General features: G+C 38.2%; 3 protein-coding genes across 3 annotated transcripts in view; all 3 read right to left on the bottom strand.

The window, feature by feature from the left end:
* Nucleotides 1–3,021: 3,021 nt before the first annotated feature.
* LOC134635486 (carcinoembryonic antigen-related cell adhesion molecule 2-like) lies at nucleotides 3,022–17,513 on the bottom strand. Its single transcript, XM_063484867.1, has 8 exons — nucleotides 17,474–17,513; nucleotides 16,388–16,708; nucleotides 15,227–15,505; nucleotides 14,628–14,894; nucleotides 5,139–5,459; nucleotides 3,919–4,194; nucleotides 3,514–3,780; nucleotides 3,022–3,059 (listed from the first exon to the last, which is right to left on the bottom strand). The coding sequence occupies exons 1-8, from the start codon at nucleotides 17,511–17,513 to the stop codon at nucleotides 3,022–3,024; spliced, it is 1,809 nt and encodes a 602-aa protein (XP_063340937.1).
* Nucleotides 17,514–26,463: 8,950 nt separating this feature from the next.
* On the bottom strand, nucleotides 26,464–51,185 carry LOC134635487 (carcinoembryonic antigen-related cell adhesion molecule 5-like). Its single transcript, XM_063484868.1, has 4 exons — nucleotides 50,849–51,185; nucleotides 27,512–27,790; nucleotides 26,842–27,108; nucleotides 26,464–26,549 (listed from the first exon to the last, which is right to left on the bottom strand). The coding sequence occupies exons 1-4, from the start codon at nucleotides 51,183–51,185 to the stop codon at nucleotides 26,464–26,466; spliced, it is 969 nt and encodes a 322-aa protein (XP_063340938.1).
* Nucleotides 51,186–67,156: 15,971 nt separating this feature from the next.
* The window catches only part of LOC134635488 (carcinoembryonic antigen-related cell adhesion molecule 6-like), a 6,155-nt gene continuing 1,222 nt past the window's right edge, over nucleotides 67,157–72,089 (bottom strand). The window contains exons 3-6 of the mRNA XM_063484869.1: nucleotides 71,322–71,610; nucleotides 70,529–70,807; nucleotides 67,531–67,797; nucleotides 67,157–67,251 (exon numbers count right to left, since the gene is read on the bottom strand). Coding sequence (XP_063340939.1) covers nucleotides 67,157–67,251; nucleotides 67,531–67,797; nucleotides 70,529–70,807; nucleotides 71,322–71,610 — 930 coding nt within the window. The remainder of the gene's footprint in view (nucleotides 67,252–67,530; nucleotides 67,798–70,528; nucleotides 70,808–71,321; nucleotides 71,611–72,089) is intronic.

A 72,089-nucleotide genomic window follows, 5' to 3' on the forward strand; every position in this document is an offset into this window, starting at 1 on the left:
GCCATAGTGACAAAACACCTAAACATTTTGTATGGCAGTACTCACACAATGCCAAAGGGACAATGCATTTTGGGGGCACTGACTATTCAGATTAGCAAGAAATGTAGTTTTGACACATGAGTGAACTGTTTTAGGAGAGATGAGCTTTTGCAGGTGGACCATGTTGTTGTGATCAACCATCCAGGTTTATTTTGACAAAAGCACCAAGAATGATGTGAATGTCCAATCTGTGTCGAGAAATGAGCCAAAGCTATTGAGAAGGATCTTTGCCATTTTGGAGACACTGACTGTCTCCAAAATGAGAAAGGGATTTAGATTGAAGCCTGAGTGAACAGTTTTGGAAGAGATATGAGCTTTTGCAGGTGAGCTATAGTGTTGTGCTAAACTGTAAGAGTGTTTTGCCAAATGATCTTAGAGTTTTGAGAATGTAATTTCTGTTCCAAGAAATGAGCCAAACCAATGGAGAAAAACTGTAAAGTAAGATATGGCGCCCTCTGCTGGGGAAATAGTGCTGCTGCCAAATATACCACAGGAGTTCACCTGATACAGGTGTTACTGACTTGAAAGCAAAGCGTATTGGTCTTATTTTACTTTTTTTCATAAAAGTAAATACAAATAAAAGAAAACAGCACCTTTAAAAAAAATCCTGAATATGGGATAAATAACATTTCTTATTTTATGTTACTAAATCAAACAGCAACTACTTGACTTTTTTTTTTTTTAGATAATTAAAGAGGTCAGTGTATGGGGGAAAAAAAGTTATTCGATTAAATATTAAAGATGTTTTTAGACTAGATATATAACACTTATAATTTCTCCAACAGCTGCTGTTTTCTTATTGTGCCATAGTCAAGTGTAAAAATCTTTCAAAAGTGGAGACAAGCACCAAATTTTATGACTTACAACTTCTGAACACATTTCTGAGGTTTAAAGTGCTCCTTTGACTAATTTAGAACAAGAAACAGCATGAAACACTTGATAATATCCTTGAAACATTTATTATGTCAGTGGAAGGATTCTGTAGTTATTTCCATATTTTGCAGGCACACAGTTAATAAGTCCGACCCTTTTTCTGGATTCATTTAATCACATGCTGAAATAGAAAATTGGGCCAATCTAATTATATACTTTGAGTTTAAATTACAGTCCCCATCTGAGTTTACAGGTAAATGCAGCTTGATAGAATAACTTCTACCTTATAAATTCTTTATTAGATAGATGTACCTATCTATTTTTTTTATTTTTTTTAGCCACTTATCCATATCTGGGTAATGGGAACCATATTTCCACTTGTTCAGAATATGTCGTATGCTCTGTGTGTGTAACCATTTTAAATCACACACCCACAGCAAATCTGGAATCACCAGTTAAGATAACTCACATGCTTTTGTTAGCAGACTTATTTAACTGTACATGACAATAGGTGGAACGAGTATATCTTGGCTATGGCTATTTGAAATCCAATCTGTTCTTTCTAAAATTAAGACTCCAGGTTCAAACAGTTTGGTTGTTGTGTAAAATAAATATAAGACTTGCATGTATAATAAATAAAAATAGAATCAAATTATTCCAAATCTCATAAAGCCATATTTTATTTACAACAGCATATAGAAAACATTAAATGTTTAAACTAAGACATTTTACATTTTTTGATGGCAGCAGTGCATGGAAAAAGATGGAACAAGGCCACGTTGAGCTTTGAGTAGCATCTTCTTTTAAATGCAACCTGTAAACATCTGACAACTGAAGAGACGAGGGTTATATAAAAGCAGTACTCATAAAACAGTCTATGTTCTACACAGCTTTTGTCTTCAGTCATAATCTTGCCTGCATAACAACAGATACATCACATGAAGGCAGCATGTTTAATGTCAAGCTTTCTATAACATTTAGATTCAGATTCATTTGCACACTCACTTAATTACATTTATAGGTGATACACTGATGCAAGATCCAGAGGCACAGCTGTGTCTGGTTGCACTGAATGCTTTTTAAATCACAATTAAAGTAAACAATAAAAGGCTAAAGTACATACTAAACAGAGCTTTAAAAATACAGCAGCTACAAAATCCAAAACACATGACAGAGAAATATATTCTTACTGATATAATACTAATAATTTCGAGGACATCTTGATATGTCTCCATTATCTAACCAGTAAAAATGATCACTCTTCTATTCTTGCAGCAGATAAAGAGTTCAGAAATGTTTTGTGGAAAAAATAAACAGTAGGGTGATGACTGAAGAAAACGGTGGCTGAATTTATTATTGGTATGTTATAAGTGGTCAGTCGTTGATGAATGAAAACAGGAATAACTATTTAAATGGGGAAAAAAGATATTCTTTTAAAATTTGTAAATTATTCATTTTCACTTATGAATGATAATTATAAAACACTTACCTAAAAAAAATGTGATGACAGAGTTCCTATTTTCTTGTCTCTGACATGTTCTCATACACATTTTCTTCAATTTCTAGAAAAAAAGATTAGGCACAATGATTTTCCATCGTCTTCTTTTTCATTTCACTATTAAAATGTATTTATATTACAGTACAGACTGTCTTTAATTCAAAATATCACATACCTGTATTTTTTGTCTCACTGGGTTTTGGGTTTCTAAACATTAGAAATGAGACATTGTGAAAATGTGGCCACACTTATTGATGAAACACAAAACTGTACCATGAACTATGTGCTATATTTCAGTTTCATGAATAAAAAACAACAACAAAATAATGTTTATAATAACATTCTCTTTTTATTACTGATAAAAACAAAGTTTTTATTCAATTTCTTAATATCTGACATTTTTTTTAAATTATGCTTAGCCAAACTGTAACTCAAAGAAAAATAAAACCAGTAGTAAAATTACAATAATTTTGTATGTTCAAAATCTTTTTCTGACTCTAAGTATGATCAAAGAATTGCCATTTTTAGTTTCAATAAGTAGTTTCAACAGTTACTGAACTCTCCTTATAAATCTTTGCCATGTTAACAACTATTAATCATCAAATTTGCTCTTACTTTTTCTTATAAATGTAATATCCTCCACCAGCAGCTGCAGCAACGATGACAAAACATGCAATTACAATTCCAGTGATGCAACCAGCAGTACATCCAGATGATGGGTCTGAGGGGGCTTAAATAAAAATAATAATTAAAAAATTTTTTTTTTCAACAGAAATCTGTAATGGCACATTTCACAATGGTTTTAGATATTTCGTCTGTTTGCCAATACAACAAAGTCAATGCAGAACATGTGGCTTGATGAGCTGTATATTAAATAAAATGAAATGAGCTTGAGAAAGATGTATTTGCAGTGATGTAGACACATAATCACTGTTTATGCTGGAGAACTTCTTAAAATAGTTGTAGTTTAGTCAATGAATGAAAAGTTTTCAGTCACTTGATAAAACACTAGCCTTTAAAAATTATTATAGGTACAGGTAATAAATTTATACACTTTTTGACAAACTGCACTGTTATATGAAGAAAACCTAATCCCAACTCACCGATTACAGAGATGCCTGAGTGTTGAGATTTTTGAGATATCAGAGTTATGCTGTTGAAAGTCTCACAGCTGTAGTTTCCACTCTGACTCATCTGAATGTTCATCAGTCTGAGCTCTGATCCAGTATCAGGCAGCTGATCTCCATTCAGAAACCACTTAAACTGGGCAGGAGGTCTGGATTCAACTGAGCAGGTGAGGCTGATGTCTGAGCCTGTTGTATAGTATTGTTGTGATGGTGATGCAACCACATTTGTATTTTCTGGGCCATCTAAATATAGAGGGAACAGAGAAAATGTTTACTGTGCGAAAAATTAATGCGCCTGAGCAGGGATAATAATTTAAACTCTCTATATCTGCATATATACATTTTAAGATAAGTCGCTGAGAATTTGGGTGAATAACTCACAACTGATGGTCAGATTTACTGGCTCACTGGCGCCATTACTGACAGGATTGGCCACGCGACACCTGAATGATCCCTGATCAAAACGGGTCGCGTTTATAACCACATTGGAGCCTCCATCAGTGAGATGAACTCTGTCACTTTCTGTAACCACAGAACTGCCGTTCAGCCAGAGGAAAGAGAGGGCGGATCCAGAGGCAGAGCAGGACATGCTGACAGAGCTATTAAACTCAGTCAAGTCTGTGCTGGTGGACGTTACACTTATATTAGAGACTCGCTCTGTGGAAGAAAAAAAATGTTTTTATAGTGAGCATCATTTAACAGAGGGTCAGAAAATAACAATGCATTTCACAATGAGCTGTCATGGCTCATGTTAATCATTTTATTTGGCCAAATTATTATTAGTATTATTATTAACTCATTTATTCAAACAGCTAGTTTCCTAGAGATCTGCTTCTCATTTAAAAGAGACACATGTACACCAAAAAACATATACAACAATATAGACAGACAGAAAGTCATTACACTTACAATCATTATACTATTTGTTTTGATTTATTTTTAAAAATACAAAATATAATTCATGTTCATAAATTAAGAAGAGTATGTGCAAGAGTGAATACTGAATGATTTCAGTTGTTCCAGTGAAATAGGAGAATGTAATTTCACTGATACATCATTTCATTGCCATCATATAAAAAAATTACATTCAGATTCAGATTATTAAAGTAATTTAATTCAGAAATTAAAGTTTGAAAATAATATTGTGTAATCACATTACTTCACTACACTCTTAAATATTGCTTGTGTGTAAAATACATATAAAAATGACATATATTTGTTGTTCCCATAGTATAAAACAACTGAAATATATATCTTTATTTTAGCTCAAAACTACCATAAAAAGTTAAATCAAAATGTTTCAAGTCCATTTCTGATAAATTGATGATTTAGAACAATCAGCAAACTATAATAAACCTGGTTTTATTCTGAAACTTAGTCTAAATCTGTTACCTTTTGTTTTCAAGTAGCTAATAAAATGATGAATCTATAAAAGGCGTTTATTATCTCAGACATGCCCACATAGAGAAATGAACTCAAAATCACAGATAAACTTCTTTAAAATATTTGTTAGAGAATACATTATATAATAAAACAGCCCTTTAACTTTTTCAAAAATGGATGTTTGAAAAATTTGTTGTTGGATTTCAGCACCTGCTTACCATATATCTCCACTCTGGTGCTTCCTCTCTTTGGTGGTTCACCAGCTGGTGAAATGTGAACTGTGTATTCTCCAATGTCATTCACAGTCAGACTCCTGAGCTCCAAAGATCCAGTAGATGGGAAGAAGGTGATCCTGCCTCCATACCCGGGTCCAGTTACGTTTGCAGTACTTGAGGTTATTATATTCTTAGAACCAAAATTCCAGACCACAGACAGAAATGGTGTTTCTGTTGGGGTTAGTGTTGTAGTGAACATCACAGTTTCTCCTATAGCTGCATTCAGAGGACCATTTGGTAACACACCAACTCCTTCACTCAAACCTGGAGGAGACATTTTTTTTGTGAAGGAATTTAATGAGCACATAGCAGCTTTGGAAACTGGCATGACTTTGATGATAAGTGAAAGTAGTTGTTTGAAGATTTTCTATAATTGTTGCAAAAAAGAAATTTGTTTTTTCTTTTGAAATCAAATTTAGCGCTTTTCCTTTTACTTATTTTTTTTTTCGAAAAAGCAGACTGATTAATGCTGAGGCAAACAAAAACACACTTCAATTCCCTACAAAACTAAGATCCTTTAACCTTCAAAAAATTAAAAACGTGGAGCAAAAAGGCGAAACTGAAAATTCTGAACAACAGAGTTAAAACATGACAAAAAAACCTTTCTCTCTATACTGTGCTTCTTCGTAGCCTCGATCTGAAATCCATCTTTGTACAACATGTCTCAGATTCTTAAAAGTAAAATGGAGGTAAGAGAAGGTTTGCCAGAGCAACTACACATTTTTACCCTTTAACTACATATTTACCTTCAACCTATGAAAGAGGTGTGCCAGCTGGGATATGAAAACCATGGTGTGAGGAGTATTTAAATCCAGAAATTATTTTAGTCCTTTAATATGATTATGCACATGTCTAAATTTTTGCCTTCACTGTTTCTGTGTGTGGGATAAAAAAATAAAGTACTGTATATTTTGTCACATTGTACCATGTAAATTTAATAAAACGTGTCCCTTAATATTAAAAATGTAATTTACATTGTTATAGCTGAGAACATAAATTACAACTGTAGTTGGGGCATAACATTTCATATTTAATTCACACAGCTTAAAAGTGATACCTGTTGCTTTAACTCCTCACTACTGTGGGCAGTAAATAGGACAACGCAGAGTAAAACACTAAAAGTCACGTAAGGAACTAAGTTAAAGAAAATAGAAAGTAAACTGAAAGAGGGACAAACAACCAACATAAAAAACAGAGAAAACAAAGATGAAAAATTATGGATTATTACAGAAACTATAATTACAATAATTGCAAAGACCATGACACATCTTCTATTTGCTCCTGTCTTATATATCGTCGCTGTATAATCTTGCTTCTTATAACTGTCAAGCCATTTACAATTACATTACAATACAATACATATTATCAAAGTAGAATATTCATTTTGTGCTTGATTAAATAATATCCAGAAGTATTTGGCAAATATCTCACAATCTCTGCAGAATAAATCTTAGTCAAACAAATTAGTTCCAGTTTACATCAATAGGAAAATGAGGAAGTAAAACATTAGCTTTCTGGGTGTAACACTGTGCTTGAACTGCTTTTGTTAACTTATCATATTTGCTTAATAGGTATGTCAGCATAATATATACTATACATTAACTAATTATGCTAAATAACTTGAAAACAACAACAGGAAAAACAGGAAAAAGGTGTGTTAAGCTGTGATAGCTTACCTGAGATGACCCCAAAAATGATGAGGTGTATCAGAGCTGTTTCCATTTCTAAAGTGGTCTCTTTCACTCTGAGTCTTTTCCTTTGCTGATTCCAGTACATCAACAAGTGGATATTATGAAGGTAGCTTAAGGAAGCAAATTTGTTTATACCTGAAAGATTTATCGTAAGTACCTGTATTTGTTAAACATTAACAAATCATTATGTTATACTGTCATTTCCCCATTTCATTCTGACTTTTTTTTTTTTTTTACAGTTCACAGAATTTCATTGAGCTGCAGAACATAAATCAAACAAACAAAAGAAAACATGCAACTTAAAAAAATTAAATTAATGTAAATTTCATGCTTTTATTCCATATTAAACACATTACAGCAGACACAAATGAGAACAGCACCAGCAACCACTGCTACTGCATCTCAGGGGAAACCGAAGGTTGTGAAGTGCAGCCGCTTAGTCAATAACCTGAACTTCAGTGACTGGTTAGACTGGAAGTTAAAAGATACACGTCTATTGCCAAAGAAAATTCAAACTGGCCCTCTAATGCACAAATATTTTACAAAATACTACAGCACACAATGACAATATTATAGGAAGCTATTGTGGCGACCCACTGAAGGGCTCCACTCACACCCAAGCTTGGAGGAGGGGTTCTGTTGTGTTTGTTTGTGTTTGCCACCATCCTACTCTGACAAAACGTCCTACCCCTACTATAATTTGACAGTGACTTGCGACTAAACCTAACCCTACCCCTATCCATAACCCTAACCATAACCACAACCTTAAGAAGTATTCCGGATGGGTGACAGAAAAAGAAGTTAATTCGGCGTTGGTTTCGTGCGCATGCCCCGCGTCTGCGCAGAAACATTGGGTAGGATGTTTTTTCAGGTAGGATGGATTCCCAGAACACTGGACTAGGGCTGGGTATCGTCACTGATTTCTAGAATCGATTCGTTTCCGATTCACAAGGTCCCGAATCGATTCGATCCAGGATTCGATTCAATTCGATTCGATTCAATTAAATTCGATTTGAATCTGGGAAATTTTGACAGTTAGAAATATTATAATTCAGATAAGTACATTTATCTGAATTTTTGTATCTATAAAAAGGAAGCTGACACACGCAAGACTTTATCAAAGGTGTACGCCTCACAGCAGACGCCTTTGTGTCAAAGTAGCTGAAGATAAAACACAGAAAAACATGAAGGTGGTTTTCCTGGCCTGGGATTTTATCAAAATATTCTGCAGTACATCAAAAACGAAAGAAAACCATTAATCAACATTTGAACGTACCTCTGACGTTACAGCGGTTTTATTAGAGACACGGCTAAGCGTTTTGCATTTTGCACAATTTTAAAAAGTTTAAATTTGTTCAGTATTGAACGGCAGATAGGTTTGATAGGTTGATTTGATAGGTTTTCTTTTCGGAAGTATGTAAAACGAAAAAAAAAAAAACAGCGGCCGACAGCGCTGTAAACAACGGTAGACTTGTGCGTAACAAGCAAGCGAATAATGCAGAAAACAGATTTTTAGACGGGAAACTGTTCTTGAAGTATACAGAGAGAGAGCGAGAGAGAGAGAGAGAGAGAGACAGCTGTGCATGTGTGATTTTATCGTGGGTGAAGCAAAACAGTAAAAGTCAGAGTGATTTCATGACGATGTTTACGTGAAGCGTAGTTTGGATCTTCTTTTGTTGCTGGTTCGGTCAATATTGTTTGGAGAGAGATCAAACTAACAGCTTTAGAATCAGCGCAAAAAGGGCGTGAACACAAAGCGTGGACCCGCCGAAACATCAGAATCAGCGAGCTGTCGGCTTTCAGCCCCGACCGTGTCCGTGCTGCTGTTGTGCCAGAAAGTGATTGCCGTCCGCGGGAGCGCGCGCAGCCGCTTAAAGCTGCAGCGCCCGTCGGGTGAGAAAGGCGACATCTCACTGATTCTGATCCGCGGGTCCGCGCTGTGTGTTTACGTCCTTGTGCAGAATCCGTGTACCTGCTCTCATTTACTGTCTTAGCTGTTTGGTGGTTGTTGAAATTTTGTGAGGTTTCACCTGAGATTCTGGCGTTTCGGGCAAAATAAATTTATATTAAAAAAATCGATTCAGGATTTTAATGAATCGATTTCACGTTATCCAAGCCAGAATCGATTTTAATCGATGAATCGATTATTAAAACCCACCCCTACACTGGACTTCTGGCTCCACGACCCCTCGTCATGGTTCGTCCACGTGGAGGCTCAGCTTGCTCTTCACAGCATCTCGGCTGACGACATGAAATTTCATCATGTGGTATACCTGTCAGCTTTAAATAAAAAAAAAAAAAAAAAAAAAAAATAGATGTTTATTTTCTGGACTGTAGTCACTGTATTTCAATTAAATGTTACTCTCCTGTGTATTATGTAAAAATAAAGTAATAAATAAAGGATTTATAGATTTATTTATTTAGCATGACTATGATTGGCAGGAAAAAAATCATTGGCACACACTAAAACTGGGAATACTTTGGAGGGCCGCACCAATAAACTGAATCAGATTTTTTCTAAACAACTGTGAACAAAATGTGCATTTTCATGACATCACAACTCTTGTCCACAGCCAAGGAAAAAAGTGAAAATTGTCTGCAAGGAAAAGCTCCAAATTATCCTTGAACTGTCTTTTTATGGTTCACCTGTAGGGGGAACACTCTGAAAATCCTTCTTTTTTCTCAGGGCGAATTTAAAAAAAAGGCAGAGACCACCAAAAACTGTTTGATAAATCCTCCATCATAGAATGGCGTACTGTTTTATGTGATTTTGTGTAAAATCACAAAGCTGGTCTTGGCTGCTCTATCCTGTGATGTTTAAAGGTTGATTAAAGTAAAGGTTCAGACATCCTTTTCCTCCTTTGCACAAATCAAGTTCTTGTATTTTTCTGTGTGGTTTGTCTCATAATTGTGATTCAAGTAGCAATCTGCTCTCCACAAACCAAACACACTACCTCTGACTTCAAAGTAATACTTAGAAGAACATGTCTGTTAAAACTCTACATTTTGGATCTTTCTTTTTTTGTGTTTGTGTTTTGTGGTTAACAAACTCGCATCTCTCATAAACATTTGTTCCACTGCATTTATGGTGAAGCTGCATTTGCTTGCACTCATGTACATACACAAATGTAAAATAATAATAATGAAAGTAGCAAAGCTGTATTGTGATTTCCCCACAAAAATTGGTGTCTAGTGATCCCAATGTGAGGTTGTCAATGAAAACAGCATGGTTCTGAAGTAGTGCTTTTAATATTGACTAATTAACCATAAAAACTTTTCTCCAGCTAATGCACCGGTCTAGTGAGGGGACGTTGGTGAGGACAGGCAAAGATAAGGTTGTTTTGCACCCAGGTAAAATCACCACAGTGAGATGTTGTGCACACACACAGAATGAAAAAGACACTGTAACATTGTCTTGCCCCAGACAGAATACTGACCTACCTGATGGGCTACACATTTAAAAACACTTTTCACTTTTAAAAGGGTAACTCTGCAACCATCCCTGTCTCTGTAATCAAGACCACGGGACACTGTATCACACTAGGCCCACTCGTCCTGGCAGCCCTGGTTATCAGAGTCAAACTAAACTGAATACTCAACAGACTTAAATTAAATGTGTCTTCCTTTGTAATGCTCATTTATACCTTATGTGTTTTTTGTAAAGAGAAACGCAAAGATTTTTGGTGTACTGTTATGTTTGTTGAGTGTTAGAACTGTAATGGAGAAAATGACCCAGCCAAGTGTTTGGGCTCAGGGGTGTGGAGTGTGTATATGGTTAGGTAAAAAATGTTTGATAACATTAGGAGAACCTAAATGTGTGTAATGTGTACGTGTATATGGTATATAAGGCCTATAAGTTAATAAGTGAGTGTTAATGAGTAATTTATAAAAAAAACACAAGTATCTCCCTCAAAATGTCTTAGAAAAAAAAATAACAAAAAACCATCAACAACACAGGCTGTTGGCTATGAATTGTTAATTCTACACAATCATTTGTCAATCAAGTGTTAAGGCCACTGTGAGCAGTAAATCTAGTTTAGAATAATGAATAATATCACAAACTGACCACCTCCTAGTGCCAGTTTTAATTAACCTGTATATAAATAAATATATTAATATAAATATCTACTTGTGAGTAATTTCATACAGAATTTTTGTTATTACTGCAGCTCACAATTTGGGAATCACTGCTCTAAGGACTGCACAGCTTCTGCCACAAGGTGGCATGCAAATGGTCAATGATCAGTTAATGAGTAAGGATGTATCAGTTGCCAGTGTTTTTCCAGTAATAAATGAGTCCTGAGATAGACTTTGGGTTTGATGGTTGGACTCTAATCTTTTGCACACTTCAAAGTTTTATCAGTGGCTATAAAACCATTAGCCTATTTTATACCATTACATGTTTACAGGTAAGAATCTACTGATCACCTTATTTTAGAAATTGAAGGAGTTCAGTGAAAACTACTGCCACAATTCTGTTAAAAAAAAGCCAATTAAGGCTATGCTTCTGTTTTTAAAAAAGAGAAACAAGTAAACAGAAGCACTAATACAACATCCAGCTCACAACTTTTTTGTGACGACACCTTCACTGAGTTTACTGCAGAAAACAGGAACACAAACATCAGCTACCAGGTTTACCAGCTGATGGAGACAGTTATGAAAACAATGAGCTGGATAAATATGACTGTGTCCACAACTGTTTGAATGTTCATTTAAAAAAGAGGAAACAACAAGGTTACATTATTAAATGTATTTAAATATGAAATTTAAACAAATATTGACTACGTATATCTTTATTTGTCCTAATATGAATACTTTAAGGACTACAGTCGTATGTGGGTATTTGTGTTGTATTTGACTTTTTGTGCTACTGTGAATTAACCAATAAACATAACACGGTCACACAAGTATGATTTAGACCTTTGCTATACAAAAAGAGCAAAAAATGTACATATGTCAGTTTTGGTACTTGTATCCAATTTTGACCAATTTTTACTGTAGAAACCTCAGTTAAATATCCATGAGAATATTAAGCTCAGTGAAACACAGCCGCATCACTTTTCCTCAGTCTTTAGTCACCACCATGCACCATGTTGCAGCTTATGACATGGAAATATCAGTTTCAAAAGTTTTATTTCATCATTGAAACCTTTTTATAAGATGTAGTAGGTAAATGAGAAGTTGATGGGAAAACTCCAAATATACAACTAGAGGCTACATGTATGGACCTTTATATAGAGCAATAAAAATTAAAAACTTATGACAGAGAAAATATTCATTTTTATTTGTGCTAAATTTATAAGACAAAACATTTTCTTAAATCTTATCAGGAATTTATGATATCAAACCAACAAAAATGATAACTGTCCTCCTTCTGCAGCAGGTGAAGACTTCATAAATGTGTCGTCTGCAGGACATCTGATTCAAGTAAACATTAGATAAAAAGAAATCTTGGTGTTTGTAAAGTCTTTACTTCTTAATAAACATTGCTAATACATTTAAACTAACCTTAAAAATGAAATCTGATCACTGGGTTTATATGTTATATTTTCTTGTATAGAAATGGAAACGTCCCCATACGTACTTTCAACTTGATAGTTGAAACTATGATGTGTTACAGTGCACATAATTATTCATAAATGCAACAAGTTTGATTCTCTAATTTCTTTATTTTGCTAAAAAAAAAAAAAAGATATGCAGAGTGACTTTAAGGTTATAAAAGATACATACCTGTATTTTGTTTCAGATGATTTTTGTGAAGTCTAAACAGCAGAGAAGACGCATTATTATATTGTGGTCATGCACTTAGATGCAACACAAAACAGTAATACCAAACGTGTGTTATATTTGAGTTCAACAAAAAAATCCCAATGCTTATTATAAAAAAGTTTATTTTGTATTGCTGACATAAAGAAGCAGTGAAATGAAACTCAAGTTTGGAGAAATGGTGGATGCACTATGTGGGAACTGAGATGTTGCAAACATTTAGTGGGTAGTTAGATATTAAGTGTTAGGTATTAGAAGCAACTGTTGTGTTATTATGTTTAGTTAAAGCTACTGAGTGTTAAACTATCATTAGTATCATGTATACACAACATAAAATCCAAGAGTATCAGCACAAGCAGGTACCTGTTACAGTCAGTCCATGCACCACTGATGATGATGTTCTCTCAGTTATATTATTCCATGCTTGACAGGTGTAGTGGCCACTGTCAGAAAATTCAACCTCTTCTTTAACATACTCAGCTGAATTGGTGAGTATCTCTGTCCCATTAAGGAACCAGCTGAATCTGGCAGACGGTGTGGATTCAGCAGAGCAGGTCAGTTTCAAGGTGCCTTTGATATTTATCGCATTTGGACCTTTGATTTGAACATTTTCTGGTCCATCTGAAAAACCGGCAAAAACAATAAATGTGTTCATTACTTTTGAAATAAAATTCTGCAATTCATGGCTATATATTATATCAATAGTGTCATTCAAAATTCATGATATTTGATATTTTCTCTGTTTGCCAAAAATAAATGTTTAAGAAAGAAGAAAAATTTAGATTTGATCAAAAGTAATTGCATAACACAAGCAAAAATTATACACTGAGATCAGAGATGGTGAAATGAAAGAGTCCAGCTGTAAAACGCAGGACTTAAGGAAACTGTAGAGACATGGGGAAAAATTGATTAATGAGCAACAATAAAATCAAGTCATATGTTCAACTATTAGTGCACAAAATATAAATGACTTTTTATAGAACATTTTCACATAACTTCACCTTTAAAGACAAGATATGTACACCGCTGTTAAAAATGTCTGGTATCTTAGAATAAGCTATTTAACAGCTATTTTTAGGCTTTGCTAATGGTTTTTTTAATCTTCGTCTTAATGATGTATGAATTTGCCAGCAGATGACTAATGACAGGCGGACAAGGATAAAGAGAGACAACTTTTTAATTACAGCTTTTAAAAAAAGGTTTCAAAGAATCAGGAAAGTACCTTTTAACCACATCTGTAGACACTCAGGTATACATATGCAGCTTACCATTCTCTTAACTCTTATCTGTTCTAGTTTTCTTGTTGGACTACCTTTTGAGTTTTTATTTCATTTTTCTTTTGTTATCCACAGGTTACGCACCTGTATATGCTCTATTGAGCAGCAATTTAAAAACTGACCATTTGTTTTGCTCCTCTTTGATTAATAAGGGACATTTGGCTCTTCAGCTTCTAAATGATCTACTTTATTAGAACCTAAGCTTCCCACCAACATGATTCTAAACAGGAAGTGCACTGTTTGTTTAAGATGAAAACAATCTCACTTAATGAAAACCGGCCTGCTATAGCCAGTTTTTATGCAATGAGTGGTAGTAAACCAAAAGTTCCAGCTTTGAGGTGTAAGACCTAAATGATGATCTGAATGACAGCAAAAAGCAACAAAAAGCATCACTGAGTTGAAGGCAACTGAAATTAGTGGTAATTCTCTGTTGAATATATGAAAACATTCATTAAGATAACCTTTTGTAATCTCAAAAGTTCTTGCATGATCAACCAATCTAATGTTAAATGAAATTTATAGCTGTGCTTTAATTAACCTCATCTTCTGATGGCAGTTTCAATGAAACAAAGATTTTACAATAGAAAGTAGAAATTACTGTAGATACAGGTAGACTGTGATATCTATTTGACAAACATCAATACTGTATTTAGGAAAACTCTTAATCCTATCTTACCCAGTACTAATACATAACTTACCCAGTACAGTGATGGCTGAAGGCTGAGATATTTGAGATCTCAGAGTTTTGCTGTTAAAGGCCTGACAGCTGTAGAGTCCACTCTGACTCATCTGAACATTCATCAGTCTGAGCTCTGATCCAGTATCAGGCAGCTGATCTCCATTCAGAAACCACTTAAACTGGGCAGGAGGTCTGGATCCAACTGAGCAGGTGAGGCTGATGTCTGACCCTACAGCAAAATATTCTTGTGATGGAGATAATATCAAATTGATATTTTCTGGACCATCTAAAGGTAAAGGTAAAAGAAAAAAGTGTCACAGTATGAAAAGTAAAGGTATATTTAGCATTTTATCTCCCACTTTGTGAATTTGTGAAGCTCAGTTCAACTTCAGCACCTGCTTTTCCCCCACCATTAAATAAATCTCTATCCAGTGTAATTCAACAGAATAACACACTGTGTGATGCAAACCGTCATAGTTTTACAATGGAGTTAATTAGACTGAATAATATGTTTATCAAGTTTTATCCTTCTTACTAAACTGAAGCAATAATCTAAACTTTCTCTGATGTTTGTATGCAAATATTTTCACTCTAATGAGTTTATAAGTAGTAACTCACAGCTGATGGAGAGGTTTACTGGATCACTGGTACCAGTACTGACAGGACTGGACACACTACACCTGAATGGTCCCTGGTCAGAGCGGGTCACAGTGATTATAGTCAGACTGGAGCCTCCATCAGTGAGCTGAACTCTGTCACTTGCTGTAACCTCAGAGCTGCCGTTCAACCAGAGGAAAGAGAGAGAGGATCCAGAGGCAGAGCAGGACAGAGAGACAGAACCACTGAACTCAACCAAGTCTGTGCTGCTGGAAGTTACCAACACATTGGAGACTTTCTCTGTGAAAGAAAAACAACAAACAATGTCATCTAACAGTGGGCCAAACAATAAACAAAACAATAAGTAAAAATGAGAATATTTAAACCACGTCATGTTTAGTAGCACTGATTAGTATTATATGATATACTGAGCTATGTTAGTGTCTAACTCAATATTTAAATTGACGCAATTCAATTTGATCAAATCTAATAATAAATGTTTAGTCAAACAGCTTTTTAAAACCTTCTTGTTCTTAACAATCCCCTTAAAGTTGATTCTGTTCATCTGGATGTGTTTTTTTTTTTTTTTTTAGTGGGAGAAATGTGATCATTCATCAACTGTATTTGATCAGTGGTTGTTGATCAGTGGTCACAACAATGTACATGCTATTGATCAAGAACTTCAGCTGTGCCGGTTTCGGTCATTATGCAGATCTCCTGTTTATAAGGTTGTGGAAACCTGCAGTCAGCTAAGACTGAAGAAGTCACTTGGACGAGTCACAAAGTGTTTCTCCCACTGAAAACGTTACGTCCAGATGAACAGAATCAACTTTCTGGGATTTCCTTTCCTGGATGATTGAACATGCATCAAGAAATTCTTAAGAATCAGTAAAACATTGTGAACATGAAAAGTAGAATTCATTGTGATAAATTTTTATGACATTATTAAGTAATAAAAAAAATCTTTCAAGACACGGAAATTTGTCAACACAAGAAGTCAAAAAGCAAAGTGCAAAACAAGCTTTGTTGAATTATATGAAATAACATAAATCATATCATAAAATATACATTTCACAATAATAATATACCCAGTATCGTTTAATTTCATTAAAAATAAAGTATGCTCAAAATTTCTACGTCAAAAACAATTCTTTGCTATGCTGGATTTCAGGACTTCCTCACCGTGTACTGCCAGTGTAGTCCGTCCCATCTTAGCTGCTTCACCAGCCGGTACAATACGAACTAAGTATTCTCCAGCGTCATCCAGAGTCAGACTCCTGAGCTCCAGAGATCCAGTTGATGGGAAGAGGGTGATCCTGCCTTCATATTCGGGTCCAGTTTTGTTTACAGTATGAGAGGTTATTATATCCTTAGCGCCAGAAGTCCAGGCCAGAGTCAGAAAAGGAGTTTCTGTTGGAGTCAGTGTTGTAGTGAACATCACAGTTTCTCCTACAGCTGCATTCAGAGGACCATCAGGCAACACACCAGATCCTTCAGTCAAACCTAGAGATTTATTATGATTATTTGTTTGAGGGAGAATTTAATATGGAAATTGTAATATAAGAAACTGGCTGATTTTTTTCCCCCATAAGAGAAAGCAGGTAGTGAAAAAATGTTCTATAACTCTTCAATATGAAGGACAATAAATCACTGAATGATGCTGAAGTCGTTGTTTTTATTTAAAATCCAAAACCCCCAAACTAAAAACATTGACAAATCTAAGAAAACAGGGAAATGCAGAACACAGGGAGTCAATAAAAGAAACTGAAAACTTGAGAGGAAGGGGTGGTTGACTCAAGAACAACCTGACAAAAGGGTTTTCTTTAATTTATAAAGACTAAATTAATTTGTCTTTAATTTAGTCCCCTGGACTGCGACCCACATTTCAGTGTCAGTACTGAATGCTGAAGGCTGTTTCAATTCTTAACATGCATCCGGAGGACAGAGTAGTGTTACAGAGGAAATACATCTGTAGCTATAATCAAAGATGCACTGGCCTATTTTTTGCAGATGTTGTTTCATTCTTCCTCTATATATTCTGTGTATAAATGAGGTATATGACAGCTGGAAAAGATAAATCATGGTGTGAGGAAGGCTCAGACAAACAATGATCTGAACCCAGAAGTTGTTATAGTTTTGTAAGATTAACAGCTGACTTATTAAACTTTCTACCCATCACTATTTATCTGTGTGCGAATAAATGTGTGAGAAAAATGAAAATGAATGAAAAATAAATTTTATCTGGTGTATGATGAGGTGAGTGCTCACCTGAGAAGATCCCAAGAATGATGAAGTACATTAGAGCCATTTCCATTTCAAAATGTGGTCTTTCCCTCTTTAACTTTTCCCTCTTATGATTTCATGATACACGAATGGCACTGTGTTACAGAATAAGAAGGCAGAACAAGGAAGTAATCCTGTTGTTCACAAAGGTTTATTTATTATTATTAATCATTAACAGATTTATATGGTAAACTTTCATTTCCTCATTCTGTTCTTGCTGTTGACAAATCCCAGGCAATTTGATTAATCATAACATTAAATTTTAAATTCAATTTAAAGTTTAAATTCAATGTTTTATTTAAAGTTCCTGCTTTTAATCCATATAAAATGAATGAATTAAGCTCTATTAAACTGCTAAAACTGGTAGGGACACAAGTGAGATTTAAGACAATGAGTTCCTGAGCACATACATATAAAAGGGACACCAATGAAAACAACATTTGCAAATATTTACTGACAGTTTGCAGGGTAACCAGAACTCTGAGGTGCTGCTGCTTGTTAAATAAATAAACCTACTAACAAGCAAACTCTACATGCATGAATTTGGGTCTGTTAGCTAAATCATGCTAATCTACAGATAGCATTTGTGGCCAGTGTTTGACATGTGGACTGTAAGAGCCAAGCACTGACCTTCATAGACCATTACTCCACATCCTGGGCCACAGCCATCACCCCACCCTTTACACTTCGGTCGAGCAGCTTCTTTCGATAAGCAACGAGTCGTGCCAGGAGTCCCAGGATCTGATAATGTCTGAACTATGTTGCCCACACCAACCTTTTGAGGAATTTCACACTTCAAAAGTTGATTTCTACAACAAGATAAGTATGATTTGACAAAATCCAAACTAGTTGACTGTGTTATGGAAATTTTAACAATAATCTGCAACACACCCAGTGAATGTTTTGAAGTGGTTTAATAAACACGTTGCAATGTGGAGAGAAGCATCCCAGCCAGTACACTAGAATCATCTCTGAATTGTGGCTGCCACCCTTGCACCTTTATACACAGAGACACAAACAAAGAGTGCTCTTGCTATACTAAAGTGATATGATTAAAATATGTGTTTAACACAAGAGAAAAGAAATCTGCCACCACAACTGTTATCATGAAAAAAAAATATTTTCTTGCAAGAGACAGTAGTTGTAAAAATGGATGCCAACTTTTCAAATGACTAATGCATTTGATTAAAAAAAGAGTAATAATAACAGATTATCTGCACCAGTGCTGGTACTTGTGCTGAGATATGAATTCCCTGAGACATTAAGTTATCTTCTCCACAAGCCCAGGGTAAGAGTTTCGGTCACATGTTGGGGTCAAACCCATCCTTGATTTTGTTCAGTCTAGTTTTTGACCAATGGAGACGATGAACCACTTTAAACTGAACCACATGCTTGAGGCAGATAGATGATGAAAAAATCCTATCGATTATCCTATGCGAAGTCTCATCTGCAATCTGTTGGTCCAGATCTCTTCCCCATCGCTCTCTAAATGATTGCAATGTGGGCAGCTTTTGATTACGGCTCATAAACAGCTCATAAACATCACTTATAACCCGCTTAGCGTCCGGTTTAAGATCAAAGACTTAATCCAAAAAAGACGGAGAAGGGCAGAACGGAAAGCAATCAATATTAGAAGCAACAAAATTCCTGAGTTGAAGATACCTAAAAAAATGTGACTGAGGAATCTTGAACTTAGTCACCAATTGTCCAAACGAACAGAAGATATTGTCCGTGAAAAGAGCATTCATCGAAGTTACTCCGAGCTTTGTTCATATGTTAAATGCCTCGTAAGGATGGAGGAAACATACAATGTCTATGCGCTGATGCAATAAGGGAGAGTTCAGCTTGTTTAAAGTGCCTTCTGAGCGGGTACCATAACTTCAGTGAATGAATAACAAGAGGTCTTGTGGTCAAGTTGGAGATAGGTCCTGCCAGGGGTAATCTGACACACAACAAGGACAACAGGGAGCATCGATTCACTGATAACTTTTCCAGTGTTACTCATGAAAATAAATTATCATGATCAGTACAATAATGCCCTTATATTTGATGCCCACTAATACAACAAAAAATCTGCGAATGCTAAGCCTCCTGCACTCCGCGGTCTTTGTCATATACTCTGTTTCAGTGTACCTGGCTTTTTGTTCCCCTTTCTCATTTTTGTGTGATTAAAAAGAAGTACAGTGGTCCCTCGTTTATCGCGGGAGTTACAGTTTAAAAATAACCTGTGATAGGTGAAATTCGTGAAGTAGCCAACTTTATTTTTTTCAATTATTATAGATGTTTTAAGGCTGTAAAAGCCCTCACTACACACTTTATACACTTTTCTCAGACAAGCATGAACATTTTCACACTTTTCTCTCTTGTTTAAAGACTCTCAAAGTTCAAACCTTCATAGAAAAATAAGTCCAGTATTATAGAATGAAACCAAAGGTCAAACCCTGTTTTCAGGTCCAGAACATGGGAAAAGAGCTGCTGCGAGAGAATTCAACATTAATGAATCAATGGTACGAAAGTAGAGGAAGCAAGAAGAATGAGTTGAGTAATGCCCCTTATAATCTGAAAAAATATGGTAACTTCTACCTTCCTTTAGCATGTACAGAAATCCAACTTTTTGTGCGATGTTAGAATCTTCCTCTGCCTTTTGGGTGCTACCGCAGGTGCCTTTGACGGTTCAAAACGTTTCATCGATATTGGTCTGCTTGTTGGGGAGAAAACTTACAAACAGTACAGCACTTCAGAGTCACAATCCTAGCGATTGAAAATTTATTTAAATTTGACAAGCTGAACACAATCTGTACTGGACAGCCAATCAGGGCGCAGAACACAATGCGCTACAGTCAGAGGTTGGAGCACTGTGAAATATTTTTAAAGTGACCTCTCAAAAACCACCAAAAAACATGTAGCCCAACATCACCAGCTAATCTGCTACAGCATTTTATTTAGCTATTTAGCAATTTAACTGTTATATACACTGCACAAGGAAGATTGTGTTAAATCAGCTCTGTATCTTGAGGTTGAGACAAAGAATCCTGTAAACGTGATGCACTGCCTTCTGTTAAGTGAGAAACTCCCAATAACACATCCATAATTCTCCAGTACTGATGAATCACCCTAAAACTCCCAAACATTACATATGCAAAGAACATGTAACCAGAGAGTTGTTGAACACAATGACTCATTTGGCTGACTCTGAGGTATATGGTTGGACTTTCATCCTTTGCACACTATAAGGTCTTATCAGTGGCTATAAAACCTTCATTCCACTTCTTTGTATCACTTCTGTGGCTTTTATAATCCTATCAATTATGTTGTTTTATAGATTTAAGGGTTCAGTAAAATTTGCTGCCAAAGTTTTAAGAACATCCACATTAGGCTAAGCTTCTGTTATTCAAGGAGTTTCATATTGAAAAAAAAAAAGATAAACTGAAACACAACAGAAGCATGATTTACATCACTAATATAAAATTTAGACAGACTGAAAACTGCAACAGTCAATTCTAAACTTTTTTTGTGATGACACTTTCACTAAGCGGTTTACAGTTGCAGAAACTATTGTAGAACCTCAGGGGCAATTAAATATTATGATCAGTAAAATACAGCTTTATCGCTTTCCCCAATGTTTTTAGTCATCATCCTGCCCTCAAAACCACAGAAAATCCACATGTGGGTAGCATGATGCAGCGTATAAAACAAAAGTGTCAGATTCTGGTTTTATTTAATCATTGAGACCTTTTATAACATGTACGTAGAGCCACTCCCAAAGTCAAGAGTACTGTGGCCCACTTAAACCAGAAAATCCTGTGGGGTCCACCCAATGTTAAATCTTTACTCTAATTAAAAGACAAGCGAAAGAGTGATGTATTTAATTGAATGTTTTAATCAAAACACATAAACAATATAGGCTTATGGCTAAAAATTGCTAATGCTAGCGATTCACATGCAAAGCAATTGCGACACAAAGAGGAGTAAATTTAGGTCAGAGTAATGAGTAAAACTAACAAACTCCTGTTATCAGTTTTAATTGAAGCTTTTTATAAATTTCCGCTTTAAATAAATTGAAATAGATATCTAACTGTAAGGACTATAATTTCAAACTGAATTTCTGTTATCACTGCGAACACCTGCAGTCCTGACAAGAGGCCTCAGTCCACACGTTGGACATCACTCTGTATTCAGATTTTAACATTAATGTGCAAATTCATGTAATTACATGTGTTTACATAAAAACAAGAGACACAACTGTGATGTGTTGGTTGTTTTATATATATTTAAAATAAAGTAGCAAATATTAGAAGATTTATTACAGAGAAAGTATTAATATTTAATATTACATGGAGAGTAATAATGTATTAGTTAAAACATCTTAACATATCTTGTTTAACATTATATGATATCAAACCAACAAAAATTATAATGTTAATTATCTGCAGCAGGTGAAGACTTCTAAAAATCTACAAAATGGGAAAATATTCTGGTTAATTACAAAATTTTTTCCTTCTTAATTAACAGTGATAATAAATGTTAAACTTACCTTGAAAAGGGAAGGTCATCACTGGGTTTATATTTTTTATTTTCTTGTAATGGAAATGTTCTCATACATATTTTCTTCTTGTTCTAAGAAAGCAAAGATTTGTAACAGTGCATGTAGGTATCCATTAAAACAATAATTTTGATTCTCTAATTTCTTTATTTTGCTATAATAGATGTGTAAGGTGGCTTTAGAATTAAAAAAGAAAAAACTAACATACCTGTATTTTGTTTCTGAGGATTTTTGGTGAATCTAAATATTTGAAATGAAGCATTATTAAAATGTGGTCATGCAATAAGATCCAACACAAAACTACAACACTAAAGTTATATTTGCATTTAACAAGAAATCCCTGTATTTATTACAATAAGTGTTTATTTTGCACGATTAACATAAACAAGCAGTGAAAAGAATTGATTCTCCTTCGTGATTACTCTGAGACCAGCAGAAGTAGAATGTTAGCAAGTAACTCTGTACAGAATATGAACCATTTGTTGAATTGTACCACTGAATTCTAGACATTTTTCTATGATTACAATATTTTATGTATATTTAACCTCCTAAGACCCGAACTCTTCCACTGCATGCATTTTTAGTTTCTCTTTGATATTTGGTCACATTGGGGCCCGATGAATGTAAAAACAAAGAATTACCAGATTTTTTTTTTTTTTTACCTTATTTTTGTTTTTAAGAAAAGCCACATATGAGCACATTCGTTTAAAATTTTGATAGAACAGTAGCAGTATAATGTCCTCATAAGTGGATATCAGGCTCTTGTAGAGCAAAATTCAGTATTTTGGTCTAAATAATCCAAAATGTGATGTCCACATATGTGGACGCCAGATCCTAGGAGGTTAAAGAAGAGAAATGCTTTCCTGGTGTCATGGCCTGGTTCTAGGGACCCAGGGCTCATGTATTTATGTACTTATATTTATTTTTCCGTATGTAGTCCTTTGGTTTCTCCTTTTTCCTCCGTCCCCCTGCGTGTGTTTATGTTGGTTCACACTCCTGGATTACTGAGGGATTGCGACCCGGAAGTGTTCCTGCACTGGAAGCTGCCACACCTGCCGCTCGTCAGCCATCAACAGCTGCAGCTGATGGCCTCGTTAAGAGCGCCCTATTTAAGAACTCGTTAGTACAACTGTAAACTAATGTGCACGAAAGGCCTCGCTAGTGTTTGATTTCCTTGCTAGCCTATGTGTGTTTGTGTGTTGCCAGGAATCGGGAGTGGAGTGCATTTTCTGACAGGAGTGGAGTCACTGTCTGGGAACGGGAATTTTTGGAGTTGTTGTATTTTCACCTTTTCACAGACATTTGCACTGTGTGGGATTCGGGGAGGAATCGCCACAGGAGCCACAGTGCCTGGGATTTGTATATAATTGTGTTTCTTTGCCCACTGTAAATAACCCTCACTTCTCTTCACCATCAGAGTACCGTATTTTGGGCCCTTCTCACTTCAAGTCCACGGTCTGACACCTGGTGCTATTTCAAATAAATTCTCCACTTACTTTTTCTTATAAATGTAGTACCCTCCACCAACAGCTGCAGCAAAGATGACACAACATGCGATTACTATTCCAGCAATGCAACCAGCAGCACATCCTGATGGTTGATCTAGAAAAGTATAAATAAAGATAACAAATACATTTTGACAGTAAATTGTCTTATTATCTCAAAACTACCCAATAGTGTCTTTCTTTATTTGATTTTTATAATTTTAGAACTATCAGAGGACCTTTGATTGGTGCAATGTTCTTGTTGCATGAAAAGTACTTGTGTGTGTGAAAATGGTGGATCCACCAATTTCTTAACAATTTGCTAACGATTAATGTCTTGCTAAAGGGTACTTCGGCATTAGAAACAACTGCTATATTATCTAAAGATAAACCTCCAAAATTTAGTTAATAGAAACCACAGAAAATTGACCACCTTTAAACTATCAATGGTGCCATCTACGAGTATAAACACATGCACATACCTGTTACAATCAGTCCACGCACCGCTGATGATGATGTTCTCTCAGTTATATTATTCCATGCTTGACAGGTGTAGTTGGCACTGTCAGAAAATTCAACCTCTTCTTTAATGTACTCAGCTGAATTGGTGAGTATTTCTGTCCCATTTAAGAACCAGGTGAATCTGGCAGATGGTGTGGATTCAGCAGAGCAGGTCAATTTTAAGGTGCCTTTGATATTTATCTTATTTGGACCTTTGATTTCAACATTTTCTGGTCCATCTGAAAAACAGGCAAAAATAATAAATGTGTTCATTACTTTTACATTTCTGCATTACTAGACTACATATCATATTAATAGTACCATTCGAAATTTAAAATAATTTTACTATATCAATGAACAAGAAGTGTAGACTGACCAGGATGTTACTTACAATTAACAGTCATAATGTATTTAGCTCCATCACTGCTGACAGGGTTGCTGATTTGACAGAAATATTCTCCATTGTCTTTCCTATTCACAATGTTAAAGGTCAACACTCTGTTATTGTCAGAAAGGGTCATGTTGTCAGTCAGGGTCAGTTCAGAGCCATCCTTCATCCAGTTTCTTGTAAAGACTGAGCCAGAAGCCTCACAGGTTAAACTGACAGAGATTCCCTCAACTGGCAGGTTTGGTGATGGTTTGACAGAAGCAGCTGATATTTTCTCTGTTTGCCCCCAAAAATATTAACAAGGAAAAATTATAGACTGAGAATAAGAACAAAAGTAGGTGATTAACTGAGGGCCAAATTTATACACTGATGACCAGCAGAGATGAGAAGTGACGAAGTACTAATACTTCTTTAATGTACTTAAGTAGAATTTTCAGGTATCTGTACTTGGCTTGAGTATTTTTTTTTCAAACAACTTTTTACTTTTACATTTTTAAAGAAATATATGTACTTTCTACTTATTACATTTTTAAAACAGACTCATTACTTTAGGTTCAGTGGTATCATCTGTACTGTTTATATTCAGGAGTTAAAGAGGGCTGGAAGGAGTGCAGGTGTCTGTAAGTTGTGTTTGCGGTACTTAAGAATCTAGCTAGTGTTACAGAAGAGGAGGAAACATGAAGGCGATGACGTTTTTTTAGGTGTCAGGTAATTTCAAATTTAATGTTTCTATCAGCTCAACAAACATCAGCAAACGCACAAACTGTGTGTGAGAGGAGAGAATATATTTAAATGTAAGGACTGCTCAGTGACACTTGATAAACTGCAAATTTAAAGCTTAAATGTAATGTCATAATTTTAATCACATATTAGTTCTGTACATAATGTGTGTTTTGTGTTTAACTTTGTGTTGTTAAAATGTTGAATGAAAATACTGGGTAGTTTTGTCCAGGATAAAGAGGTTAGTTTGCAGTAATTTGGTGAATTCACAGTAAAGCTCTGTGTCGGACTGATACACAGTGGCTGTGGTCCTCATAGACAGATTTATGTTACATCAAATGTAGCAGAGATGAATTTACATTGAAGATGATGATACTTATATTCATTCACTGAATTCTAACTTTCAAACAAAGAGCAGCAGGTCAGCTGATCACATCATGTACACAAAGAAAACCGACTGAACCTCACATTAGAAATTTGTGTGAGTGGTGATTTTTCCCGCCAATGTTGAGCCACTAAACATATGTTAGGGTTCCCCCACCTGCTGAAGTCCATGATTGATCTCATGAATGACTGTACTAATTTTCCCATTTAAGTGTGGAGGCAAAGTCATCCTCTACAATGTAGGCAACAGAAAGTATTTATTTTTTTTATTACCTTTTACTGGATGTGTCCTCCATAACATGATATTTGTATTCTAATGTACCACTATTATTTTATTAATATATTATTATTTCATTGTACCCACAATTTTGTTGTATATGTACAATGACAATAAAGGCTTTTCTATTTTATTTTATTCTATAAAGCACAAGATCCAGTTACCTTTGTGCAAAAATGGTTAGAATTTTCCTTCAAGGAGCTACTTTTTACTTTCTTGCTCAGAGTACATTTCAGAGCCTATAGCTTTTCTTGTTTACTTGAGTAAAAAAGTTATTTCAGTACTTTGACTTTTACAGGACTTTGATTTTTAATTTTATAAACACAGGTATTTGTACTTCTAATTGAGTAAAGAAAGTCTGTAACTTTGCAAGAAGGAGGTGAGTGCTTTCACATCAAAAAACGTGTCTAATTGCAGGACGCCAAGTTGGGAAATTTATTTTTATTCTACACACTTTTATTTTGTATTAATCACACATTATCATTATAATCCACATAACCAGAGCATTTCTGGAGAAATGAGTCTAGCTCTGTATATATTTGGCACACTGCTAAAACATAGACATATTGTTTCTGTTGACAGAATTGATATCCAAATGTAAGTTATATTAGCCAATACCTAATATTATATTTTAATATTATATATTAAGTATTATATTGTGTTAGATATGTTTGCAGCTTAAACCCTGGCATGGCAAGATGACAGATCATGGGAAGCCCTGTGTCCCACATGGGATGAGGAGGACAAGCAGTAGTAGCGTGAGACTAAACCAAATGATAACTGAAGAGATCAAATTATGTAGGATCTCTGGTTGAAACCATTAAAAAAGGTTCAAATTGCAGATAAACCAAATCACATTTCAGCCACTTTAGCCTGCATGTGATCAAAGGTTTAGTCATATTAGTATAGATCATAGCATGTAATGTAATTATTATCATAATAGGCACGTGTTAAGCAAATAGTAAATATTGCTCTTTTTTTAAAGGTATTTTATGTCTGTGTTTTACAACATTTTATCTACCTGAGATTATTTGATGACTAATAAATTACACTTACCCAGCACAGTGATGGCTGAAGGCTGAGATGTTTGAGATATCAGAGTTTTGCTGTTAAAGGCCTGACAGCTGTAGTTTCCACTCTGACTCATCTGAACATTCATCAGTCTGAGCTCTGATCCAGTATCAGGCAGCTGATCTCCATTCAAAAACCACTTAAACTGGGCAGGAGGTCTGGATCCAACTGAGCAGGTGATGCTGATGTTTGACCCTACAGCAAAGTATCCTTGTGATGGAGATAAGATCAAATTGATATTTTCTGGACCATCTAAATGTAGAGGGAACAGAGAAAAATAATCTCAAATCTAGGTTTCAAGATATAATCTATTCAGTTGATCTTATAGTGGGGTTAATAAATTATTACACACAACTACATTACTCCACAAAAAAAAAGATTCTAGTGTATTTATTAATACAAAACCTTATAGTTGCGTAAATTATGGTCATGTTAAAGAGTAAATAAATTCCATCCATCAACTTTTTTTTAAATCATTTATGCAGTTCAGGGTTGGAGGGGACAGGAGTCTCTAATGTTTTTTTGGGTTTTTTTAAATTTACATTAAATTGAGAATTGTGTTTCAGATATATCTAATATTCTTTCTTAACTCTCTCTGATGTTTGTATCCAGATGTTTTCAGATAAATTATTGAGCATTTACTTTAGTAACTCACAGTTGATGGAGAGGTTTACTGGATCACTGGTACCAGTACTGACAGGGTTGGACACACGACACCTGAATGGTCCCTGGTCAAAGCGGGTCACAGTGATTATAGTCAGACTGGAGCCTCCATCAGTGAGCTGAACTCTGTCACTTGCTGTAACCTCAGAGCTGCCGTTCAACCAGAGGAAAGAGAGAGAGGATCCAGAGGCAGAGCAGGACAGAGAGACAGAATCATTGAACTCAACCAAGTCTGTGCTGCTGGAAGTTACCAACACATTGGAGACTTTCTCTGTGAAAGAAAAGCAAAATAGTTTTATTGTTGGCATCAACTAATCCATGAGGAATCAACGATTTCCATCATACTATATACTCAACATAGAAAGAGAGCATAATAGAACTAGAAAGCGAAAATTTCAGAAGAAATTTTAAGTGTGCCTATGCCGCTGGTAAACAGTGTAGTTTGCCATTCATACAGCTACAGAGAGCAAAACTCAGCAGAGCAGCCATTCTCCACCATGAACTATGGTAAAAACAAACACCGCTCGCACCTCACAGATGACAGCTTACAATTTTGGGTAAAGATGAAGTGACTTTGTACAGCCCCAATTTGCAGACGCTGTGCACATAGTTTCATGAGCAGAAGTCCCATTGTACCACGGCAGACCCGACAATGTTTGCATGAACACGCTTTGAAGCATTACGTTATGGACCACTTTTCACACGTGGTTGGTGTACCCACACAGCCGGCTGTAGCTTTTCAACTCACAGCCTGACACACACCCAAAAAACAGCCGAGAGAGCACAGACTACGCCAGAGAGGCGTGATTGCAGATGCCGCTCAGGTGGGTCCACCTCCCCTGCAGCGGCACTGCAGACCACGCCCCGCCACACACATCAATCACGTAAAATAAATATTTATGCACTTTTGCATTCACTTTTTGTTTTTTGTTATTTTTACACAGTGTTCTGAATGATTAACAATGGTCTACAGCCAATCTTGTGTATTATTATACAAACTTTGGTTGTAAGATGCCCTACCTGGCCCCCTGGCAAAAGCTTTGCTAGATCCGCCCCTGCACAGTTACCAGCTGTCAGCTAAATAAAAAAGGAGCTTGGTGTTTATTTCTCTCAGAAACAGTTCATAACTTCCCTTCAACTCATTCATGTCACCTAAAAAAAAGGTAAACCTGTTTCTCCATCACCAGTTCAGCTCTGATGATTCGGTAAGGTCATCTCCTGGTTTCCACCAAACTACACCTAAACTCGGTTTATATCTGACCCAAATAGAGTGCAGTTCATAACTTCTTACCTGAAATTCAGTTCACCTCACGCTCTGACCGGCAGCCGTCTGCTTCTCCTGCCTTCGGTTTCCCTGATCCACGATCTACCACCGGTTGATCGGCGGTCGCCTCGCCGCCTCGTTCCCTGCATGCTCTGTCTGACACACACCGGTGGATAGCTGCCCTCGGTTGTAGCTCCGCGTCAGCGACCACCAAACAACTCAGTTATTTTTTCCACATCGACCAGCATCTGGACAATCCACCGCCTTTCACTGTTTGTACCGTTACTAAAAAAAACCCCTCATCGGCTCATAAAAACGAAAAATAAGTCCAGCTATGACCCTGAGTCAAAAAGACAGCCAGTTAGCTAGCTAGCTGTCTAGCTCTTTGCAGGCACCGAAACCATCAGAGCTAATATGGGATGTCTTGGTAACACGAGCACATATTTGAAGTTTACATCTGGCCAATCCACCACCTTTCACTGTTTATACCGTTACTAAAATGAATAAATAAATAAATCATTTATAAGTCCAGCTGTGACCACGAGACTTTACGAAGGACCGGGTGTGAAACCAGAGTAAGCCGCTCTCACTGTCATCCAGGCCGGCTGTAGCTTGTTAGCAAAGCCGCGCTAGCCACACTAGCCAGCTAGCCTCAAGCAGAAACGACATCGTCAGAACATTGTCGCTAATATGGGATGTTTTGACAAAATGAGCAGATATTTGAAGTTTACACACCTATATTCTCGCCTGAAAATATCTTAAAAGTTTATTTTGTGACCTAGAAACAGTATTAAGAGGAAAATAAAAACTAAGTGATGGCCGCCATTGTTTGACTCGGCAGAGGCGTGCTATGAATTGTGGGATATTGAGTTTTCCACCAAGCATTACCGTAACTTTTGAATGATTTGCGCAACCTTAAAAATTCCAATGGCTCCTGAAAGCAGCGACGCTGTGCGCACCGTTGATATTGTCATCATTACGGTAATCCAAATAAGGGTAGACAGGCCGTACTACTCCCGGCATACCACTAGAGAGAGCCAACACACCACAAATGAAGTTTGAAATTTGTATCAGTGGGACCAAAAGATGGAGCCAACACACCACAAATGAAGTCTGTTTCTATGGCGCCAAAAGAAGAATCTTTCTAAATTTGCACTAAAATATTAATATTTAAAAAACTATAAAAGTCATAAACACCAAAAGTGTATACCATACTAGTCCAGCTCCAGCCGCACAAAATGATCTAACATATGTAACCCTATTGTCAAAACTGTTTGGCAGAGAAGCGCGGGAAAATTTTCACTAAAATATTAATATTTAAAAAACTATAATAGTCATAAACACCAAAAGTCATAGCACACCATTCCTGATCCAGCCGCACAAAATGAGGTAACATATATGAAGCTTGTCTCAAAACTGCGAGGCGAGATTCGCTGCAAAATTTCAGGCGGAAACTGAAGAATAATAATAACTAGAAAAATTTGCATTTCCTGCGAAAATGCTGTGTGGATGCCTTAACGCTGAAGCTGTCTGCTGAAACTAGCTGAAAAAGATGAAAAGTAGCAAAAGTTGTATGGTGGTGAAAAAAAACATAGCACTGAGCAGGATTCGAACCTGGCCCGCCTGGTCTCAAGGTAGCTATTCATCTCGCTGAGCTAAACTCACTCTCACAAAGAAGAGGTGGAGAGACGGACAATTTTGCTGAAATGAGCAGAAGCTGCTGAGAATTGTGCTGATAAGAGGAGAAAAGGCTGAAAATTTTGCAGAAAAGAAGTGAATTAGCAGAATTTTTGCTGAAAAGAGGTAAAGAAGCAGAACGTTGAGCTGAAAAGAGATGAATCAGCAGAATTTCTGCTCAAAAGAGTTTTTTTCTGAAAACAGCTGAGATTTGTGCTAATAAGAGGTGAAAAGGCTGAAAATTTTGCAGAGGAGGTGAATAGGCAGAATTTAGGCTGAAAAGAGGTGAAAATTCTGAAAATTCTGCTAAAGACTTCAATCAGCAGAATTTCTGCTGAAAAGAGTTCTGCAGAACTCTTTTCAGAATTCTGCTGAAAAGAGGTTTTTGCTGAAAATAGCTGAAAAGCTGGGATTTGTGCTGAAAAGTGGTGAAAAAACTGAAAATTTTGCTCAAAAGGGGTGAAAAAGCTGAAATTGAGTTAAAAAGAGTTAAACAAGTTTAATTGTTAACTGAAAGAAATGTTGCCATAAGCGGGATTTGAACCCAGGCCTCCCAGTCTGAGAACGGCTGCTCATCTCACTGAGCTAAAACACAGCTCAGCCCAGCGAGCAGAAAGAAGTGACCACATTGATAATGTGTTCCATTCATTTCAATGGGCAAAAATATTGCAAAAAATATTCAATATCTCAAAAAGTATAGAAGCTATGAGCACCAAAAGTCATAGCACACATTAGCAGAAAGAGCAGAATTTTTTAAAGTTTGAACTGAGAAAATCGGCTGAAAACTGAGGGAGTAGTTAATCGGCAAAGAACGGAGCAACTAGAGGAATAATAAAGATAAAGAATAAAGAGAAACAGGAAAACAATAGTGTGGATGCCATGAGGCATCCACACAATAATAATAATAATAATAATAATAATAAATCCGACGAATAGTAATATGTGTGCCTCTTGGCATAGGCACACATAACTAGAAAAAATTGCATTTCCTGCGAAAATGCTGTGTGGATGCCTTAACGCTGAAGCTGTCTGCTGAAAAAGCTGAAAAAGCTGAAAAGTTGCATGGTGGTGGAAAAAAAACATTGCCCTGAGCAGGATTTGAACCTGGCCCTCCTAGTGTAAAAGCAGCTACTCATCTCACTGTCCCAAACTCATTCTCTAAAAGAAGAGGTGGAGAGACGGACAATTCTGCTGAAATGAGAAGAAGCTGCTGAGAATTGTGCTGATAAGAGGAGAAAAGGCTGAAAATTTTGCAGAAAAGAGGTGAATCAGCAGAATTTCTGCTGAAAAGAGGTAAAGAAGCAGAAAGTTGCGCTGAAAAGAGATGAATCAGCAGAATTTCTGCTCAAAAGTGTATTTTCTGAAAACAGCTGAGATTTGTGCTGATAAGAGGTGAAAAGGCTGAAAATTTTGCAGAAGAGGTGAATAAGCAGAATTTGGGCTGAAAAGAGGTGCAAATTCTGCTGAAAAGTGTTCAATCAGCAGAATTTCTGCTGAAAAGAGTTGTGCAGAACTCTTTTCAGAATTCTGTTAAAAAAGATGTTTTTGCTGAAAATAGTTGAAAAAGCTGGGATTTGTGCTGAAAAGTGGTGAAAAAAACTGAAAATTTTGCTGAAAAGGGGTGAAAAAGCTGAAATTGAGTTTAAAAAGTTTAACTGTTAACTGAAATTTTTTTTGCCACAAGCGGGATTTGAACCCGGGCCTCCCAGTCTGAGAACGGCTGCTCATCTCACTGAGCTAAAACACAGCATAGCCCGGCGAGCAGAAATGAGTGACCACATTGATAATGTGTTCCATTCATTTCAATGGGCAAAAATATTGCATAAAAAATTCAATATCTCAAAAAGTATAGAAGTTATGAGCACCAAAAGTCATAGCACACATTAGCAGAAAAAGCAGAATTTTTTAAAGTTTGAACGGTGAAAATCGGCTGAAAACTGAGGGAGTAGTTAAACGGCAAAGAACGGAGCAACTAGAAGAATAAAGATAAAGAATAAAGAGAAACAGGAAAACAATAGTGTGGATGCCTTGAGGCATCCACACAATAATAAATCCGACGAATAGTAATATGTGTGCCTCTTGGCATAGGCACACATAATTATCATCAGAAACTGCTGTAAATCAGTCATAACTTTTAATAATTTAATTCTGATAATTGATAATATCTACTCTGTTAAACTGGTTCTAGTCTTAATAGAATTTATAAAATAAACTTCCTTAAAGTTGGGTCCACAGCTTGTTCTTTATGTCAGTCAATCCTATGTTTAGATAAAATGTTCAATTTCTTACAGCCACACAGTGTTTTTAGCAGACTTTGTAAAACCTTTAATATAACAATCTTAATAATAAAACTAGAAAGCGAAAATTTCAGAAGAAATTTTAAGTGTGCCTATGCCGCTGGTAAACAGTGTAGTTTGCCATTCATACAGCTACAGAGAGCAAAACTCAGCAGAGCAGCCATTCTCCACCATGAACTATGGTAAAAACAAACACCGCTCGCACCTCACAGATGACAGCTTACAATTTTGGGTAAAGATGAAGTGACTTTGTACAGCCCCGATTTGCAGACGCTGTGCACATAGTTTCATGAGCAGAAGTCCCATTGTACCACGGCAGACCCGACAATGTTTGCATGAACACGCTTTGAAGCATTACGTTATGGACCACTTTTCACACATGGTTGGTGTACCCACACAGCCGGCTGTAGCTTTTCAACTCACAGCCTGACACACACCCAAAAAACAGCCGAGAGAGCACAGACTACGCCAGAGAGGCGTGATTGCAGATGCCGCTCAGGTGGGTCCACCTCCCCTGCAGCGGCACTGCAGACCACGCCCCGCCACACACATCAATCACGTAAAATAAATATTTATGCACTTTTGCATTCACTTTTTGTTTTTTGTTATTTTTACACAGTGTTCTGAATGATTAACAATGGTCTACAGCCAATCTTGTGTATTATTATACAAACTTTGGTTGTAAGATGCCCTACCTGGCCCCCTGGCAAAAGCTTTGCTAGATCCGCCCCTGCACAGTTACCAGCTGTCAGCTAAATAAAAAAGGAGCTTGGTGTTTATTTCTCTCAGAAACAGTTCATAACTTCCCTTCAACTCATTCATGTCACCTAAAAAAAAGGTAAACCTGTTTCTCCATCACCAGTTCAGCTCTGATGATTCGGTAAGGTCATCTCCTGGTTTCCACCAAACTACACCTAAACTCGGTTTATATCTGACCCAAATAGAGTGCAGTTCATAACTTCTTACCTGAAATTCAGTTCACCTCACGCTCTGACCGGCAGCCGCCTGCTTCTCCTGCCTTCGGTTTCCCTGATCCACGATCTACCACCGGTTGATCGGCGGTCGCCTCGCCGCCTCGTTCCCTGCATGCTCTGTCTGACACACACCGGTGGATAGCTGCCCTCGGTTGTAGCTCCGCGTCAGCGACCACCAAACAACTCAGTTATTTTTTCCACATCGACCAGCATCTGGACAATCCACCGCCTTTCACTGTTTGTACCGTTACTAAAAAAAAACCCTCATCGGCTCATAAAAACGAAAAATAAGTCCAGCTATGACCCTGAGTCAAAAAGACAGCCAGTTAGCTAGCTAGCTGTCTAGCTCTTTGCAGGCACCGAAACCATCAGAGCTAATATGGGATGTCTTGGTAACACGAGCACATATTTGAAGTTTACATCTGGCCAATCCACCACCTTTCACTGTTTATACCGTTACTAAAATGAATAAATAAATAAATCATTTATTTATTTAAAATAAGTCCAGCTGTGACCACGAGACTTTACGAAGGACTGGGTGTGAAACCAGAGTAAGCCGCTCTCACTGTCATCCAGGCCGGCTGTAGCTTGTTAGCAAAGCCGCGCTAGCCACACTAGCCAGCTAGCCTCAAGCAGAAACGACATCGTCAGAACATTGTCGCTAATATGGGATGTTTTGACAAAATGAGCAGATATTTGAAGTTTACACACCTATATTCTCGCCTGAAAATATCTTAAAAGTTTATTTTGTGACCTAGAAACAGTATTAAGAGGAAAATAAAAACTAAGTGATGGCCGCCATTGTTTGACTCGGCAGAGGCGTGCTATGAATTGTGGGATATTGAGTTTTCCACCAAGCATTACCGTAACTATTGAATGATTTGCGCAACCTTAAAAATTCCAATGGCTCCTGAAAGCAGCGACGCTGTGCGCACCGTTGATATTGTCATCATTACGGTAATCCAAATAAGGGTAGACAGGCCGTACTACTCCCGGCATACCACTAGAGAGAGCCAACACACCACAAATGAAGTTTGAAATTTGTATCAGTGGGACCAAAAGATGGAGCCAACACACCACAAATGAAGTCTGTTTCTATGGCGCCAAAAGAAGAATCTTTCTAAATTTGCACTAAAATATTAATATTTAAAAAACTATAAAAGTCATAAATACCAAAAGTGTATACCATACTAGTCCAGCTCCAGCCGCACAAAATGATCTAACATATGTAACCCTATTGTCAAAACTGTTTGGCAGAGAAGCGCGGGAAAATTTTCACTAAAATATTAATATTTAAAAAACTATAATAGTCATAAACACCAAAAGTCATAGCACACCATTCCTGATCCAGCCGCACAAAATGAGGTAACATATATGAAGCTTGTCTCAAAACTGCGAGGCGAGATTCGCTGCAAAATTTCAGGCGGAAACTGAAGAAGAATAATAATAATAACTAGAAAATTTGCATTTCCTGCGAAAATGCTGTGTGGATGCCTTAACGCTGAAGCTGTCTGCTGAAAAGCTGAAAAAGATGAAAAGTTGCAAAAAGTTTATGGTGGTGTGAAAACAAATGCCTCCCTGAGGAGGATTCGAACCTAGCCCTCCTGCGCTCAAGGTAGAGACTCATCTCACTGTGCCAAACTCACTCTCACAAGGAAAGAGATGGAAAGACTGACAATTATGGTGGAATGAGCAGAAGCGGCTGAGAATTGTGCTGATAAGAGGTGAAAAGGCTGAAAATTTTGCAGAAAAGAGGTGAATCAGCAGAATTTCTGCATAAAAGAAGCAAAGAAGCAGAAACTTGCGCTGAAAAGAGATGAATCAGCAGAGTTTCTGCTGAAAAGAGTTTTTTTTTTCTGAAAACAGCCAAAAAAGCTGGAATTTGTGCTGAAAAGGGGTGAAGAAGCTAAAGTATACCAAATCAAAGTATTTGTGCCAAAACATAGTGTTTCTACCATATTGTGGTACTACTACATTACAACATGAATACGGATTAAAGATGAAAGAAACTGGCAACAAATTCCTCCACTACAAACCAGTCTGATACCACTTCTTTGCAGTGTTCACATTTTCACATTTAGTAAGGCACTACCCAAAAGGCGCCACAAGAGGGCACTCCAACACAAGAGATGACCTATGTACACTGATGCACTTAGCCTCCTACTTTGCCATTACGTAATACAGCGGAAATACAGTAGCAGAAATACAATGTTTTTGCAGAAACACTGTAATTTCACTCAAATACTGTGAAATAGCAGTAATACTATGATTTGGCAGAAATACAATGTTTCAGTACAAATACTATGACAAAGCAGAAATACTATGACTTAGAAGTAATACTATAACAAAAGGGATTCCTCAAAATACTATGAAATTGCAGTAATTCTATGATTTGGCAGAAATACTGTACTCCGTACAAATACAATGCTTTGGTAAAAATACTATATTTTGATTTGAACTCTATGATTTGAAAAAGATGAAAGCATTGAAAAAGGTGAAAAGGCTGAAAATTTTGCAGAAAAGAGATGAATCAGCAGAATTTCTGCAGAAAAGAGGCAAAGAAGCAGAACGTTGCGCTGAAAAGAGGTGAATGAGCAGAATTTCTGCTGAAAAGAGGCAAAGAAGCAGAACGTTGCGCTGAAAAGAGGTGAATGAGCAGAATTTCTGCTGAAAAGTGGCAAAGAAGCAGAACGTTGCGCTGAAAAGAGGTGAATGAGCAGAATTTCTGCTGAAAAGAGGCAGAAGGTTCTGTATGTAGAAAAAGAAACACGATGAACCATGTGTGAAATAAATAAAGAAATGAAATGAAAGAACAACCTGATTCTGCTCAAATTCACCAATCAGAGCTACTGCCTCTGTCTGCTTCATTAGGCTGGGTACTTGTATGTATTTCGGTCTATATTAGAAATGCTGCTAAAATGATAAAACTTTGCAGAATTGTAATAAATGATCAATATAAATGACAGGTCTGTGATAGTGTTTAAATTTGTAATGAAAATAAATGTTGAAGCAAGGTGGGATTGAACCCACAACCTTTGAGGTGCAGAGCCGTGTCATTACTGATTGCGCCACCTGGGAAGGGGGCGGGCGGCTGAAAAACATCGACATGACCAGTCAGAAAATAGATCGCGGTGAGCGGCGAAAAGCGCCGTTTTTTGGAGTTACAAAACGTCGTGTAACTCAAAAACTAGGAGGGCTAGCAGCATAATTCTTGTACTGGGTGAATCAGCGGACTTTGGTGTATTTTGACTGTGATTTTCATAGCTCTTTGTACCTCCGTCGCGGAGATATGACGAGAGAAGAAACGGCTTCATTTTCAGAGTGTGAGAACTGAGAGGAGGACAGATTTCCACCCCTCAAACAAACGTAATTTATGGCTCAACGGTAAGATGAATGTAAAAACTGCTTCCACTGTCAGTGTCAGCAGTGTCTGAAGATATATTGGCACAAGCCTCATGTCCTAACTTTGCTTTGTTAATTAGATATGGCGATTTGAAAATGCCTCCTGTTACAGAATTTCAGCTCTGAATTTCAAAACCTCCCTATAGACTTTGAATGGGGAGTAACCTAACCATGTGTCACTTCGAGGTGAATTGCGAAAAAACGGTAAATCTCACAATAAAGACAGTAACATTGTCTGAAAGCCAGCAAAAATACCTACGTTTTGATGTATAATTTGTGGGGGTTGAGTGTAAATTGAGCGAGTAGCAAGAAGTTGTTCAGACATGAAGAGAAAATTCAGAACAGACCAGCACTCACTCTGAGTTAATTGCATAGCAACCATAGCAACGCATGTATTTTCTGAAAAATCACAATTTTGCAACTGAAAACTTAAAGAGGTATAAAATGAAAACGGTAGAAGATCTGAAAAAGCTGAATCACACAGGAATAGCCCAATAATCTGAGAACATTTTAAAGTTTGAATGGAGTTTCTAGGTGAAAGTATGAGGAAGCAGTTAAGTTTCAAAACCAAGCAAGTTTTAGCAGAGTTGTTGAAGTTTTCCATTCATTTCAATGGGACAAATTAAAGGAAAAAAGTGTAATATTTTAAAAAGTATAATAGTAATAAACACCAAAAGTCATAGCCATCATTAGCAGAAAGAGCAGAACAGTTCAGAGTTTGAACTGAGAAAATCGGCTGAAAACTGAGGAAGTAGTTAAGTGCCAAAAAGTGTACGGAAGCAACTAGAGGAATAATAAAGAATAAAGAGAAACAGGAACTCAATGGTGTGGAAGCCCTTTAGGGCATCCACACAATAAAGAATAAAGAGAAACAGGAACTCAATGGTGTGGAAGCCCTTTAGGGCATCCACACAACTAGAAAGCGAAAATTTCAGAAGAAATTTTAAGTGTGCCTATGCCGCTGGTAAACAGTGTAGTTTGCCATTCATACAGCTACAGAGAGCAAAACTCAGCAGAGCAGCCATTCTCCACCATGAACTATGGTAAAAACAAACACCGCTCGCACCTCACAGATGACAGCTTACAATTTTGGGTAAAGATGAAGTGACTTTGTACAGCCCCGATTTGCAGACGCTGTGCACATAGTTTCATGAGCAGAAGTCCCATTGTACCACGGCAGACCCGACAATGTTTGCATGAACACGCTTTGAAGCATTACGTTATGGACCACTTTTCACACATGGTTGGTGTACCCACACAGCCGGCTGTAGCTTTTCAACTCACAGCCTGACACACACCCAAAAAACAGCCGAGAGAGCACAGACTACGCCAGAGAGGCGTGATTGCAGATGCCGCTCAGGTGGGTCCACCTCCCCTGCAGCGGCACTGCAGACCACGCCCCGCCACACACATCAATCACGTAAAATAAATATTTATGCACTTTTGCATTCACTTTTTGTTTTTTGTTATTTTTACACAGTGTTCTGAATGATTAACAATGGTCTACAGCCAATCTTGTGTATTATTATACAAACTTTGGTTGTAAGATGCCCTACCTGGCCCCCTGGCAAAAGCTTTGCTAGATCCGCCCCTGCACAGTTACCAGCTGTCAGCTAAATAAAAAAGGAGCTTGGTGTTTATTTCTCTCAGAAACAGTTCATAACTTCCCTTCAACTCATTCATGTCACCTAAAAAAAAGGTAAACCTGTTTCTCCATCACCAGTTCAGCTCTGATGATTCGGTAAGGTCATCTCCTGGTTTCCACCAAACTACACCTAAACTCGGTTTATATCTGACCCAAATAGAGTGCAGTTCATAACTTCTTACCTGAAATTCAGTTCACCTCACGCTCTGACCGGCAGCCGTCTGCTTCTCCTGCCTTCGGTTTCCCTGATCCACGATCTACCACCGGTTGATCGGCGGTCGCCTCGCCGCCTCGTTCCCTGCATGCTCTGTCTGACACACACCGGTGGATAGCTGCCCTCGGTTGTAGCTCCGCGTCAGCGACCACCAAACAACTCAGTTATTTTTTCCACATCGACCAGCATCTGGACAATCCACCGCCTTTCACTGTTTGTACCGTTACTAAAAAAAAACCCTCATCGGCTCATAAAAACGAAAAATAAGTCCAGCTATGACCCTGAGTCAAAAAGACAGCCAGTTAGCTAGCTAGCTGTCTAGCTCTTTGCAGGCACCGAAACCATCAGAGCTAATATGGGATGTCTTGGTAACACGAGCACATATTTGAAGTTTACATCTGGCCAATCCACCACCTTTCACTGTTTATACCGTTACTAAAATGAATAAATAAATAAATCATTTATTTATTTAAAATAAGTCCAGCTGTGACCACGAGACTTTACGAAGGACCGGGTGTGAAACCAGAGTAAGCCGCTCTCACTGTCATCCAGGCCGGCTGTAGCTTGTTAGCAAAGCCGCGCTAGCCACACTAGCCAGCTAGCCTCAAGCAGAAACGACATCGTCAGAACATTGTCGCTAATATGGGATGTTTTGACAAAATGAGCAGATATTTGAAGTTTACACACCTATATTCTCGCCTGAAAATATCTTAAAAGTTTATTTTGTGACCTAGAAACAGTATTAAGAGGAAAATAAAAACTAAGTGATGGCCGCCATTGTTTGACTCGGCAGAGGCGTGCTATGAATTGTGGGATATTGAGTTTTCCACCAAGCATTACCGTAACTTTTGAATGATTTGCGCAACCTTAAAAATTCCAATGGCTCCTGAAAGCAGCGACGCTGTGCGCACCGTTGATATTGTCATCATTACGGTAATCCAAATAAGGGTAGACAGGCCGTACTACTCCCGGCATACCACTAGAGAGAGCCAACACACCACAAATGAAGTTTGAAATTTGTATCAGTGGGACCAAAAGATGGAGCCAACACACCACAAATGAAGTCTGTTTCTATGGCGCCAAAAGAAGAATCTTTCTAAATTTGCACTAAAATATTAATATTTAAAAAACTATAAAAGTCATAAACACCAAAAGTGTATACCATACTAGTCCAGCTCCAGCCGCACAAAATGATCTAACATATGTAACCCTATTGTCAAAACTGTTTGGCAGAGAAGCGCGGGAAAATTTTCACTAAAATATTAATATTTAAAAAACTATAATAGTCATAAACACCAAAAGTCATAGCACACCATTCCTGATCCAGCCGCACAAAATGAGGTAACATATATGAAGCTTGTCTCAAAACTGCGAGGCGAGATTCGCTGCAAAATTTCAGGCGGAAACTGAAGAATAATAATAATAATAATAATAAATCCGACGAATAGTAATATGTGTGCCTCTTGGCATAGGCACACATAACTAGAAAGCGAAAATTTCAGAAGAAATTTTAAGTGTGCCTATGCCGCTGGTAAACAGTGTAGTTTGCCATTCATACAGCTACAGAGAGCAAAACTCAGCAGAGCAGCCATTCTCCACCATGAACTATGGTAAAAACAAACACCGCTCGCACCTCACAGATGACAGCTTACAATTTTGGGTAAAGATGAAGTGACTTTGTACAGCCCCGATTTGCAGACGCTGTGCACATAGTTTCATGAGCAGAAGTCCCATTGTACCACGGCAGACCCGACAATGTTTGCATGAACACGCTTTGAAGCATTACGTTATGGACCACTTTTCACACATAGTTGGTGTACCCACACAGCCGGCTGTAGCTTTTCAACTCACAGCCTGACACACACCCAAAAAACAGCCGAGAGAGCACAGACTACGCCAGAGAGGCGTGATTGCAGATGCCGCTCAGGTGGGTCCACCTCCCCTGCAGCGGCACTGCAGACCACGCCCCGCCACACACATCAATCACGTAAAATAAATATTTATGCACTTTTGCATTCACTTTTTGTTTTTTGTTATTTTTACACAGTGTTCTGAATGATTAACAATGGTCTACAGACAATCTTGTGTATTATTATACAAACTTTGGTTGTAAGATGCCCTACCTGGCCCCCTGGCAAAAGCTTTGCTAGATCCGCCCCTGCACAGTTACCAGCTGTCAGCTAAATAAAAAAGGAGCTTGGTGTTTATTTCTCTCAGAAACAGTTCATAACTTCCCTTCAACTCATTCATGTCACCTAAAAAAAAGGTAAACCTGTTTCTCCATCACCAGTTCAGCTCTGATGATTCGGTAAGGTCATCTCCTGGTTTCCACCAGCCGCTTCTACAGCTGTGGCTCCAGCAAACATCAGCTGATACTAGAAATTAAAATCAAATGAATTCTAACAACAGCTGATCAAGCTTAAACGTGCTGCTGTTGTTTAGCGCGATAAACAAACAAGAGAGAAAAGCCGATCATTGATCAGTTTCATGACTGAAGTTTGAACAGGCGAGAGAATGACAGGGGAGGCTGTCATAAAGTTCAACATCAGTAACTTAGCGCGCACACAGCTGTATAGAAACTCCGTCGTGCTAGCTAGCACGCAGTACAAGTTATTATAACTGATTGTAAAAAGTCAGCACAACGGAAATAAACTACACCTAAACTCGGTTTATATCTGACCCAAATAGAGTGCAGTTCATAACTTCTTACCTGAAATTCAGTTCACCTCACGCTCTGACCGGCAGCCGCCTGCTTCTCCTGCCTTCGGTTTCCCTGATCCACGATCTACCACCGGTTGATCGGCGGTCGCCTCGCCGCCTCGTTCCCTGCATGCTCTGTCTGACACACACCGGTGGATAGCTGCCCTCGGTTGTAGCTCCGCGTCAGCGACCACCAAACAACTCAGTTATTTTTTCCACATCGACCAGCATCTGGACAATCCACCGCCTTTCACTGTTTGTACCGTTACTAAAAAAAACCCCTCATCGGCTCATAAAAACGAAAAATAAGTCCAGCTATGACCCTGAGTCAAAAAGACAGCCAGTTAGCTAGCTAGCTGTCTAGCTCTTTGCAGGCACCGAAACCATCAGAGCTAATATGGGATGTCTTGGTAACACGAGCACATATTTGAAGTTTACATCTGGCCAATCCACCACCTTTCACTGTTTATACCGTTACTAAAATGAATAAATAAATAAATCATTTATTTATTTAAAATAAGTCCAGCTGTGACCACGAGACTTTACGAAGGACCGGGTGTGAAACCAGAGTAAGCCGCTCTCACTGTCATCCAGGCCGGCTGTAGCTTGTTAGCAAAGCCGCGCTAGCCACACTAGCCAGCTAGCCTCAAGCAGAAACGACATCGTCAGAACATTGTCGCTAATATGGGATGTTTTGACAAAATGAGCAGATATTTGAAGTTTACACACCTATATTCTCGCCTGAAAATATCTTAAAAGTTTATTTTGTGACCTAGAAACAGTATTAAGAGGAAAATAAAAACTAAGTGATGGCCGCCATTGTTTGACTCGGCAGAGGCGTGCTATGTTTGTGGGATATTGAGTTTTCCACCAAGCATTACCGTAACTTTTGAATGATTTGCGCAACCTTAAAAATTCCAATGGCTCCTGAAAGCAGCGACGCTGTGCGCACCGTTGATATTGTCATCATTACGGTAATCCAAATAAGGGTAGACAGGCCGTACTACTCCCGGCATACCACTAGAGAGAGCCAACACACCACAAATGAAGTTTGAAATTTGTATCAGTGGGACCAAAAGATGGAGCCAACACACCACAAATGAAGTCTGTTTCTATGGCGCCAAAAGAAGAATCTTTCTAAATTTGCACTAAAATATTAATATTTAAAAAACTATAAAAGTCATAAACACCAAAAGTGTATACCATACTAGTCCAGCTCCAGCCGCACAAAATGATCTAACATATGTAACCCTATTGTCAAAACTGTTTGGCAGAGAAGCGCGGGAAAATTTTCACTAAAATATTAATATTTAAAAAACTATAATAGTCATAAACACCAAAAGTCATAGCACACCATTCCTGATCCAGCCGCACAAAATGAGGTAACATATATGAAGCTTGTCTCAAAACTGCGAGGCGAGATTCGCTGCAAAATTTCAGGCGGAAACTGAAGAATAATAATAATAATAATAATAATAATAAATCCGACGAATAGTAATATGTGTGCCTCTTGGCATAGGCACACATAATAATAATAACTAGAAAGCGAAAATTTCAGAAGAAATTTTAAGTGTGCCTATGCCGCTGGTAAACAGTGTAGTTTGCCATTCATACAGCTACAGAGAGCAAAACTCAGCAGAGCAGCCATTCTCCACCATGAACTATGGTAAAAACAAACACCGCTCGCACCTCACAGATGACAGCTTACAATTTTGGGTAAAGATGAAGTGACTTTGTACAGCCCCGATTTGCAGACGCTGTGCACATAGTTTCATGAGCAGAAGTCCCATTGTACCACGGCAGACCCGACAATGTTTGCATGAACACGCTTTGAAGCATTACGTTATGGACCACTTTTCACACATGGTTGGTGTACCCACACAGCCGGCTGTAGCTTTTCAACTCACAGCCTGACACACACCCAAAAAACAGCCGAGAGAGCACAGACTACGCCAGAGAGGCGTGATTGCAGATGCCGCTCAGGTGGGTCCACCTCCCCTGCAGCGGCACTGCAGACCACGCCCCGCCACACACATCAATCACGTAAAATAAATATTTATGCACTTTTGCATTCACTTTTTGTTTTTTGTTATTTTTACACAGTGTTCTGAATGATTAACAATGGTCTACAGCCAATCTTGTGTATTATTATACAAACTTTGGTTGTAAGATGCCCTACCTGGCCCCCTGGCAAAAGCTTTGCTAGATCCGCCCCTGCACAGTTACCAGCTGTCAGCTAAATAAAAAAGGAGCTTGGTGTTTATTTCTCTCAGAAACAGTTCATAACTTCCCTTCAACTCATTCATGTCACCTAAAAAAAAAGGTAAACCTGTTTCTCCATCACCAGTTCAGCTCTGATGATTCGGTAAGGTCATCTCCTGGTTTCCACCAAACTACACCTAAACTCGGTTTATATCTGACCCAAATAGAGTGCAGTTCATAACTTCTTACCTGAAATTCAGTTCACCTCACGCTCTGACCGGCAGCCGCCTGCTTCTCCTGCCTTCGGTTTCCCTGATCCACGATCTACCACCGGTTGATCGGCGGTCGCCTCGCCGCCTCGTTCCCTGCATGCTCTGTCTGACACACACCGGTGGATAGCTGCCCTCGGTTGTAGCTCCGCGTCAGCGACCACCAAACAACTCAGTTATTTTTTCCACATCGACCAGCATCTGGACAATCCACCGCCTTTCACTGTTTGTACCGTTACTAAAAAAAAACCCTCATCGGCTCATAAAAACGAAAAATAAGTCCAGCTATGACCCTGAGTCAAAAAGACAGCCAGTTAGCTAGCTAGCTGTCTAGCTCTTTGCAGGCACCGAAACCATCAGAGCTAATATGGGATGTCTTGGTAACACGAGCACATATTTGAAGTTTACATCTGGCCAATCCACCACCTTTCACTGTTTATACCGTTACTAAAATGAATAAATAAATAAATCATTTATTTATTTAAAATAAGTCCAGCTGTGACCACGAGACTTTACGAAGGACCGGGTGTGAAACCAGAGTAAGCCGCTCTCACTGTCATCCAGGCCGGCTGTAGCTTGTTAGCAAAGCCGCGCTAGCCACACTAGCCAGCTAGCCTCAAGCAGAAACGACATCGTCAGAACATTGTCGCTAATATGGGATGTTTTGACAAAACGAGCAGATATTTGAAGTTTACACACCTATATTCTCGCCTGAAAATATCTTAAAAGTTTATTTTGTGACCTAGAAACAGTATTAAGAGGAAAACTAGAAAGCGAAAATTTCAGAAGAAATTTTAAGTGTGCCTATGCCGCTGCTAATCAGCACAGACTACGCCCGAGAGGCGTGATTGCAGGTGCCGCTCAGGTGGGTCCACCTCCACTGCAGCGGCACTGCAGACCACGCCCCGCCACACACATCAAACACGTAAAATAAATATTTATGCACTTTTGCATTCACTTTTTGTTTTTTATTATTTTTTACAGTGTTCTGAATGATTAACAATGGTCTACAGCCAATCTTGTGTATTATTATACAAACTTTGGTTGTAAGATGCAGATAACTATTTAATAAAAAGCTAAATATTTTATATGAGAGTAAGAAAGAAAAGTATATCTTTGTGTCCCCCTTTCCCTGTTAATGCCCTACCTGGCCCCCTGGCAAAAGCTTTGCTAGATCCGCCCCTGCACAGTTACCAGCTGTCAGCTACACAAAAACAGGAGCTTGGTGTTTATTTGTCTCTCAGAAACAGTTCATAACTTCCCTTCAACTAATTCATGTCACCTAAAGGGTAAACCTGCTTCTCCATCACCAGTTCAGCTCACATCAAACACGTAAAATAAATATTTATGCACTTTTGCATTCACTTTTTGTTTTTTGTTATTTTTACACAGTGTTCTGAATGATTAACAATGGTCTACAGCCAATCTTGTGTATTATTATACAAACTTTGGTTGTAAGATGCCCTACCTGGCCCCCTGGCAAAAGCTTTGCTAGATCCGCCCCTGCACAGTTACCAGCTGTCAGCTAAATAAAAAAGGAGCTTGGTGTTTATTTCTCTCAGAAACAGTTCATAACTTCCCTTCAACTCATTCATGTCACCTAAAAAAAAGGTAAACCTGTTTCTCCATCACCAGTTCAGCTCTGATGATTCAGTAAGGTCATCTCCTGGTTTCCACCAGCCGCTTCTACAGCTGTGGCTCCAGCAAACATCAGCTGATACTAGAAATTAAAATCAAATGAATTCTAACAACAGCTGATCAAGCTTAAACGTGCTGCTGTTGTTTAGCGCGATAAACAAACAAGAGAGAAAAGCCGATCATTGATCAGTTGCATGACTGAAGTTTGAACAGGCGAGAGAATGACAGGGGAGGCTGTCATAAAGTTCAACATCAGTAACTTAGCGCGCACACAGCTGTATAGAAACTCCGTCGTGCTAGCTAGCACGCAGTACGAGTTATTATAACTGATTGTAAAAAGTCAGCACAACGAAAATAAACTACACCTAAACTCGGTTTATATCTGACCCAAATAGAGTGCAGTTCATAACTTCTTACCTGAAATTCAGTTCACCTCACGCTCCGACCGGCAGCCGCCTGCTTCTCCTGCCTTCGGTTTCCCTGATCCACGATCTACCACCGGTCGATCGGCGGTCGCCTCGTCTCGTTCCCCGCATGTCTTTGTAACACACACCGGTGGATAGCTGCCCTCGGTTGTAGCTCCGCGTCAGCGACTACCAAACAACTCAGTTATTTTTTCCACATCGACCAGCATCTGGACAATCCACCGCCTTTCACTGTTTGTACCGTTACTAAAATGAATAAATAAATAAGTCATCAGTCCATATAAACGAAAAATAAGTCCAGCTGTGACCACGAGATATTGCGAAGGACCGGGGGTGAAACGATAGTAAGCCGCCCTCACTGTCATCCAGGCCGGCTGTAGCTTGTTAGCAAAGCCGCGCTAGCTAGCTAGCTAGCCAGCTAGCCTCAGGCAGAAACGACATCGTCAGAACACGGTTGCTAATATGGGATGTTTTGACAAAACGAGCAGATATTTGAAGTTTACACACCTATATTCTCGCCTGAAAATATCTTAAAAGTTTATTTTGTGACCTAGAAACAGTATTAAGAGGAAAATAAAAACTAAGTGATGGCCGCCATTGTTTGACTCGGCAGAGGCGTGCTATGAATTGTGGGATATTGAGTTTTCCACCAAGCATTACCGTAACTTTTGAATGATTTGCGCAACCTTAAAAATTCCAATGGCTCCTGAAAGCAGCGACGCTGTGCGCACCGTTGATATTGTCATCATTACGGTAATCCAAATAAGGGTAGACAGGCCGTACTACTCCCGGCAGACCACTAGAGAGAGCCAACACACCACAAATGAAGTTTGAAATTTGTATCAGTGGAACCAAAAGATGGAGCCAACACACCACAAATGAAGTCTGTTTCTATGGCGCCAAAAGAAGAATCTTTCTAAATTTGCACTAAAATATTAATATTTAAAAAACTATAAAAGTCATAAACACCAAAAGTGTATACCATACTAGTCCAGCTCCAGCCGCACAAAATGATCTAACATATGTAACCCTATTGTCAAAACTGTTTGGCAGAGAAGCGCGGGAAAATTTTCACTAAAATATTAATATTTAAAAAACTATAATAGTCATAAACACCAAAAGTCATAGCACACCATTCCTGATCCAGCCGCACAAAATGAGGTAACATATATGAAGCTTGTCTCAAAACTGCGAGGCGAGATTCACTGCAAAATTTCAGGCGGAAACTGAAGAATAATAATAATAATAATAATAAATCCGACGAATAGTAATATGTGTGCCTCTTGCCATAGGCACACATAATAAAAACTAAGTGATGGCCGCCATTGTTTGACTCGGCAGAGGCGTGCTATGAATTGTGGGATATTGAGTTTTCCACCAAGCATTACCGTAACTTTTGAATGATTTGCGCAACCTTAAAAATTCCAATGGCTCCTGAAAGCTGCGACGCTGTGCGCACCGTTGATATTGTCATCATTACGGTAATCCAAATAAGGGTAGACAGGCCGTACTACTCCCGGCATACCACTAGAGAGAGCCAACACACCACAAATGAAGTTTGAAATTTGTATCAGTGGGACCAAAAGATGGAGCCAACACACCACAAATGAAGTCTGTTTCTATGGCGCCAAAAGAAGAATCTTTCTAAATTTGCACTAAAATATTAATATTTAAAAAACTATAAAAGTCATAAACACCAAAAGTGTATACCATACTAGTCCAGCTCCAGCCGCACAATATGATCTAACATATGTAACCCTATTGTCAAAACTGTTTGGCAGAGAAGCGCGGGAAAATTTTCACTAAAATATTAATATTTAAAAAACTATAATAGTCATAAACACCAAAAGTCATAGCACACCATTCCTGATCCAGCCGCACAAAATGAGGTAACATATATGAAGCTTGTCTCAAAACTGCGAGGCGAGATTCGCTGCAAAATTTCAGGCGGAAACTGAAGAATAATAATAATAATAACTAGAAAGCGAAAATTTCAGAAGAAATTTTAAGTGTGCCTATGCCGCTGGTAAACAGTGTAGTTTGCCATTCATACAGCTACAGAGAGCAAAACTCAGCAGAGCAGCCATTCTCCACCATGAACTATGGTAAAAACAAACACCGCTCGCACCTCACAGATGACAGCTTACAATTTTGGGTAAAGATGAAGTGACTTTGTACAGCCCCAATTTGCAGACGCTGTGCACATAGTTTCATGAGCAGAAGTCCCATTGTACCACGGCAGACCCGACAATGTTTGCATGAACACGCTTTGAAGCATTACGTTATGGACCACTTTTCACACATGGTTGGTGTACCCACACAGCCGGCTGTAGCTTTTCAACTCACAGCCTGACACACACCCAAAAAACAGCCGAGAGAGCACAGACTACGCCAGAGAGGCGTGATTGCAGATGCCGCTCAGGTGGGTCCACCTCCCCTGCAGCGGCACTGCAGACCACGCCCCGCCACACACATCAATCACGTAAAATAAATATTTATGCACTTTTGCATTCACTTTTTGTTTTTTGTTATTTTTACACAGTGTTCTGAATGATTAACAATGGTCTACAGCCAATCTTGTGTATTATTATACAAACTTTGGTTGTAAGATGCCCTACCTGGCCCCCTGGCAAAAGCTTTGCTAGATCCGCCCCTGCACAGTTACCAGCTGTCAGCTAAATAAAAAAGGAGCTTGGTGTTTATTTCTCTCAGAAACAGTTCATAACTTCCCTTCAACTCATTCATGTCACCTAAAAAAAAGGTAAACCTGTTTCTCCATCACCAGTTCAGCTCTGATGATTCGGTAAGGTCATCTCCTGGTTTCCACCAAACTACACCTAAACTCGGTTTATATCTGACCCAAATAGAGTGCAGTTCATAACTTCTTACCTGAAATTCAGTTCACCTCACGCTCTGACCGGCAGCCGCGTGCTTCTCCTGCCTTCGGTTTCCCTGATCCACGATCTACCACCGGTTGATCGGCGGTCGCCTCGCCGCCTCGTTCCCTGCATGCTCTGTCTGACACACACCGGTGGATAGCTGCCCTCGGTTGTAGCTCCGCGTCAGCGACCACCAAACAACTCAGTTATTTTTTCCACATCGACCAGCATCTGGACAATCCACCGCCTTTCACTGTTTGTACCGTTACTAAAAAAAAACCCTCATCGGCTCATAAAAACGAAAAATAAGTCCAGCTATGACCCTGAGTCAAAAAGACAGCCAGTTAGCTAGCTAGCTGTCTAGCTCTTTGCAGGCACCGAAACCATCAGAGCTAATATGGGATGTCTTGGTAACACGAGCACATATTTGAAGTTTACATCTGGCCAATCCACCACCTTTCACTGTTTATACCGTTACTAAAATGAATAAATAAATAAATCATTTATTTATTTAAAATAAGTCCAGCTGTGACCACGAGACTTTACGAAGGACCGGGTGTGAAACCAGAGTAAGCCGCTCTCACTGTCATCCAGGCCGGCTGTAGCTTGTTAGCAAAGCCGCGCTAGCCACACTAGCCAGCTAGCCTCAAGCAGAAACGACATCGTCAGAACATTGTCGCTAATATGGGATGTTTTGACAAAATGAGCAGATATTTGAAGTTTACGCACCTATATTCTCGCCTGAAAATATCTTAAAAGTTTATTTTGTGACCTAGAAACAGTATTAAGAGGAAAATAAAAACTAAGTGATGGCCGCCATTGTTTGACTCGGCAGAGGCGTGCTATGAATTGTGGGATATTGAGTTTTCCACCAAGCATTACCGTAACTATTGAATGATTTGCGCAACCTTAAAAATTCCAATGGCTCCTGAAAGCAGCGACGCTGTGCGCACCGTTGATATTGTCATCATTACGGTAATCCAAATAAGGGTAGACAGGCCGTACTACTCCCGGCATACCACTAGAGAGAGCCAACACACCACAAATGAAGTTTGAAATTTGTATCAGTGGGACCAAAAGATGGAGCCAACACACCACAAATGAAGTCTGTTTCTATGGCGCCAAAAGAAGAATCTTTCTAAATTTGCACTAAAATATTAATATTTAAAAAACTATAAAAGTCATAAACACCAAAAGTGTATACCATACTAGTCCAGCTCCAGCCGCACAAAATGATCTAACATATGTAACCCTATTGTCAAAACTGTTTGGCAGAGAAGCGCGGGAAAATTTTCACTAAAATATTAATATTTAAAAAACTATAATAGTCATAAACACCAAAAGTCATAGCACACCATTCCTGATCCAGCCGCACAAAATGAGGTAACATATATGAAGCTTGTCTCAAAACTGCGAGGCGAGATTCGCTGCAAAATTTCAGGCGGAAACTGAAGAATAATAATAATAATAATAATAATAATAATAATAATAAATCCGACGAATAGTAATATGTGTGCCTCTTGGCATAGGCACACATAATAATAAATCCGACGAATAGTAATATGTGTGCCTCTTGGCATAGGCACACATAATAAATTATTGGAAGGCAGAATTTTTGGATTACAGTGAGTACTGGCGTAATAAAAGTGGACTAATAATTACAGATGTGTATACATGATGTTAATATAACGTAAACTTGTATTTCAAAAACAATTATGCTGTCAGATTTCAAAACTTGCTCACCGTATATCGCCAGAGTAGTACGTCCATTCTGCGCAAAAGCACCAGCTGGGAAAATGCTAACTGAGTATGACCCACTGTCATCTGGAGTCAGACTTCTGAGCTCCAAAGATCCAGTAGATGAGAAGAGTGTGATCCTGCCTTCATACTCTGGTCCAGTTATGTTTGCAGTACTTGAGCTTATTATATTCTTAGAGTCATCAAAAGTCCAGACCACAGCCTGAAACGGTGTTTCTGTTGGAGTCAGTGTTGTAGTGAACATCACTGTCTCTCCTACAGCTGCATTCAGAGGACCATCAGGCAACAAACCAGCTCCTTTAATTAAACCTGAAGGAGACATATTTGATTTGAAAAAAAAAAAAAAAGAATTAAAACAGTGCATTTGACAAAAGAAAGTAATCAGGTGTAATTATTTCTGTAAGTGTTTAATCTGAAGTTCACCAGCAAAAAACAAGAATAAACCACTAAAAAACATTGAGGTGACACTGACAGATGAAGGCACACAGAAATCCAGACACAAGGAGCAAAAAGGAGACACAAATGAAACTTAACAATAAGGAAATGACCTGACCAAAGGTTTTTCTTCTTTTTCTAATTTGTGTCTACCTGTCTCCTCTGCCCTCCAAATGAAAAAAGCTTAAAAAAGATGTCAGTCATCCTCAGATGTATTTGGAGAAGAGAGGAGACATGAGGCGACAGGAGGAGATATAATCGGGGATCACTGGAGTATCTGTTGCAAAAATGCTTTTATTGAACCTTCAATGTCTTTAAAATGCATAATACACATCTGAAACATATAAACCATGGTATTAAGAAGACACCAAAAAATGTTTTTGATAATGAGCAGCATTATGAAACTTTCTGCCCTTCATTCTTTGCCTGATTAAAAATTTCTATGATATCTTGTCACCTTGTGCCATGATGTGAATTTAATTAAAGGAAACACAGATGTCTCATTTAAATACTTTTTGTCTTGACTTCCATCTGTCTCCTTACTTATGAAAAATGAAGCAGAGAAGTAAAATCACTTAAAGTGTCATGAGGAACTGTGTATTTAAAATGAGGAAAAGCAGGAAGGTGGAAGAATAAATCAGTTGAGACAACAAAAGAGAGTCTAGACAGAAATACACAAGCAGAGAAGAAACAAAAACAGAAAGGAAAACTAATTCTGACACACTGCTCTGTTTTTCTCATTTAATTTATCATCATTATACAAACACTGATCCATGTCATCTGAGCAGGAAAAGAAAAGGTAAAGTATTCCTGTATATAGTATTTAGGTCTCAAATCATTAAATGAGAACTGAAAGTATTTGTGAGATATCCCCTGAAGACTGTGATATAAATGTTAGTCAAACAACTAGATATTTTAAAAACTTTAAGGTCAACACATTTTCAGAAGTAGATTTTGTATGATCAGACAAACATAGTGTTTTATCTGCTACATCAAGCAGTGAGAGCTCACCTGAGACGGCCCCGAGAATGAGGGAGTATATCACAAATGTTTCCATTTCCAAAGCGGTGTTTTTCTTACACTTTTCCTTTGCTGATATCAGTACATGAATGTTGATTTAAATATATTGTGTCATAAGGAAGTGAAGTTGTTAAGTTTAAATTCCTGAACCTGTTAATCATTAACCCAGTGTTCTACTAAATGCTCATCCCTTCATTCCCTCCTTGCAATGCACACATAACAAGCAATTAAAAAGCAAATAAAAAAGTAAGTAAATATCCTCCTCTCTATTATTAGAAGTATTGGTTTTTCACAGAAATACAGCCTTTTATAGTAGTAGTCAAAATAACAACCCACATCATTGTTGTCTGATTTAGGACTGATAAACTGACAGGGCTGATAAACACACCTCAGCTTAATTTGTTGTATTTTTCAGTTCATGATGTTTTCAGTTGATGATATATGAAGTCATGCTATTATATGGCAGTAGTTACAGTATGTGGTTTAGCATTTTCTTCTTGCAATATGCCCGGCCTTCTCTGAAAAAGATGTCTGGATGGGAACACATGTTGCTCTGAAACTTGTGTACATCTTTTAGCAGTGATTATGGCAGTTTTGTCACTTTGCCTCAATTTATTCTGAATGACCTTTGGCCCACAGAGGAACACAGTGTTCTTGGAGGATGTCCTTAAGCTTAAACCAACATTTGATGATGAAAGAGTCAGTCTTAATTCTTAATTTGTTAAAAACATAGTTCTGAAACTGTTCAGGAATTTGCAAACTGATCAACCTCTGCCCATCTTTGCTTTGGAAAACTTTGCCTTGCTCAGATGGTTCTTTATACTCAGTCATGTTACTGATGTTTCACTAACTTTAGCTTTTTTAAAAATTTCATTGTCCCTGTTGGAAGTTTGAGGTATGTTGCAAATTCCAACTGGAATAATTTATTATTTTTTTAAATGCATATTTTTTTTAATATGGGCTTGAGAAATTTACAAGTAATATATTCTAATTTATTATATTTTTGACAACACACCAACATTTCTGGAACTGAATAATAGCAAAGAGAAGCAGAAGTGACTATAACACTGGTGACTAAATAAGTAATAAAAACATAAAGGAAATTGATTCTCACAGGTATTGTTTCTGTTTTCAAACTTGTTAAATTCCTCACATATTCAAGTTAATACAGTCTGCACATACTGTACTGAACAACAATTTTAAAATTAACCCTTCTTTGGCTCTGTAGCTTCTAAGTGCTTCTCTCTGTCCATCATCTTCACACAAACACCATTTTGTCTGAGGATAGTGTTGGGCTGGTAGAGCAACTGCAGTTTAATATCAAAGGTTCAATGATTTGGCGCATCACAAGTAAGCAGAAATGACTCAGGGTGCAGGTAGAGACTTGTGACAAATGCATGTAAAAAAACTTTGTAATCACAACTGACCCAATACAGAGATTGGTGAAGGCTGAAATGTTTGAAATCTTAGAAATTTGCTGTTAAAGGACTGACAGCTGTAGTTACCATGCTAACTCATCTGAAGTTTTTTCAGTCTGAGTTCTGATCCTTTATCAGAGAACTTAGTACCATTTAGAAATGACTTAAACTGCAGTATAGCAGATGGCTGACCCAGAATCTTCCACATGATGGAGATAAGACCAAACTGTTCCTGGATGAGCACATCTCCGAGGAACTCTCATGGTCGAATAACACCACATCACTGGCCAAGAAGGCCCAATATCTCCTCCACTCTACTCCACTCCACTGTTGAACAGCTCTGTCACACAAAGCTACATTCAAATCTTATAATGCTGCTGAAAATCTTTTTACTGCATCTATCAGCACCACTGTCATACCTGCTGAAAGAGTTGCGTAGATGTGCTGATTTTGCTATAGTACTTGTTAGAGAGGGAAGACTGAGGTGTGATGGAGAGATGAAGAGCTGCAATACTGCTTTCCCCAGTGTCTTTACACACTATAGTGCCTGCAGAACTACAGACACGCCACATGAGGGCAGTATGTTGTAGCTTATAAATTGAACGGGTCACCTTTGAAGTCTTTATGTAAATCCAAACTTTTTATAAGGTGAACAGGCTTCAGCATTAAAACACTGTGTAATTACAGAACCACATTTATAAGTGATTAGCTGATGTGAAAGCCAGGGGTACAACTTCTGTGTATTGGGTGTATTTATTTTACATTTAAAGTAATCATTAAGATGCCAGATGCAGACCTTTTGTGAAAATAGAAGCAACTAAAAAAATTACAAATTTAGAGATAATGTTCCAATTTTTTATTGTTACAGACAAATAATTTATTAAAGATCTCCATAAGATCCCTCTTTAACAACAGTCTGTAAACATCTGGAAAGTGAGCAGACCAGATGTTGGACTTTTTGAAAGGGGAATTTGGTCTCATGTTTTCTGATATAGGATTCTAGCTGTTCAAGAGACCTGGCTCTTCTTTGCTGTATTTTATACTAAACGACACTCAAAATTTTTTCACTTGGTGATATATGAAGCTATGTTATTACACAGTAATATATGCAGTACCAGCAATGTTGGAAATTCAACAACTTGTAAACGTCCCAGGGAGTTTTTGCTTAGACCATTGAACGATGAATTAAATACATGAATAACGATCTCCAGTTCAAATTGTGACACAATCTGACTTAACTTGACAATATTTCTTAAGTGATAAAAATAAGACTGAACCAGATTTTTGAATAAAACATACAAACTGAGAGCAGAGTCGAAAGTTACCCCAGAGACTGAGAGACTATTTAGCAAATGTTGCAATGAGAACCAGAGCTTTCGTTATCTTAGGCATAAATCTGTCAGGGGAACAAACAAGGACTTCAGTTTTTCGTTCATTAAAACTGGAGGAAGTTTTCAGCAATTCAACTTTTAATGGAGTCTAAGTTCCTAAATGACTGTAACTGTTGAATCAGAGGAAAGACTTGGGAGATCCAGAGGAGAGAAGACCGACTTTGTAAAAGAAGAAGTTAAATGGTTCCGATATCAACTAACAACAGGGCTGAAAATAAAAATAAAATTATTGAGGAGTTGAGGCTGATGTCAAAGGTTTGAATTACGGTATATTACATTTAGCTTAAAAACACAAGTAGAAATAAAATGAATCCTTAAAAGTTGTAGTAAAAGACTGCTAAAAATGTTTTAATCATTTCTATGACATTGTGGTTAATATCTACACAGGTAAAATGACTCAATAATGTCAAATAATTAATTTATGATTTAATTTAAGCTGTTGCTTACAGAGTATCCAAACTCTGTGGTGCCGCCAGTCTTTTCTTTATACTGATCATCATTAAGACCTAAATGTATTAAAGTTCATTACATTTATTATAGGTTTGTTTTTTTTTAATTCAGTTTACAAACTCTTTTGTACAAAATTTGTTAAAGATGTACAAAAAAAGAAGAAAACTCTTCTGGCAGTATTTTTTTTAATAGAATTTGAGATAAATTTAATAGATCTGTGTAGGTTCTCAGTCATCCAGGTCATTGTAGTCTAAGGAGTTTAGGAAGTTCTGTGCAGATGTTTCATCTCTTATTTAAGAAAGTGAGTTATAAAAGTAAAAGAGGGGATCCCAGGTATTTAAACTCTAGTGGGGGTTGTTCCCAAAGACAGTTGTTGACCCTCTGTAGAAGATTATTTGTTATATACTAAGATACAGTTTTCTTTGACCCATGCCTGTTATGTTTAACCCTTTGATCCCTGCATGTAGAAAAAGAGCAGGCTTGCAGTATCTTCGTAATTAAGGCAGTGCCTCACTCCTGTCTCTGGACAAGATAATAGTTTTTTAACCTATTTGTTTCATATATCCTTTTGAACTGTGGGTGACCTGTGTGAAGCGACTGATCTACCTGACAAGAGGGTAGTAAAGATGGGTGGAGGACTCTTCTGTAAGTAGGGTCTGTTTCCTTTGTTCAACGAATTCCTCACTAAAACACTGTGAGTGCTGTATAGGAACTTCTTTTATTTATGTATTAATCGCATTATTCTATCGTATAATGCCTTGCTGCCACTGGATTTTAACATGTCTCACACTCATACAGTAAGACAAATGGTGGGGGTCTAGTAGGAAAGTTGGGGGAAGCACACAACTCCACAGGAAGAGTCTTTTGTCTCTTCGAGGACTCTGGGAGGTAGCAAGGGAGTGTGAACCTTAATAATCATGTGGAACTGCACATGATTTGCAGCTAGCAAGTTGTTAATGCTATCCATCAAATCTTAAACCAGTATGTTAATACGTGGAGGTAGTCTGATCAAAAATGATTATCAGATTATCATATATATAATTATATCAAATAATCAAATAGCAAATATAAGTCTGGACTCCGTGTGAACTTGAAGTCCGGACTATAGCGAGAACGCCAGTTTGGAGTTCTGAGAAACGGCCTAACAGTTTGCCGTCTATGAACTGACCTCAGCTAACGCCAGCTAACAATGTTAGCTTGGTGGCAAGTATCCTTCATTAATAGTAATAAAAATCACAAAGCAATAGTACATCAAAGATACTGAAGTTTTGTATTCCTGTCCATGCAACTGCTGGCTCTGGGTCCATTGGGTAACTGACGGTACCAACATTAAGAGGACGCTTACATTAGAGCGTCTTATTACGTGTTTTGTTTGGGTTTCTGGCAATCATAATCCGAGAAACTTTATTAATCCCACATAGAAATTGAGTTTAAAAAAAAAAGGGCCTCAAGTCGTACACAAACCAGGCCCGTCACTCTCAGTTATGTGATATATGATTACATGCTCATCCAGTCCAACTGAAGTAAACCTGTTGTCAAGGGTTGTGTGTGGAGGCGAGGAAGAAAGAACCTAAACGCAGGACTTGCATGTAGGTGAGGACTGCTGATTTATTACAGATGGGATGAACGGAGGAATGAACAGAAGATGAGATGGCTGACTGACGGAATGGCTGACTTAGTATACAGCACACACTGGAACGACAACATCACATCAATGACACGACACCGAACTGACGGAAACTGAGGACTTAAATACACAGACTGATGAGGATGATAATGAGAGACCGGTGAGTACACAGCTGAGCATAATCTGGCTAACGACACAAGAGACGAACTAACACAGGAAAAACAGGAAGTGAGAACAACATTGAAGTGGCATAATAAACTAAACGTGACAAAACTGAAAACACTGGGTCAACGACCGAGGAACCCTGACGCCTGTGCTCGAGTGTGTCAAATCACCAAAATTGGAGAAGGAATAGAGAGGGGATAGCATAACGCATGAAATGGGAAATGTTTCTTTGTATTCTATTTCAACAAAGTAACTGTATTCTAATTACAACCTATTTAAACGGTAACTGCAACAGAATACAGTTACTCATATTTTGTACTAAAAATACGTAACGCCGGTACATGTATTCCATTACAGTGCAATGAGTGAAAAATACATTTTATCTGGTGTATGATGAGGCGAGTGCTCACCTGACAACATCCCAAGAATGATGAAGTACATCAGAGCCATTTCCATTTCAAAATGTGGTGTCTTTCACTCTTTGACTTTTTCTTTTATGATTTCATGATACACGAATGGCAGGATGTTACAGAATATGAAGGTAGCACAAGGAAGTAACCCTGTTGTTCTGGACTAGTAATAATAATAATGGATTGCGTTTATATAGCGCTTTTTGGGGCCCTCAAAGCACTTTACAATTCCACTATTCATTCACTCTCACATTCACACACTGGTGGAGGCAAGCTACAGTTGTAGCCACAGCTGCCCTGGGGCAGACTGACAAGTAAAGTAAAGCGCTATACAAATACAGGCCATTTACCATTTACATTCTGGGTTATGGATGAAATCCAGTTAATACTCCCATAGTAATACAAACTCCAGGCATGTATTTGAGCCCTAACCACAACCTTTTCCCTAACCTTAACCAGCTTTAATGACGTTAGATAGTGTTTTCCAAAGTGATTTAAGTTAAATGAATTTACATGTGTAGATTCATTCCAAACGGATTCCTCAATTTTCCAAAATATATGGATGTGTTGGGTGCCCAGAAGCATAATATATCAATGATTTGTCTCTTAGTATAAAATGTTACGCTTTAGGAGTGAGGACATGTTGTACTTACAGGACAGCAGTATTTCTTGAGTATTTCTTCTTCAGTCACCTTTCTCACTCACTGTGTGTTAATAGACCTCTCTGGATTGAATCATACTTGTTATTAATCTCTGTCTCTCTTCCACAGCATGTCTTTATCCTGTCTTCCTTCTCTCACCCCAACCGGTCACAGCAGATAGTCGCCCCTCCCTGAGCCTGTTTCTGCCAGAGGTTTCTTCCTGTTAAAAAGGAGATTTTCCTTCCCACTTTCACCAAAGTGCCTGCTCACAGGGAGTTATATGATTGTCAAGTTTTTCTTTGTATGTGTAATTGTATGGTTTACCTTATAATATAAAGCGCTTTGAGGCAATTGTTGTTGTGATTTGGCGCTATATAAATAAAATTTAACAGAATTGAACAATGATGTGAGGACTCAGCCAAACAGTTGCCTGAATCTATAAGTTGTATATAAGATTTTGATTAAAGTTTCTACCCTTTCTCATCTTTGTGTGATTTAAAAGAAGTACAACATTTGGTTTTATAGCAATATGTTATGAACAGTTTTATTCCTGCATAATAGAGAGGACAGTCAGAGGTTGGAGCACTGTGAAACACTATTAAAGTGACCACTCAAAAACCACGAAAAAACATGTAGCCCAACATCACCGGCTAATCTGCTATAGCATTTCATTGAACTATTTAGCCATTTAACAATTATATATATTACACAAGGTGGATTGTGTTCAATCAGCTTTGTCTCCTGAGGTTGAGACACTAAAAACGTGACGCACTGCCTTCTGAGAAACTCCCAATAATACCCATTATTCTCCAGTACTGATGAATCTCCTAGGCCCTAAAAGTACTGAATCATACTGAACCCACTGACTCATTAGGCTGACTCTGATTTGTATGTTTGGACTTTCATCCTTTGCACACTGTAAGGTCTTATCAGTGGCTATAAAACCTTCAGCCCACTGTTGTTTTGTTGTTGTTGTTGTTTTTAAATCTGTGGCTTTTATAGATCACTTTGTTTTATACATTTAAGAGGTTCAGTAAAAATTTGCTGCTTTTAAGAATGTCCACATTAGGCTATGCTTCTGTTATTGAAGGAGTTTCATCTTAAAAAAAAAAAAGATAAACTGATGAACAACAGAAGCATGATTTATATCATTAATATAAAATCTAGACAGGCTAAAAACTGCAACAGTCAATTCTGAACTTTTTGTGACCACACTTTTACTGAGCGGTTTACAGTTTGCAGAAACTACTATAGAACCTCAGAGGCATTTAAAAATTATGATCACTAAAATACAGCTTTACCACTTTCCTTAATGTCTTTACTCAACATCCTGCCATCAAAACCACAGAAAACCCACAAGGGTAGCAAAAGTATCAGATTCAGGTTTTATTTCATAATTGAGATCTTTTATAACATGTAGGTACAGCCATTCCCAAATGTTTGCAGCCCACTTAAAAACCAGAAAATCCTGTGGGGTCCATCCAATGTTAAATCTTCACTCTTATTAAAATGCAAGAGAAAGAGTGAAGTATTTCATTGAATTTTTTATTCAATACATGCAAAAAACACAGGCGGTTGGCTAAAAATTGCTAATGCTACCCATTCACATGCAAAGCAACTGAGATACAAAGATGGGTGACTCAATGTCAGAGTAATGTATGAAATACCAAGCTAACAAACTCCTGTTACCAGTTTTACTTGAACCTTTTTCCCCTTTTTAAATAAATTTACATAAATATCTACCTGTAAGTACTATAATTTCAAACTGAATTTCTGTTATCACTGCGGCACACCTGCAGTCCCAACAAGAGGCCACGGTCCACAGTTTGGACATCACTCTGAAGGTAGATTTTAACATTAACGTGCAAAGTCATGTAATTATTATACTACAGTTGGTAACTGATAAGTAATAAGTTTATATAAACATATAGACACAGAGACACAACTGTGATGTGTTGATTGTTTTATATATATTTAAAATAAAGTAGCGACTTCAATATTAGAAGATTTATTACAGAGAAAGTATTAATAATTATTTGAGATGAAGAGTAATAATCTATTAGGTAAAAAAATCTTAACATATCTTGTTTAACTTTATATGATCTCAAGCCAATGAAAATTATAATGTTACTCCTCCTGCAGCAGGTGAAGACTTCTAAAAATGTCTAAATCTAAAAATCTACAGAAATAGAAAAATATTCTTGTTAATTAACAAAATAGTTCCTTCTTAAATAACTTTGTCAAACTTACCTTTAAATGTCAAGGTCATCACTGGGTTTATATTTTTTATTTTCTTGTAATGGAAATGTTCTCATACATATTTTCATCTTGTTCTAAGAAAGCAAAGATTTGTAACAGTGCATGTAGATATCCATTCAGATAATAATTTTGATTCTCTAATTTCTTTATTTTGCTATAGCAGACATGTAAGATGACTTTAGATTTTAAAAAGAAAAAAATAGCATACCTGTGTTTTGCTTCTGAGGATTTTTGTTGAATCTAAATATTTGAAATAAAGCATTATTAAAATGTGGTCATGCAATTAAATGCAACACAAAACGGCAACACTAAGGTTTATTTGAATTTAACAAGGAATCCACAAATTTATTATAAAAAGTTTTTATTCTGCATGATTAACATAAACAAGAACTGAAAAGAATTAATTCTTCTTCATGATTACTCTGAGACCAGCAGAAGATGAACGTTAGCAAGTGACTGTTTGTAGAATATGAACCATTTGTTGAATCGTACCACTGAATTCTAGACATATTTCAAAGATTACAATAATTATGTATATTCAAAAAGGAGAATTTTTTCCTGGTGATTTTTCAAATAAATTCTCCTTACTTTTTCTTATGAATGTAGTACCCTCCACCAACAGCTGCAGCAAAGATGACACAACATGCGATTACAATTCCAGCGATGCAACCAGCAGCACATCCTGATGATTTCTCTGGAAAAATATTGGTAAAGATAATGAATACTTTTTTATACAAAATTGTCTTATCATCCCAAAACCATCCAATAGCTTCTTTCTTTATTTGATTTTTATAATTTTAGAACTATCAGAGGACTTTTGATTGGTGCAATGCTCTTGTTGCATCGAAAGTACTTGCTGACAATTAATTAATGTCTTGCTAAAGGGTAGTTTGGCGTTAAAAACAACTGTTATGTTATCTGAAGATAAACCTCCAAAATTTATTGATAGACACGATGGCCCCTAAAGACAAAGCATGTAAGCGCAAACTCCAAAGCACGTACAAACAGCGAAACACATGCAAACAGCGAAACACAACGGATGTGCTCCAGGATGCTAGGGCGAGTGTTGAGGTCGATTTGCAAAATAAAAAAGTTTGTTGCAAACACATGGAGTTGGATACAACCACACTCATGTATTAAAATAGTTTTTACATTTTAAATTGACCTGTAACTACAACACACCTAATCCGGTCATTGGTACTTCCTGGCTTTTTTAGCCACTAGGTAACAAAAGCTCAACACCGCCCGTAGCGTCCTGGAGCATTTCAGTTGTGTTTGTATGTGCTTTGGAGTTTGTGTGTGCTTTGTCTCTAGGGGCCACCATAGATAGAAAACTAGAGCAAATGTACCACCTGTTAAACTGTCAATAGTACCATCAAAGAGTATGTACACACACAGATACCTGTTACAGTCAGTCCATGCACCACTGATGATGATGTTCTCTCAGTTATATTATTTCATGCTTGACAGGTGTAGTTGCCACTGTCAGAAAGTTTAACCTCTTCTTCAATGTACTCAGCTGAATTGGTGAGTATTTCTGTCCCATTAAAGAACCAGGTGAATCTGGCAGATGGTGTGGATTCAGCAGAGCAGGTCAGTTTTAAGGTGCCTTTGATATTTATCTTATTTGGACCTTTGATTTGAACATTTTCTGGTCCATCTGAAAAACAGGTAAAATAAAATAAAAAATCATTGTGTTCATTACTTTTACATTTCTGCATTACTAGACTACATATCATATTAGTTGTACCATTCAAAGTTTGAAATTATTTTACTGTATGCATGAACAAGAAGTGTAGACTGACCAGGATGTTACTTACAATTAACAGTCATGATGTATTTAGCTCCATCACTGCTGACAGGGTTGCTGATATTACAAAAATATTCTCCTCCATCTTTCCTCTTCACAGTGTCAAAGGTCAACACTCTGTTATTGTCAGAAAGGATCATGTTGTCAGTCAGGGTCAGTTTGGAGGCATCCTTCATCCAGTTTCTTGTAAAGACTGAGCCAAAAGCCTCACAGGCTAAACTGACTGAGGTTCCCTCAACTGGCAGGTTTGTTGATGGTTTGGTCGAAGCACCTGATATTTCCTCTGTTTGTCAAAAAATAATTGATTTAGAAAATAAATAATATCATAATAAAAAAGCAAAAAAATCAGTGATGGTGAAATAAAAGAGAACAACTGGAAAATCTATAAAATGAGATTAAAAACACCAAACAAAACCACAGAGATGAGGAGAACTCTTGAGATATTGTATGGTAATTCTCTGTAGAATAATTTACAGGATAAGAAAGAAAGTGTACTTTATTGATCCCCATGGGGAAATTCCTCTCTGCATTTAACCCATTCACTCAGTGAAGCAGTGGGCAGCCATTGGGCGCCCGGGGAGCAGTGTGCAGGGACGGTACCTTGCTCAGGGGTACCTCAGGGTAGCTGTTCAGGGGAATTGAACCCCTGACCTTCCGATCATGGGGCCACCACTCTACCTACTGAGCTATCCCTGCCCCTTAATAATAATAATAATAATAATAATAATGATAATAATGATAATGATTAACACTAAAAATATTTATAATTGTTTGACATTTTCAAACAACTTCACCTTAAAGGTCAAGACGTATAATATTAAATTTAAATGTGCCGGACACTTTTTAAATTTATCTCCAATACCAATTTACTACTAATTGATATGAATTTGTGGAAACACTGTGCAAGACTCTAGTATCAGGCAGACACTTTTTTTTTTACCCTATTTACATATAACTGATGTTTTGTGAGCAAATGAAGAGGACAATGACAAAGACAGACAACTTTTTATGACTTTTTGTGGTGCCAAGGATGCTACTTCTATAAGGATTATACAGATATGGAATTGGAGGCAGGGGTGGTAAGAATATAACATGATTTTTTTCCAAGATGGCGCCACGGTAGGCAGCCTGTTTCCTCAGCTCCCAGCTCTTTCCTTTTCCTCTCTGTTTTTTCTTGTGCTTTAAGCTTTTTTTACCCGACACTCTTGGTCGTGTTTTATTTGTTGTGCAACGGGACATGGACCCACAAATTTTCGTGAGAGTAGTAGTATGTCTTCTACTCTTTTTGGGACTTTTTACCACCACTTGTGGAGAACCTGTAAGCCAAGCCATTGTTTACAGTAGGGAGCAGCTGCTAGCACTATGCAACAGGAAAGTACTCCTGGAGGAGCGACCAAAGATTCCGAAGGAATTACGACGTCGGAGGAGGGGACACAGGGCTGGAGTGAAGTACCAGGAAAGAAGGAGACGGTACAAACCAAGCATTCCATCCATTCTCATGGGTAATGTAAGATCTTTACCCAACAAGATGGAAGAGCTAATTGCGCTAACCAGACTGCAGTGGGAGTACAAGCAGAGCAGCCTCCTCCTGTTCACTGAGACATGGCTCACGGACCACACACCGGACTCTGTCATAACTCTGGATGGCTTTCAACTGGTTAGAGCGGACCGAAATGCAATGGAGAGTGGTAAGAGGAGAGGTGGGGGACTAGCAATGTATGTCAATGAGAGATGGTGTAACCCGGGGCACATCACTGTGAAGGAACAAAGCTGTACCAAAGACATTAAACTGTTGGCAGTTAGTGTCCAGCCATACCACCTGGCCAGGGAATTTTCACACGTTATTGTGCTGACTGTTTACATCCCACCCTCGGCCAACGTTACAGCAGCCTGTGAGTACATTCACTCCACCGTCTCTCAGCTACAGATGGAACATCCGCAGTCCCTCATTATTATCTCTGGGGACTTCAATCATGCCTCACTATCTGTCACTCTCCCTAACTTCTCCCAGTACGTTGACTGCCATACAAGGGACAGCAAAACCCTGGATCTATTGTTTACCAACACAAAGCAGGCTTACAGTGCATCACCCCTCCCCCCGCTTGGCCACTCAGACCACAACCTGGTCCTTCTCCAGCCCACTTACACTCCTATGGTGAAAAGGAACCCCCCCGTGAAGAAGGTGATAAGGGTGTGGTCTGAGGAATGCACTGAGGCCCTAAGAGACTGTTTTGAATGCACAGACTGGCAGGAACTCTGCAAGCCTCACGGTGAGGGCATCGACGCCCTCACCCACTGCATCACGGACTACATTAATTCCTGTGTTGAGAACACTGTGCCTACCAAGAAGATACAGTGTTCTCAAACAATAAACCGTGGGTCACCCCAGAACTGAAGGCCCTGCTGAACAAGAAGAAGAGTGCTTTCTGGTCGGGAGACAAGGAGGAACTTAAGAAAGTCCAAAAGGATCTTAAATACAAGATCCAAGAAGGCAAGGAGTGCTTCAGGAGGAAGATGGAAAACCAACTCCAACAGAAAAACGTCAGAGAAGTCTGGAGGAACATGAAAAAAATCTCTGGACACTTCCAGGACAATGGAGGAGCCACAGTGTCTGCTGGCCGGGGGTGGGCTAACGACTTGAATCTGTTTTTTAACAGATTTGACAATGGCCCACTTATCACCTCTCCCACCCCCCAGGTTCCATTAACCCCCCTCCAGTTGCCGCCCCCCCCTCCGGGTGCAATGCCATTGTCACCTGAGCTCTCCTCTCACCACAACCCTGCTTCACCCCTATCCACACATCTACCCACAACAAAACCAGCCCCACCCCCCACTCCAGCCCAGCCTCACATCTACTTCACAGCTGATCAGGTGAGAAATCAGCTCAGGAGGACAAAGGCAAGGATGACAGCAGGTCCGGATGGAATCTGCTCCAGACTGCTCAGGGACTGTGCAGACCAGCTCTGCCAGGTGGCCCTGTACATCTTCAACCTGAGCCTGAGCCTGGAGAGGGTTCCTGAACTGTGGAAGACTTCCTGTGTGGTTCCGGTGCCAAAAATCGCACACCCCAGGGAGCCCAACCACTTCAGGCCTGTTGCCTTGACTTCTCATCTGATGAAGACCATGGAAAGGCTCATCCTGCACCACCTTCGGCCACTGGTGGGCTCAGTGATGGACCCCTTGCAGTTCGCCTACCGTTCTGGAATTGGGGTGGATGACGTTGTCATCTACCTGGTACACCGATCCCTCTCTCACCTAGAGCAGGCGGGGAGCACTGTGAGGATCATGTTTTTTGACTTCTCCAGTGCTTTCAATACCATCCAACCTGCACTACTGAGAGGGAAGCTGGAGGGAGCCGGAGTAGGCAAACAGCTGACTGCATGGACCATCGACTACCTTACCAACAGACCACAGTATGTGAGGCTCCATGACTGTGTGTCCGAGGTGGTAATATGCAGCACGGGGGCACCACAGGGGACGGTTCTCTCACCTTTCCTGTTCAGCCTTTACACTTCAGACTTCTGTTATAATTCAGACGATTGCCATATACAGAAGTTCTCAGATGATACAGCCATCATTGGATGCGTATCAGACGGGAATGATCAGGAATACAGGGGGGTCATCAGTGACTTTGTTGGCTGGTGTGAGACCAACGTACTCCAAATCAACGCCGGCAAGACAAAGGAGATGATCATAGACTTCAGGAGGAAGTCACCCCCTACAACACCGGTGAGCATCCAAGGGAAAGACATTGAGATAGTGGACTCTTATAAGTACCTGGGTGTTCACCTCAACAATAAACTGGACTGGACTACAAATACAGACATCCTGTATAAGAAGGGCCAGAGTCGACTCCACCTGCTGAGGAGACTGAGGTCCTTCGGAGTCTGCAGGACTCTGTTAAGGACATTCTATGACACTGTGGTAGCATCTGCCCTTTTCTATGCAGTGGCCTGCTGGGGGAGTGGATGCACGGACAGGGACAGGAGCAGGATTGACAAACTGGTGCGGAGGTCTAGCTCCGTGCTGGGATGTCCCCTGGAGTCTGTGGAGGTGGTTGGCGAGAGGAGGATGTTAGTAAAGCTGACATCCATCATGAACAACCCACATCACCCACTGCATGAGTATGTGAGTGGGCTGAGCAGCTCCTTTAGTCAGAGACTGAAACACCCTCGGTGCAGGAAGGAGCGCTTTCACAGATCATTCATCCCAACAGCAGTTAGACTCTATAACTCCTCAATCACGATGTCATAAGCCACTGGACACTGTGAACATCCACGGTCACCACTTCATGCATAATGGACCTTCCATGTGTATGGACATGTGCAGGTATATATGTATGTATATGTATACATATGTATATTTAGTGTGTACGTGTGTGTGTACATGTCTATAAATAGGAATAGTAGTGGTACAATAGCTATATCAAGCGATATAGTTTATGTCTTCCATATTTCCAACCATATCCATAATCACATACTGTGTGTGCTACCATTGTATATAGTGTATTATCTTACTTTTTTTCATTGATTGTACTTATTTGTATTTTTGTATTTCCTTCTGATATCTGCACCTGAGCTGAGGTGACGCAAAAATTTCCCCGTCGTGGGATCAATAAAGTCTTATCTTATCTTATCTTATCTTATCTTATCTTATCTTATCTTATCTTATCTTATCACAGAAAAGCTCATGTCCTCTAACGTTGACCCGGTAGCTTGAGGGTCCTGCACGGTATCAATGCTGTTTCTAGGTCTACGATTGTCTGGACAGAGAAGATTTTCCTGTTTTTCCTAAAGAGCATTTTGTTGTAAATCCTTGACTCTGACTGATCTTCTTTTTTCTATCAGCCCCATTTGTTTTCTGCGTGAGAAAATATGTCAAAAGCCTGTAGTATATGAGGAAACCATTGCATTTGAAAATTGTTTTTCTGTATTGTTTATCTCCACAAATATTTTTTATATGTGTGAAATCATTATCTGAATATAGCTCTAGTCAAAAATATGTGCATGAATCACACACTTTAACAATAAATCAAACCTACCCAGTACAGTGATGGCTGAAGGCTGAGATTTTTGAGATCTCAGAGTTTTGTTGTTAAAGGCCTGACAGCTGTAGTTTCCACTCTGACTCATGTGAACATTCATCAGTCTGAGCTCTGATCCAGTATCAGGCAGCTGATCTCCATTCAGAAACCACTTAAACTGGGCAGGAGGTCTGGATCCAACCGAGCAGGTGATGCTGATGTCTGACCCTACAGCAAAGTATCCTTGTGATGGAGATAAGATCAAATTGATATTTTCTGGGACATCTAAATGTAGAGGGGACATAGAAAAGTTAATTTTTACTGTATGAAACATTTAAAGGTATACAGCAGGGATTTCAAAGTTATTTTATATTGTGGGCCACATACAGTCTACTTTGCTTTTAGGTAGGTCAAACCAAGTGAAACTCCAATTTTAGCCAGTGTAGAGAAGTTTACTTACACAATTTATCAATGAGCTGTTGTAGTATAACACAGAGAAGAGCTTTTTCAGCAGCATGTCTAAGATTTTTCACATGATAAAGTAATGAAATGTAGTACATTAAAGACGTCTGTCGGCTTGACTCTGGGCTTAAAATGTAAGAGGTAATGTGTAAAATTACAGAAATCTGTCATTTAATTACTTTGGTGTATTGTGAAAGCCCTTGAAGGAGTTCTTTATCAAAATAAAAAGGTGTAAAACCTAAAAAGAATAACAGTTAATAGTCCAGAATTTCTGTCCTCTTTCACCTTTTCCAAAACCATCCAATGGGCCGGATGGGAATCTTTGTCAGGCGATTCTGGCCCACAAGCCTCTGTATGACAACCCTGGTACCATTCAATCAATCAATCAATCAAAATTTATTTATATAGCACATTTAAAAACAACAGTTTTGATCAAAGTGCTTCACAAATTAAAAAAATAAAATAAAATAAGACAGATAAAAATAAGATAAGACAGATACAACGCAGGAGGAGACAACCATAAAAACCAACCAAATGATAATCAAACTATCTTACATCAAAGCCAGAGTAAACAGATGGGTCTTTAAACGAGATTTAAAAGACTGAACAGTCTCAGAAGAGCGAATGGCAATAGGGAGGTTGTTCCACAGTCTAGGAGCTACAATGGCGAAGGCACGGTCACCTCTGGTTTTCAACCTAGACTTAGGTTGCATTAAGAGCATCTGGTTAGACGATCTTAGTGCTTTTATAGGATTATACAAATGAAGAAGTTCTGTTAAATAGCTAGGGGCCGTGTTATTTAAGATTTTATAAGTGAATAAAAGAATTTTAAAATCAATGCGAAATTTCACAGGGAGCCAGTGTAACTTGGCTAAAACTGGCGTCATATGATCATGCAATCTCGCACCCGATAAAAGGCGTGCAGCAGAGTTCTGTACTAATTGCAACCGGTGAAGAGAGGAGTGAGGGAGGCCTAAATAGAGGGAGTTACAATAGTCCAGTCTAGAGGTAATGAATGCATGAATAAGCTTTTCAAGGTCCTTGTGGGAGAGGAAAGGCTTAGCTTTAGCAATCTGACGTAGCTGATAGAAGCTGGATTTAACCACAGTAGATACTTGTTTCTCTAATTTTAAAGAGCTATCCAGGAGTACCCCAAGGTCTCTTACAACGTTGGAGAGGTAGCTAGCAAGTGGGCCAAGGGTAACAGTTAGCTGGTTCAATGGAATATGGCTGTCAAAGACAATAACTTCTGTTTTACTGTCATTCAAGGTTAGAGAGTTTTGCGATAGCCAGGTTCTCACATCATGAAGACAGTTAAACAATGTATGCAATGGATCTGTGACATTCAAACTCAAAGGGAAATAAATTTGAATGTCATCGGCATAACAATGGAAAGAAATATTGTATCTTTGGAAAATAGATCCCAAGGGCAACATGTACAGAGAGAATAGCATAGGGCCCAAAACAGACCCCTGGGGCACACCACAGAGAAAAGGAGCAGAGGAGGAGGAGTATTGCCCCATAGTGATAGAGAATGACCTCTCTGAAAGATAAGATTTAAACCATGATAAGGCTGTGCCCTTAAGGCCAACTACATGCTCTAACCTTGATAATAAAATGTTATGATCTACTGTGTCAAACGCAGAAGTCAGATCCAGTAACACTAGAACCACAGAGCATCCTGAGTCGGTGGTTAAAAGGAGATCATTTAAAACTCTTAGCAAAGCTGTCTCAGTACTATGTCGAGGCTTGAAGCCCGACTGGAATTTTTCAGAGATACCATTGGAATCTAAGAAGGTCTGAAGTTGTTTACAGACCACCTTTTCCAGGATCTTTGACATAAAGGGAAGCTTAGAAATTGGTCTATAATTTGAAAGAACACTGGGGTCAAGATTAGTCTTCTTAATAATGGGTTGAACAACAGAATGCTTGAAGGCAGACGGTACGCAGCCCGAAGACAATGATGCATTCAAAATTAATAAAATACAAGGCCCAATAGTATTCAACGCTTCCTTAAAAATACGGGCAGGGAGAATATCATGTGGGGAATTAGAGATCGTTAAGTGATCAGTTATTACCTTTACATCAGAAAGAGTCACAGGCTCAAACTGCTGAAAGACAGCAGAGCATTTAGAAACTGGAAGTTGATGTGGAACTACAGATAAAAACAGGGCTCTTAAAGTAGTGATTTTTTCAATAAAATACCTTAAAAAACTTTCACAAAGAGCCGGAGAAACCTCCTTGTGTGCTGTAGCACGAGGATTAATCACGGAGTTAAAAATCTTAAAAAGAGCATGGGGCTTGTGACAATTGGTCAAAATAAGACCTGATAAGTAGGCAGATTTAGCAGCTTTGACAGTTTGGCTTATTTTGAAACTGTGACATTATTAGCCAAATCATTCCACATTATATCACAATAAAAAAATCTACTTACTCTTTAATGTATGAAACCAAAACCATCTAAATGAAATTAACTGCACTGTGAATTAGGTGATTTAAACTGCAATTTAAATCACCTAATAATTAAAAAAATTAACAAATCCCACTAACTCACAGCTGATGCAGAGGTTTACTGGATCACTGGTACCAGTACTGACATGATTGGACACACGACACATTAATGGTCCCTGGTCAAAGCGGGTCACATTGATTATAGTCAGATTGGAGCCTCCATCAGTGAGCTGAACTCTGTCACTTGCTGTAACCTCAGAGCTGCCGTTCAACCAGAGGAAAGAGAGAGAGGATCCAGAGGCAGAGCAGGACAGAGAGACAGAACCACTGAACTCAACCAAGTCTGTGCTGCTGGAAGTTACCAACACATTGGAGACTTTCTCTGTGAAAAAAAACAAGAATAAAATAGTTGTATTTTTTTGGCATCAACAATAGAAAATAAGCATTAAAATTACAAAAAATCCGATTGCAGCTAAACCTAAAATAGAAACAATATATTTATAATTAAACCTTAAAAGAAGTACTGTACCAACCAAAACCTTCAAATACTAAAATTCACATAACTGACAATATCAACTCCCTTTAAGTGACTATTCTGAACAGAATAAATGAGATTAATTGAGTTCTCAGTTCGTTCCGTATAGTATGGGGGGTCAATACTACCTTATAAAATGAATAAGCTATTCAGTTTCTTACAGCCACTCTTTAATATCACAGTCTTAAGAATAAGATGAATTATTTCAAGAATGCATTACTGCAGTGAGTAGAGATGTGACAAACGTGCTAATCATTACAGGTGTTTTTACATGTTCGATATATTGTATTGTATGATATATTGTAAACTTGCTTAAATATTGCAAAAACACTTAAGCTGTTGAATTTCTACATCTGCTCACCGTATATCACCAGAGTAGTACGTCCACTCGCGATTGTTCCATCTTGTATAATGTTAACAACGTATTCTCCAATGTCATCCAGAGTGAGACTCCTGAGCTCCAAAGACGCAGTAGATGGGAAGAAGGTGATCCTGCCTTCATACTCAGGTCCAATAGTTTCTTCTGAGTTAATTATGAATATTATAGGCGTAGAGATATTAAAACTCCAGATCACAGATGTAAACGGCTTCTCTGATGGAGACAGTGTTGTAGTGAACATCACAGTTTCTCCTACAGCTGCATTCAGCTCCTTTAATTAAGCATATAGGAGACATTTTTGTTTGACTAAATGAAATTAAAACATTGCATTTGAAACTGGAAAATACTTAGCTGTAATTTTCTTTTATTTAAGTGTTTAATTGGAAGTTCACCTGCAAAAAAAAAAATAAATTGCTACAAGAAGCAATGATGTGACACTGACAGATGCAGGGACAAATCCAGACAATAGAGCCAAAAGAAGATACAAAAGAAACTTAACAGGTAAAAAACCTGACCAAAGGTTTTTCTTGTTTTTTTTTTTATTTGTATCACCCTGTCTCCTCTGTCCATCTGAAATTTAGAAAAATATATCTCAAGTACTCAGAAGCTTTTGGAGGAGCTATGATGAAGGATCCAAGGAGTGTCCTTTGCAGAAATGCTTTCATTCAGTGTCTTGTTACGCCCCACTTAAAAACAAAGTGTTGTTTGGCATGGGGAGTAACAAAGTGAAAAAGAAATGATAAACTGCAG

The sequence above is a fragment of the Pelmatolapia mariae genome, linkage group LG10_11, assembly GCF_036321145.2.
Source record: "Pelmatolapia mariae isolate MD_Pm_ZW linkage group LG10_11, Pm_UMD_F_2, whole genome shotgun sequence".
NCBI classification, from domain to species: domain Eukaryota; kingdom Metazoa; phylum Chordata; class Actinopteri; order Cichliformes; family Cichlidae; genus Pelmatolapia; species Pelmatolapia mariae.

Coding starts and splice junctions, on each gene's coding strand:
- LOC134635487 (XM_063484868.1), bottom strand. CDS start 51,185: ATGTCTCCTTCAGGTTTAATTAAAGGAGCTGGTTTGTTGCCTGATGGT. Junction 27,109..27,511: donor AGTAAACCTCTCCATCAACT/GTGAGTTACTAA, acceptor CTCTACATTTAG/ATGGTCCAGAAAATATCAAT. Junction 26,550..26,841: donor TTCAGCCATCACTGTGCTGG/GTAAGTGTAATT, acceptor CATTTGGTTTAG/TCTCACGCTACTACTGCTTG.
- LOC134635486 (XM_063484867.1), bottom strand. CDS start 17,513: ATGGCTCTAATGTACTTCATCATTCTTGGGATCTTCTCAG. Junction 5,460..14,627: donor TTCAGCCATCACTGTACTGG/GTAAGTTATGTA, acceptor TGTCTCCTCCAG/GTTTGAGTGAAGGAGTTGGT. Junction 4,195..5,138: donor CACCAGAGTGGAGATATATG/GTAAGCAGGTGC, acceptor TTTCTTCCACAG/AGCGAGTCTCTAATATAAGT.